The following is a 59,425-nucleotide window of genomic DNA, read 5'->3' as shown; positions in this document are numbered from 1 at the left end:
CACATTCTCCTCACATTCTCCTCACATTCTCCTCACATTCTCCTCACATTCTCCTCACATTCTCCTCACATTCTCCTCACATTCTCCTCACATTCTCCCCCCATTCACCTCACATTCTCCTCACATTCACTCCACATTCTCCTCACATTCTCCTCACATTCTCCCCCCATTCTTCTCACATTCACTCCACATATTCTCCTCACATTCCCCTCACATTCACTCCACATTCAGTACCTGAACCCAAAACCCCTCTTCACTGATCGCCTGTGAACAAGACGCATTTTTCTCGCATCTCTTCAGTATGCGCGGCAGGGTGGATGCTCACTATGAAATATGCACGCTCTTGGGTTATAAGAGCCCTCCTGAGTCGGCGAGCTCGGCTTTATCTTTTATTGTACGGTGAGGGGAGGGTTCGAAACCAGAGAAGCTGTTAAACTAACTCCAAGTCTCGCTATAAACTTGATGATGGAGAATACAACTTGCCTCGCAAATCAAACTTGCCGTAAGTTCCTGATCGAAAAACACAGCGTGGATGCCTTTACTGCAAGGAAATGTAATTTGTTTATTTATGTAGGGAAGTGTTTTAAATTAAAATATTGCAGTTCAATACACTTATGAATGTTCAATACATTTATGAATGTGAAAATAAATTTGGAGCTTGTGCACGTTGAAATCACCGTTAAAAATGTTAAAATAAATTTCTGATTGCATCACATTGAATATGTTTTTTATGTACTTTAAGATAATCCACGAAGCGTTATGACTGATTTGCGATTAATCGATATCAACTAATCAGAAATAGACCGGTTAAAATGATGCTTGTAAATAGTGGTGTCTTCGAAGTGAGTTAAGTTAGGGTCAAATTTTCTTTTTAAAAGATCAACGACCGAAAAAATGAAATTAACATTCAAAGAGTACAGAAAAATCGAAGGGTGTGTTGTTGCGTGGCATTCATGATTTGAAACCTAATAGTAATAATTACTATGCAACCTACATGTATCAGTAAATATATTGTACACTGTATACAAAATAAGTACACTTAAAAATATACATTTAATGTACACTATTCAAGCCGATAACTAAAAATGTCACTAAATAGAGAGTAGGTAAGTAAGCATTTGTAGAGTAGGTAAGTAAGCAAATAAGATATGCTAAATTTTTGTGGTGTTTTCTTCGCTTTTAAATTTCTAGTGAATCTGCGATTAAAGCAATCTAGTGACTTTTTTACTAGAGTAGGTAAAATCTTGATGCAATAAGAAGAAAAACTAAACTCAGGTATATTATAACTTAATCCACCAACAGTGGTGAATCATTAATTAATTTACTAATCTGAAAACTTGCGTCATTAACCTATCAAAGCCTTCAAGTCGCAGGAAAATTTATATTTAAAAATCTAACAATTAAGCCCTGCACTTCACTAGCCGTTTCTGCTGCAGCAACTTGCGAAAAAATTGCTCAATGTAAAATTTGAAACTCGTGTAAAAATTTACGCTAAATTAAATTTCGTTCCTCATGTAAAAAAATTCTGCCACATGAAATTAGTATTCTTTGCGTAAAAATGCCCTGCACGGTTCTTACATTTTTCGTGGAAGAACTATTCATTCATAAACTATGCGTTCCGTATGTAAAATACTTGCACTATATGAAATTGCGTGTCTCATGAAGAGAATTGTGCACATTATAAAACTTGAATTCCTGGTGGCATAACTTGTGCCATATGGAATTTGCATTCATAGGCCTAGCAGCACCACGCCTCCACAGGGGCCTATCTCGTCGAGATTTTGACTGCAGCCATCAGGATGAACAGGATTTGTTTTGATGAGACCTCAACCGTGTTGAAAATTACCGCCGGCTTATAGGCGGCCCATTCTGATCAGCTGTTGATAATCTGGCTGCTAGTTTGTCATGCAAATTGTGGTTACTTTGATAAAAATGACAGAGATAAGTTGTATTTAAGGTTGAATTAACTCTAGGAAGTTTACTATAATTTCAAGCTAGGGAAAATGCGATATGAATATGCTCAGAGAGTGAAGATTATAGTCGGTACACACATTTGTATAAGGCATAACTACATGTATGACTGAAAATGCGAAACATAATTTAAAGTAAGAAAATTTTGAAGTAAAAAATCTCTGGTATTGTGAAATTTTTAATATATAAGTATCTGAAGATGAATAAAATTGCTTTTTTTCTTGAGAACGAGAAAATTTCTCTTTTATATAAAACAAAGAGATTTCTATTTACTTCACAATAAGAAAGTTGCGGTTCAGCATGTTTGTTACTAAAAAATAATGTCAAGTCATACCTTCTTTACTGCTAGTTTTAAATAAATTCTGTAAAGTTTTATTGTAGAAATTATGTTACGCCTAGAGCTTACTAGTTGAATATAGAAATTAATACAGGTCTCGGAAATCACCGACTATCAGTTAAACTGAATCATAGTTTTGATATCTTTTTAATTTTAACCATTAATTTCAAGAGAGAATAATTGATGTCGTTATAAATTTGTGCTAATTTGCAATTTTTCTGTTTTTAAACTGTATCTTCAGGTCTTTAACCTCTAGAGATGTCCCCGATATTTGTATATTATTGTTAACAAAATAAGTCTACTGCCATGTAATCATTCAGAGCAAGACTTTGCTTTGCAAATTTCAATACGATTTCATATGGCTTTCTTGCCTAAATATTCTATTTTCAAAGCATTAGTAAGAGGAGAAAGAAGCTACGTAAAATAAGTTACGCCGTTTAAAATGATCTGTGGATTAAGTGCCTGTGGCGGCAACTATTACTAACCGCCGGCAGCCACTAGTGGCGGCCACTAATTAGTGGCGGCCACTAGTACCACCCGCCGGCGGCTACTAGTGGCGGCCACTAGTACTAACCATTATTATTCACCTGGTTATTGACCTCGCGTACGGGCGCTACTGGCCACGGAAGGATGCAGTGAAGGTTTACACGAGACCAGTAGCAAGATAATTAGTAGCAAACATCTTTTCACAGTTGTACTGGCCGCCACTATACTGGCTGCAGGTACAAGTATCGTTCTTTGCCAGGCGGTTAATCAGCTGAATCTGGTGACATAAGAGGCATCAGAAAAGGATTATCAAAGGTTAGTTAATGAAATTCCGGGCATTTGTTCATCATAACTGTTTTAGTTTAGGGTTTTTCTATAGTTGAAGTTTGAATAAAAAGACGGTTGAAAAAAATAGAATTGATGCGTCATTATATGAAATGGTAACTTCTCATAAAGGGTTGACTTGTAAATGGTGAGATGCACAGCTAAAACGTTATTTACGGAACAACTACATATTTACGTATATTTAGTATCATCCTACAGCTTAATCCACGGATACTACTCCTGAAATTTAATATACTGTCTTGACGTGAACAACGTACGAAGAAGAATTATTTTACTCAGAATATTTAAATAGAATGTGATGATTAATATCAATGTGTAGTGTCGATTTAAGTACACAGAGAATGGTTGATAGACTAAATTGTATATTATTTTTTCAATATATTACTCTAATAAAAAAATTTAACAAATATTACTCAAAATCTCATAATTCTCATTATAAAACTGATAAATATTATTTGTACATCGACACGCCTTGTAAGTTGTTTTACGAACGGTTCAAATTCAAAATTAAAAGATGCTTAGAATTGACGCTTAAATTCTAACCGCTTGTCAAAATTGTACATGAACTTTGCGCTAAAAACAAGACAAAAAACAATTAATTTTAGCCTTTTTAGCGCATTTCCTCATTTATGGAAAAATGGCGCTATTGTGCTCGTCATGTCCGTCTGTCTGTCTGTCTGTGACTTTACGCTTTCGTCGATTTTGAGAAAATGCGCTCTCTGTCACTCACTGCAGTGAGTACTGACTTATATTTTTTTAGATTTTCATTACCTTCTATGTTCGTCTTTATTATTTATTCAGTCATTATTCATGAGGCGGGCGAGAAGAAAGCTTCACTCTCAGCTTTCACGGATCTTCCTGATTTGCATAACATCTTTCAGGGACGTAGTTACGTCGCATTTACACACAAAAAAATAATGTGTCGTACTGTCTGAATAGTGATACATTTTCTTTCCAACAGCACGAGCAGGATGCAGACGCTGCACTGTTACGCCCTTTCGCTCGGCCAAAGTGGGTCAGAATGACCCACACATGGGCAAAAAGTGCATCGCTATTTGGACAAGCCTCACTCATTTCTTTGAGTGTGCAGCGACTCGACGTCGTCGCTGAATGTATGATTGTAAGTTTGCTTCTTTATTTTTTTAAAAAAGTTTCATTATCAGTCATCATCATCATCATCATCATTTTTTAAGACAACCGAAACTGTCTAAAGAAATATGGTAGATTTTTCGTTTCCATTTGTTTTTTCGATTTTTAGTTAATTTAAACTATCAAAGCTATGTAAATAATGAAACTAGTGATTTTTTCGAGGGAATTTCCGAAACATTCTCCACACGAACCTGAGTTTGACTTTCGACATCAAATAGAATAAAAAATACATTCAAACTTTCTTAAATGATCAGAGTATAAAAAGATTAATTGAATATATAGACAGGGCCAAAATAGGTCCGATGAAATACTTCTGGTATAAAATTATGCAAGCAGGACTGAATAAAAGCCATTACGATGGTTTAGGAATATATTCCATGCAGTCAATATTGAATGGTGAACAATAACATGAGTAACACTCATCAAAAATGAGTAGAATTTATTGAAATAATGATTTTATTTAACCTTTCTTTTTTTGTGGGCAGAGAAGCTTATTGCTCGATGATGGAGGAAGTGAAGTGAGTTCATAGTTATATTGTTGGAATGTGATGTCTAATGGGCAGCTGCTTGATGTGTGTGAAGTAATTGATGGCTGTTAATGGGTGATTGTGATGTGATGATGGCTGTTAAAGGGTGATGATCATATGATGCAATGATGGCTGTTAATGGGGATTATGATGCGATGTGATGATGGGCTGTTAATGGTTGATGATGGTTGATGATCATATGATGTGATGATGGCTGTTAATGGGTGATTATGATATGATGTGATGATGGCTGTTAATGGGCGATGATCATGTGATGAGATAATGGCTGTTAATAGGTGATTATGATATGATGTGATGATGGCTGTTAATGGGTGATGATCATGTGATGAGATAATGGCTGTTAATGGGTGATTATGATATGATGTGATGATGGCTGTTATTGGATGATTATGATATGATGCGATATGGCTGTCAATGGGTGATTATGATATAGTGTGATGATGGCTGTTAATGAGTGATTATGATATGATGTGATGATGGCTGTTAATGAGTGATTATGATATGATGTGATGATGACTGTTAATGAGTGATTATGATATGATGTGATGATGGATGTTAATGGGTGATTATGATATGATGTGATGATGACTGTTAATGGGTGATATTCATATGTGTATGAAGTGGTGATCGACAATTAATTGAGTTGAAGTCTCTGTTTATGTAATTATTTAACTTTGATTAGTAAATGTACGAAATGTATATATTCACATGAATAAGTGTAGTCTGAATGATTGTAGCGAGCAACAACTTCATACCAATCAGTAGGATTACGGTAATTTTTAAAGTTTAAATCCTCGATCTTATGAAAAACTGTCGGAATTGAATAAAGTCGTGTATCCGAAAGTCAAGAACAAAGTCTCTAAACAACGGAATTTGAAAAAAAAAATCGTGGCGTGACCATAGAACATTCCAAAAGATTATGCATAACATAGGCTCTAAATATCAAATTTTATATCAATGTGCAAATCTTAATATAGATTATTTTAACAACAACCAGAAAAAAGCGGCATTGAATTTAAGTTTTGGATCCCAAAAGTATCACTTCCTGGTCGACTTAAGATGAAAATAGAGCAAGTCAAAACTCGAGATCAGAGAAATTATTCACCCAACTATGAATATAATATTCTATGCATAACAGAGTATTCACAATTCACACGTCGATTAAATAACACGCAAAATAATACAAACTTTCTACACCGAAATAGTTAACTTTAACTAATCATACAAATACCATGAATAGGACAGCCACTTGAATGAATTCTACCACACAATCTACATAAAATACATTGACGAATTAATACAACCTATTTATTAACACAGGCAAAAAATAAAAATACAATGGCGAACGCACCCGACCGAGAAAATTAAATCGATGAGAACAGTTCCATAACGCACATATTATATGATTTACAAGTAAATAAACCTGCGTATGTCAACGTTAATAAGTTACATACTCAAGATAACAGCTAAAAACTAATTATTAATTTAACTGTTCATCAATATTCACAGAACATTGGATAAAATAATAGATGAGTTCAGTTTTACGACACACGAGTAAACTGAGAAAGACTGCTTAACTATATTGATAAAATAGACAATTTTATCTCGGTCAATGAGATAAATTTATCGAAAATTAAAGATTAATTGTTGTAGGCCTGTCCGGATAATTTAGGCCCGGATAATATTTATTTGTTGTTTTATAATTTCCTTTGATTGCTTGTATTTCTTTTATCTGATTAAAATGTCAGAACAATTCCTCATTTTTTAATTACGATAATTAAATTCTACATTCCACTGAATACTATAAATGAAGGATACATGAAATGATTACTTTTTTCAAGTATTTCAGTTCAGTAAAATTTAAGGGAGAAAAAAATGAATTTAATTTTATTAAAAACAAGATATGCTAAAAAATTTCACAGTAAATTTGTTCACAGTATTATTTTTCAAGGAATACTTGACTTCGTATCTAGCTTCGTTTAAAGTCCCAAGGCGGCCTTTATCCAAAGCTAGGTATTTTTTATTATATATTATATAATTATTTTCCCAAGAATCTGCATTTGTCCAAATTAATGATGAGGATCATACAATGTGGGTCAGAATGACACGTTTAGCATATCTTTTCGATGAGTAAAATTTTAGCAAATAGGCAAATAGTTTCCGATTATTTTTTATTATCTATCATATCTTTGATATAAATTAACTGGGAACAGTATTTTAACCTGGCAAGGGATCAAGTAATTTATTTATGTTATCATTTTAAGAAGATATAGAAGCAGTGCAGCGAAATAACATATAATTACCGAAATAAAAAAGTCATAATCACTTAACTTCAAATTTGATTCTTAAAAATATTAGATATAATACCAATATGACTCGGCGTGGCCGAACGGTCGATATCATCAAGATTGGAGCAGTGAGTTAAGGGTTCGAGCCCCGCAACTTGTTGCAAAACATCGGATCGAGATCGACAATGTGATTAAAAACTGGCGACAGGCCAACTTGGCTTGAAGGTGACACTACTATATATGTAATATTATTATTTATTAATAACATTATTTTTTTTAGGTTTATCGAGAGGCAAATTAAAAAAAAGGGGGATTTGAATGTGGATATAAATTTATAAAACAGAACAGATTGTTTCAGGCTTGAGAAAGCGCTAGAAGTGGTACGGCATCAAAAGGCCTCCCTGAATCATGGAAGACTTGTTAAAAAGTTATAAAAAGATCTAACTCCTTAGGCGCGTCCAAACACTTCATTAAAATTATATTATATGAGATAATTTAGTAAGTTTTTATAAAGTGTAGAGTCTACGACTGGCTTCCCGGCTGCGTTTGTCCGAAATTATTTGTATGTGGATGATTATGACACACTCAGTGAAATGGACGGGTCGTATTGTCATAGAAAACTTAGTTATATTGTGCAAAAGGCGTTCATATTGTTATAACCACAGTACAAGCAGGGAACTCACGTAGCTCTGATACTCATTTTTACCAAGCCAAACTGGGTCAGGATGACTCACACAAGGGCAATAAGTACATCACTTTTCGGACAAATTTCTCTCTTATCTCTTCATTGATTCCATTGTATATTGCCAATGCGGTTATGATAAACCTGTTGAATTGTGTCCAATATGCAGTAAATACTAAACTGGTGGGATCCGAGATATTCTTAACTATATTCAGATAATATCATTCGTTATATATCATTAACGATCCTATTAATAAATAAGAAAGATATTTGGTAAGTGTACGTTCGTAAGAGGTAGCTGGCTTAAGCTTATTGTTTAGATTGACGCATAATAATGACGTCTTATGTATGAGTATTTGAATTAAGGTTCATGAGGAAAGACTCCAATATATTATTATGGATTATCCTCATGTACTTCCTAATATACAGCTTCAAAAAATGTGAACTTTAGAACCATATGATACACATCTTAATTATGCACACGTGGGCCGAGGCAGAAACAAATCGAGCTATTCCCAGTTCTCGCATTCACGAGGTCAGACAAGATTCCAATAGAACTTCGTCAGCAATTAACGCTAAGTGGAGAACATTAAGGCCACAAATTGAATGGCACCACAAGCGCCCAATATTTTTTCAAGATATAATGCAGTTCTTATCTTTTTCCTGGGATTTCTTCCGAGTTTGGGGAGAGGTCAGACTCGGCGGCGTTGACGCAGCCTGACGTCGAGCGAGGGCGAGGGCGTCGTTCGGAACGTAGTTAATCCGTACGCCCCCGTACGCTCTTCTCGGCGGCAACTCGTAATCGAAATCTGAAGACGATGATGACGAGCACGTCGAACACGTTGAGTCGCTGTCATAGTCAGGTTCGTCCAAATCCTGAGACGAGGCGTTCTTTTTACGCGCGGAGTGACCGTCTCGGGGTGAGTGATCGTCATGGTCTGCGTGACCGGAGTATGACGAAGACCGTGGCAAACCGTGCCTGGAGTGTCTACGGCTACCGTGACGCGAAGACCTACGACGGCTGGGGTCTCTACCATGTTTACTGGGACCGGTGGGAACCTCAATAGCCGTAGTGGCAGAACCCGAAGAAGAAGAGGTTTCTGATCTCTCCCGTCGAGCCTGATGTCTTTGGCGGCGAGATTCCGATTTGGAAGATACTTGGGATGGGTCGAAACGAACGGACCGCGAGTGCCGATCGCGTTGTGGCGACATCATCGAACTTTTCTTGAGCGCACCACTTGGGATAATAGAAGTGGCCGGCGAACTTGATCCTGAAGTGTTTCGTGAGGTGGATAAATCAGGCATCGATGCGTGGGCACCCGCTTGTTCCTTCCTGTGGGACTCATATGCCGCCAACAGAGTTTCTAGGTTCAGATGAGACACGTCCGAAACATCGAGAGGACTATTAGTTTTAGATCCTACACTCTTCAAGATGCTCTCTATAGTTCCAGGTGGAGATTTTGTAGCCACTTCTTGTAAAAGATTTATGCCGTGTTCAGCCAATATTCTCCCGAGCGACTTTTCTAGCACTAGTCTGTCAAGTCCAGCCTCTAGAGCATCAGCACATTTTTTGACCGAGTCTTCAGCTGACGTTGTATCATTAGTTTTATCGTTACCTAATTCTGGAGATTTTCGTACGGGAAGTTGTGGGCTCTTCAGAAACTGACCGTCAGATTTGGAGTCATGATTTTTATATTCCAAAGCCCTTCGTCCCATTTTTGGAGACAATTGATTGGGTGATAAACAATGATTAATTTTTGGCGATCGAAGAATCTGGTCACTGGACGGTGGCCTACTATTTTGCCGTAAACATTTCTCATTTTGTCGAGGTGAGTTAGTCTCCGACGACGCACGGGAACTATCAATTTCAGAAGATAGGTATTGATGGCTATTACAGTTCTTGCCTGTGGTCTCATCAATTGGTTTCTGACTAGACTTCGTAGACGAGCGATCCTTTTGGGCGAAATTTTGAAGGTTAACGTACTCGTGCTTGGACTTTTGATCCCCACAAGCGGATGGGGAGCGTATGACGCCATTCCCCTGTTCAGACGTTTTAGATGATGCAGGTGTGGAATTTTCATGTATTGCCGACATGGACGAATTTCTAGCAACTGGATGTCCACCATTCATCCCAGCAGCTGGAATACCTAGATGACCGTTAAAAGGAGATGTTCTCGTTGGTTCGTTGTTTCTGCCATTAGAATGTAATTGATCAGCAGATAATCGTCCATGTGGCCGAGACAAGTCACTGCGTTTGTTTCTAGATTCCAAGCCAGAAGAAACCTGCCTCTGAAGACTCGGCGATCTCGAGCTCGTGGTTTCTGACTCCGAGCTTTCCTTCAATGGTGAACTCTCTAAAGTTTTTCTCTTGAATCTCGGAGATTTAGACGAATTTTGCGTTGCTGTGATAGGGGATCGTATATCTTTGCCGCTTAAAGCCTGCTCGGAAACAAACCGATCACTCCCGAAGTACCCAGCTTTCGACGTGATGGGTGAAGTTGATTCGGAGTCAACAAACCCATCCGGAATTTCACTGGCTTTAAATTTGGACGTCATGAGGCTCGGCGGTTGGCCATCAGGCGTGTTGCCGTTACTGTCGGACGGCGTAGGAGGCTCTCCTTTACTGCAGGCAATCGAGCAGTAAATGGAACCTCGGCGTGGCAGGAAGGGGCGGCCAAGTAATACTCTACAATACTAACCCTGATCTACACCGATGGCGTGACCACAAGTGTCACAATATTCAGCAAACATGGAGTCGAAGCAGTGCAGACAATATGGCCGACCGTCGCGCATGATGTAGCGCTGACCCCCCAGGCGCGCGTCACACTCGAAACACGCGAAGTGTTTCATGTGCCACGCGCGGCCCTCCGCCTCCGTGCACTCGTCCGCCAGTATAATCTACAAAATGAAATAATTAAACATTGAATTTATTAAATTATCTATTGGAATTGACAGGCAGCATTTTAGAATTTAGATGCTGGCTCGACTCTGCAACAGGGGTCACCCAGGATTCGGCAGCACGTAAATTAGCGCTCTATGTCCGCTTCGGCCGGGCTTGTAGTGCAGCCTCTCAGTAGCTTGCCAGTTCATTATAACTCGGCTTCGGTCAACCTTTGATCTACTTTCAGGATAAACTTGTCGCACTCTCAGGACGCTATAAAGTCGGAAAAGAGATTCTGATCAGAAGCTGATTTCGATCAGGTGAACACAGCATAACCCAGAACAACTTATAACGATTCCTGAGTGAAACGGCTCTATGACAGAAGCCAAGGCGGCACTCGAATTTTGTTTTCGGATGCTCATAAAATTTAATTAATACTGTCGATGTTCGTTGGTATGGTATGCAAGACCGAATAATAAAAGTATGTCTATGTGCGCTAGTATGATCTGCATAATAAAGTAATTAAGTAATTAAATGATCAGACAGATAAAGTTATTAAATAAGTAAATAAATATATGATTTAGCTGATCATATGTATAAATTCTGACGACGTAAGCTCCGACGTACGATGCGCAAGATTTGGTAATTAAATAATGTAATAATTATATGACCGGGCTAATAAACCAATTATGACGATGTGCCGGGAAATACATCCAGGAAGGGGGCAGGCATTTACTGGCAGTAAAACTAATGAGTTGTAAATTTCACTGAGAGTATAATTTTGGAATATTCAAGTTTTCAGAAGCACCGTGGAAGATAAAGATTCAGATATTTTAAAAAATAAACTAATGTAAAGATTCAATGGGCAGAAAATAGTAATTTTTATGTTTGTCCGATCAGGAAATTCATCAATGTGAAGATATCATGAGACGAAAATTAGAAAACATGTTATCCTTGCTTGAAAATATCAAACTCATTAAAGTTGGTGAAAAAAAAACTCTAATTTCAATCAATGTTAAATTTACGTTTTGTATATTGAATAGAACGAGAATTCCTTATCAAATCAAGGATGTTATAGTTTTTAACGTCGAAAGCTTACCCTTTGATTTAGTTAAGGAAGTGTGTTGTTATTTGGACAATATGACCATCTAATTCAAATGAGTGGAAGGCACAACATTAGTGATGAGTTGGCTCGGGTAATTAAGTGTATGAAAACATACGCACGGGTTGTAAATGAGCAAAACAAATGCAGCTCATTCAAGTAAAAGTAGACACAGACAGACCACGACTGATAAAATCAAGCCAAAGCAGACAAAATAAATAACTACGAAAAATCAGACAGAAATCGACAAAAACAGATAAAACTGGACAAAGCCAGACAAAAGCGGACAAAAGCAGACATTTCCAGACAATACCAGATAAAACCAGACAGAACCTGACAACAGCAGAGAAAACCTGACAATTCCAGAGAAAACCGTACAAAAGCAGACAAACGCTTTTAGTTCGACATATGATAGATGTAAACATACATCAAGTGGAAAATTAACAATATTATTATTACATAGAAAAATAAATAAAGTGGAACCTATACAGCACTTTTAGTTACTAGGTGAGAATTGAAAAGTAATACTAAGTTACGAGAATGTAATATGTCGGCACTTTAAATTACCTCATCGCAGGCGGCGCAGCGCGGCTTGAGGCTCTCGGCGTGATGTCTACCGCAGTAGAGCGCCCCGTCCTTCCAGAAGTAGATGAGATCTACGAGCAGCTCGCGACACACGCAACACGTGAAGCACGCGGGGTGCCAACACGTGCTGGGACCCGCGCGCGCCGCGCTCACTACGATGTCACCCCCGCTCAGCCGCTCCGAGCACTGCACGTTAGTGGACAGCGTGATTAATGGGCACCAGGATGATGATTAATGGGCAGGATTCAAACAATTACGCTATCTTATGCAAGATACAATAGATGTTTGTAATCAGAGATACAGTGCAGGTGAACAGTGAGCAGGTCACCTGTGCGCAGGTGAACAGTGAGCAGGTCACCTGAGCGCAGGTCATGTCGTGCGGCAGGCTGAGCGGCAGCTGCTTGACGGAGCCGCGGCCCAGCGACTCGCGCTTGCGCTGCGCAGAGAACAACCGCAACTCCCGTCGCTCCTCCTCCGACAGGCCGTTGCAGTAGCGAACCTGTTGGCATGTTAGTGACATGTTAGTGACATGATAGAGACATGTTAGTGACATGATAGTGACATGTTAGTGACATGTAAGTGGTATGTTACTGAGAACAACCGCAACTCCCGGCGCTCCTCCTCCGACAGGCCGTTGCAGTAGCGCACCTGTAGGCATGTTAGTAACATTTTAGTAACATGTTAGTGATATGTTAGTGACATGATAGTGACATGTTAGTGACATGTAAGTGGTATGTTACTGAGAACAACCGCAACTCCCGGCGCTCCTCCTCGGACAGGCCGTTGCAGTAGCGCACCTGTAGGCATGTTAGTAACATGTTAGTGACATGATAGTGACATGTTAGTGACATGTTAGTGGTATGTTACTGAGAACAACCGCAACTCCCGGCGCTCCTCCTCCGACAGGCCGTTGCAGTAGCGCACCTGAAAGCGGGATTTAATATTGACATGATAGACATGTTAGTGACGTGATAGACATGTTAGTGACGTGATAGACATATTAGTGACGCGAAAGAAATTCTACTGAGAATAGCCGCAGCTTCCTAAATGATATTGTATTCGGCTTCAATCGGGTGGCCAAGCAGACCGAAAAATGCTCAAGCTGATTGTAGCGACTCTTTGGCCGAATCCTAGCGCTTACTCAAGTCTGTTGTGGTCTCAATCAAAAGCAATATCATTTGCTGTTATATGTCATAAGCAACCGCATTTACTTATAACACAAATGCATCGGACAGTCCCTCCCTCTCAGCGGCACAAGTGGCCAACGCAATTAAGCAATCCCGTTCCTCTACTCTAAGGCCACTGGACCCGACAAACAAACCATCTTTCACCTCAAATATCTTGGACCACTTGGAATTACCTACCTGACGCGCCTCTTCAATGAGTCCCTCTGAACATGCTGATTACCCGACATCTACAAATCAGCCAAAGTCATACCGCTGCTCAAACCCGGCAAACTGGACATTGATGCTAAATCCTACCGACCAATATCACTGCTTTGCTCCGCCATCAAAGTCTTGGAAAGATGCTTGCTACCTATTATCACCAACACCTGCCCCTAGCCGATCATCAACATGGATTCCGGCCCGGATATCCGACCACGTCTGCACTCACCCTTCTCACTACAGACATCATCTACGGTCTTAACCAAAAGAGGCCTGCTCACCGAACCATTATCACCGCACTGAACCTCACCAAAGCCTTCCACACCGTCAACCACCGGATACTGATCGCCTCCCCACTACCCGGACCTATCACCCGCTGGATCTACAACTACCTACACGGCCGTTCAGCCTCAACGGAATTCCGCCATCAAAACTCCAAACACCGAATAACCCACATAGGCGTTCCACAGGGCTCCGTTCTGTCTCCTGCCCTTTTTAATTACTATGTCTCCAAGGCACTCCAACCACCACCCAACATCAAGATCATCTCCTATGCTGATGATTTTGCAATCTACAGCACTGGTCTCGACGCCGAACTTCTCACACAGCAACTCAACGACTACCTCCCTCAACTCTGCCACTTTTTCGCTCACCGCAACCCGGAAATCTCTGCTCCCAAATCAACAGTCACCCTCATTACACTGCACAGAGCCCAGTACAACCACCACCCTCAAGTCAAGATCAACAATTAACTCCTCCCGCTGGAACACAACCCAAAAATCCTTGGCTTAACCTTTGATACCATGCTCACATTTACCACCCACCACAGAAACACGGCAGCAAAAGCCTCAAAACGCAACAACATACTGAAAGCACTCTTAGGCACCTCCTTTGAACTAGATAAGGAAACTCTACTGCAAACATACAAACTCATCGGCCACCCAATAATTGAGTGCGCCAGCCCAGCCTGGTCTCCTATCACCTCTTATACTAACATCACCAGCCTCCAATCAGTTCAAAACTCTGCTCTGAGAACTATAACCGGTTGCCACAACACAACTGCCGAACAACATCTCCACTCCGAATGTCAAATGCTCACTATTCAGCAACACACGGGCCTCTTCTCAGCCCAATACCTTCTGCAGATCCACCACCCAAAACACACCTGCCACCAAATCACAAGACCACACCCCCAACCCCGCAACATCAGAGATACTCTTTTCACCAACCGTGCCGTTCAACCTTCACTCCCAACCAATATTAACAGCGCCACCCTTAAAGCAGCTAGCCACCCTTAAAGCAGCTCCACTCCAACGCTGCCCGAGCTGCCATAGACTCGTACCATCCACCAGTACTACTCAACGGCTGGCCTCCTCCGCTCCCAGCAATAGATAAATCAGAATATATACCGTAAAAATCCGCAAGACGAACGCTGGCACAACAGATGCAAAAGCAGAATCCATAATAACACAAATAACCTGAGCAACTACTGCCATCTCTCCCCGGATGATGTGCCTCGCCTCTTCGACTGCCCTAAAAACCCAACACCCCTCAGCAGCGTAGACCTTTGAAGGTAGACCTACGAAGCGTAGACCTACGCTTTGCGCTGGCTCCAGCCACGGCTAGACCAGTGACGCCGGGATCGGGCGCGGGCCAACAACAACAAAAACAACAACACAAATGCAGCAGTTACCTCGTTGTCGTGAGTTGGCAGTTGGGGCATCAGTTGCTTATAACATAAGTGCAGCAGTTGCTTATAACATAAGTGTAGCAGTTACCTCGTTGTCGTGGGGTGGCAGTTGGTGCAGCAGTTGCTTGATCCTGTACTTCTCTCCCACGGAGTTCACGTAAGGCACTTTGTCTTCAGGCAGCGCCAATACGTACAGACGGACCTGCAACAGTCGTTAATATGAATATGGATACAAATTATCATGAATAATGAATATGTTTAATAGAACAAAACTAAATAACTGTTGAATCACTGACTCCAATATTTATTTACATGAGAGTCACTGATTCGTAATGGCTTTCATTACGAATAATTTTTTTCATTACGAATAATTTTTTTCATTTACAATAATTCGTATTCTTACAAATTCACTCTGGAATTCACATAGCTCTGCTTGTATGTGACATGGGAAAATTCTTAAATTTTTTCATATAATATTTTTATAGACATCGAAATAAAAAAATGCAGGTTATTATTCCCAATTAATTTAGCGTCCGGTCACAGCATCTATTTGAAACTTCATTTGAAATCAGAGGCGAATTATTGGTGGCATATGCATGGCCAAGGGTTGGCCGGCTTGGAAACGACTCTCATGGAAGTAAGGAAGAAGGGAGGGAGAAGTGAGGGAGAAGTGAGGGAGAAGCGAAGTCTTCCAGTTCCCTCAAGGGGGCACTAAACAGTTCTTGTAGCCTAGCAGCTTCTTCCATCCAGAGCGCAATGAACTGATAACGCTGCTGCTGATCAAACGATTCAGCTGAATTGTGTGGTCGTGGAAGATTGTATTTCAGTTGATAAAATTGCTATATGATACAGCAGAGTGTGGCCGTGCGTGGTTTAATTCCTATTAACTGATCAAACCTGCGATACGATTTAGCTAAACCTTAAGTTCAAGTTAAACCTCACCAACGCACCATTTTCTGTGCGTGTGGTGCTACCGACTAGTCACCCACGCACCATTTTCTGGGCGTGTGGTGCTACCGACTCGTCACCCACGCACCATTTTCTATGCGTGTGGCTCTTATACACATCTAGATGTGTATAAGAGACATTCTCCTCACATTCTCCTCACATTATCCTCCCATTCACTCCGCATTCTTCTTACATTCTTCTCACATTCTCCTCACATTCTCCTCACATTCTCCTCACATTATCCTCCCATTCATTCCGCATTCTCGTCACATTCTCTTCATATTCTCCTCACATTCTCCTCACATTTCCCTCACATTCTCCTCACATTCTCCTTACATTCTCCTCACATTCTCCCCAAATTCTCCTCACATTCTCCTCACATTCTCCCCAAATTCTCCTCACATTATCCTCACATTATCCTCACATTCTCCTCACATTCTCCTCACTTTATCCTCCCATTTACTCCGCATTCTCCTCATATTCTCCTCACATTCTCCCCACATTCTTCTCACATTCACCCCACGTTCACTCCACATTCTCCTCATATTCTCCCCACGTTCTTCTCACATTCTTCTCACATTCTCTTCCCATTCTCCTCACATTCTCCTCACATTCTCCTCACATTCTCTTCAAATTCTCCTCACATTCTCCTCACATTCTCCTCACATTCTCCTCACATTCTTCTACCGACTCGTCACCCACGCACCATTTTCTATGCGTGTGGTGCTACCGACTAGTCACCCACGCACCATTTTCTGGGCGTGTGGTGCTACCGACTAGTCACCCACGCACCATTTTCTATGCGTGTGGTGCTACTGACTCATCACCCAAGAACTATTTTCTGTGCGTGTGGTGCTACCGACTAGTCACCCACGCACCATTTTCGGTGCGTGTGGAGCTACCGACTAGTCACCCACGCACCATTTTCGTGTGCGTATGTGGTGCTACCGACTCGTCACCCACGCACCATTTCGTGACACCGTACCGACGCATCACAATGGTCGCTGTTTTACACGCCCACAAAAACCGGCCGTTCGAATGCCTCGCTGAGAATCAAGTAAAAACTCCGGATACGGCGGGCGATACGGCGACGCTTTCGCGCACCTGTCAGGTCTCGATCCGAAGCGATCGAGCGATCGTGTTCTCAGAAATACTTTAGGGTGATCGTAACTTCTACGATAATTGGGCGTTCAGTTCAGCGGTTGATTGGTTTCGTTATTTTATTGTGTTATTGGTACTTTTTAAAAATGCTTCTGTTATATAGGTATATGAAATGTTTATGTTATTTATATAAATTTCTGTGCAATGTGTATGACATATTTTTATTTATACCTTCAATATGTGCATATACTTGATACCGGCAGATACTTACATGCGAAATTGCTTACAATTGAATAATAAAAGACAAGCATTTAACTGATCTGAAATACTTTACGCAAGACTAAGAGTTTATCTTATTAACTTTTTAATGATCATGACAATTATTGAGGAGAATTGTTTTGTATTGCAATGTGAAGCAAATCATCGTCATGGCTTACAAACTCAGTGCAGAAGAAAATTGGTCTGATAAGTTTTGTTTCATTAAATACGAAAGAAATAAACACTGGTGAGAGAGATTTGAAACATGGAAATAAGATGTACAGCCTAGGAAACAGCTTAGGAAAATTACCTTAAATTCACGTATTGAGTAAAGAAAAGCGGAAAAATATTCAAATAATTGCCATTTGTTTGAAGGAAATGTGAATATGTGACGGTGGTTATTTAAGTTGAGTAAGAATTGAGCTATATATGATAATTCTTAGGAAATAAATCTTGACGTAGAAAAGAGAGAGATTATGTCAGGACTTTGGGTGCAACAATATCCATTAATTGATAACACAAAGTATCAAGAGACCGCCTCTAAATTATGATTAGTTGCGAAATTTAAGAGTCGAACTAATTATTTATTTAAGTTAAGTATCGTTCTATTAATAATAAGTTAAGTATTTTTCAGTATCGTTCTATGTCATTTCAAATGAGTATTTTTATGTATCGAAATATGTATTTACATTGTACATTATTAAGCATGAAAACTTGGATTTAAATAAAGGATTTTTAACAATCGAACTATGAATTCAAGTTAAGTAATTTAAGCAAAAAACTATATATTTCAAGTTAAGTATTTATGAAGTATCGAACTTTGAATTCAATTTTAGTAAATTAAAGTATCTAACCATGAAAGTAAGTATTCTTAGGTTTCGATCTATGTATTTTAAGTTAAACTTTTTAAGAGTTAAAGTCAAGTATTTTTACAACCTGCGACCGGCCATAGAGCAGTGCTCCGACATCGAGAAGTCTGTTCTTTTCAAAAAGCCTGGGAATTTACGACTTTGTTGGCTAACATCGTCCCGGTTGCTAAAGCCATCGTCATTGTGAAAAACATTCAAAAAACATCTAAAGAAATCCTTGGTTTTTATTTGCCGGAGATTTATTGATGGCGTTTGAACGGCCATCGGTGGCCAACGACGATGTGATTGGTAATTTCAATTGGGTTAACAGGCGTCGACTGCATTGAATTTTCAGCCGAGTTTAGACGGTTGAACAAATCTTTAGTGAATAAAACGTGAGTTGAAGATTCGATGTTCCAATTCTCGCTGATATTTAATTTAGCCCTCAACTCACATGCAAATTAATTTCAGTAGTGACTGATAAATCAGCAATTAGTAGTCACTCTATCAGTAGTGACTGATAAACTTTCAAAAGTAGTTTCTAGACTCAAATTCTTGTAAATTGTTAGCCTTGCTACTGTTAATACGATAATTGATGAGAAACTTTATTTATTAAATAAGTATCTGCTCTGCTCAGGATATGTTTACCCTTCAAGGTTAAATTATTATTACAGAATAATTATGCTAATGTTAATAGAGGACAAAAAAGTAACCAACCTGCTCAGGCTTGAGGCCAGGCGGTACTCACTTGTACTTCTCCAGCTCATGGGCCATTAAAAATATTAAACACATTACGTTCATATATTAATTAGTTATATATTAATTACTAGAGTACAAAGAAAGTAACTAACCTGCTCGGGCTTGAGGCCAGGCGGCACCCACGTGTACTCCTCCAGCGCGCAGCCGGAGTCGTCGTCGCTGTGGCTGTGCCGGTGGTGGTCGCTCATCACTCCAACTCCTCCAAAAACTCCCCCAACTCCAACTCCAACACCTAATCCAACTCCATTCTTCTTGGAGATGATGGATCCTTGTGCTATAGGTGAGTTTTGAGCTGAGGTTTGGGCCTGAGGGTTGGAGGAGGTTGAGGGCACGCTGTCCGATGTGGTTGTAGTTGTGAGGGCAGCAGTTGAGGGAAAAGTGGACACTTGAGGGGAGACTGAATCTGACTGAGGGCGTAAATTTTTGGTCGGTATTTGGGAGTTGGGGAAAATGTAGCTGTGGGGATTAGCAGAAAGCACGTGGAAACTTGGATTGGACCCCAAAGGAGGTAGTGGGTGAAACGTGGAACTTTGGGAGTAACCGTACGGTGGAGGGACGGACGAGGGTGAAGTAAACCTTGGTACTTGAGGGGAATTTGGTCCAAAGGTTTGAGGGGGATTATTGAGAGGAATTTTGGATGAGTTACTTGGACCTGACCCTAAAGAAGAAGATGGATATTGTCCCAGTAAGTTGGGCCCGTAAATGGGTGGACCAGAAGAGGAGGGGGGAGTATTAGGAACTCTTGGGGGAGTTGGGGACTTAGTGGAGGGAAATTGGGCTTGTGCCGCCATGGGGGAGTCGGGGGAGCTGGGAGAACTTGCCGACACGGAGGGAGTATTCACCCCGCTGTGTTCCTCACGGGGACACTTGCAGTTTCGGCACACCTTCCTGCAATAATAAAACAAATTAACATTAGCGAATAAAAGAACTGTTGCCTTCGTCGTACATATGGACACAAGTGAAAAAAATTATTTTGAAATCTTTCATTGTTATTCTCAAGGTGCGACTTTTGGAACAAAGAGCTATAAACATTCACCATAAAAGTTGTAATCCAGATTATGCTTGAACTGACTTTGACTGAAAATTTGAACTCTTTTGTTTTCCGGAAAGCAGAGAAGAATATTCTAATTTTAGGAAGGTATATCATTGTTTCAGGAAGGAGTATAGTAATGATTAAGGCATAAATATACCAACAACGCTAGCTTCTCAGGAGCAGCGTAAGTTAAGAATTAAGGTCATGGTGTTTCAAGAGCTTGACATGAAGTGGGCCACGGAACTCCATTAAAAAGTTGACTCGGAAATGTCGCTATGATGAAGTGTGGGAAATTTGCTGCTGCGCGTTACGGAGGAAGAGTCAAGATACCGAGGGCTTGTGTAAGTGTTCAACTAGCGATAGTTAACTTGTTAATAAATACTTCTTTAGACAATAATAGTTATCTAACATTAGTATTAGCAGCATCGAACATTAAAAATAGTTATCTAACCTTAGTGTTAGCAGTATCTAATATTAGTGCTGGCAGTATGTAATATTAACAATAGTCAACTAACACTGGTTAGAAAACACTTGTTGACTACAGTATATAACTAACACGAGTTAAAAAGGAAGAGTTACCGCTAGAAAAATAGTACTAGCACTTCACACTAGTTACTTAACTATTGTTACTTAACACTAGAAAGTAACATTATTTAAACACCACTAGTTAAGTAACTTGTGTTCGTTAACAATAGAAAATAATACTAGTTAGCTAACATTAGTTACGTCATTAGCCAATAATAATTATTTAATCTTAGTTAAGTAACCAGTGAGTAGTACACTAGCATTAACCAACACTTGTAAACTTACACGGGACTTCCGTATTAGTGTCGGGAATGTCTCAAGAGCACGTGTTGTATTCTGTTAAGTTTATTTGTCGCACGTTCTTGAGCTTCAGTTTTGTTATACATTTTATGTTGAATTAAATAAAAATAAGTCGTAAATGATCCTACAATTTCAGAGATCAATGTGTTGCTTAAAAGGGTACGCATCCTTTCATTCTCAAGGGACATCCTGTGCTTTATAAGTAAATTTGCATTATCATGTAATACTAAAGAGCATTTCAGAAAATAAATAAAAATTTTTTACTTCACTGGACAAGTTTTTTTTATCACAAAGAAGGGTTTGAGTGTTGCAAATGTCGTGAGTGCTGGTAAGATTGAAGGACAGAGACTAAATTCGTAGCCAAAACAAAACATCTTTCCGTGCATAATACAACGGAGTTAAAAGGCAAAAAATTAAAGTTTACATTTTACAGGAAACACAATAAGGAAAATAACAAAAAAAGGGTAAAGTGATTTACAGGAAACACAATAGACTAAACTAGCAGTTGTGCGATGGTTAGTGTTGCATATATTGCGAACATTTTAAAACTACGCCATTTGTTATGAGGCTTCATAATATGATTTTTATAAATAATGTTCATGGATATAAAAAAGCGTATTTGAATTACAATGACCCTACAGAGATGGCCGCGTATGTCTGATGTGAACTTGGAAGTTTTCTAATATTTAAGGTTTTGAATGAATATTTTTACGTCGTCGTCTTACGACAACGTAAAAATATTCCTCTCACACATTTAACAATAAGGAGTACCTTACGACAACGTAAAGATATTATCACATATTCCTTTTACAATCCTCGGCAAATCGAAAATTCTCGATTTAACTGATACATAAACATGAAAATAATCCTTTAGAATATCAATGCAAAAAATGAAGGCATGCCTGCGACACTCATTCAGAATGAAAAAATGTCAAAAAATGAAATCTTTATGGCTTAAAATTAGAAAAAAACTCAAGCAAGTGAAGAAAACATAAGGCGTCCCGGTCGTATTTTCTGAAGCGCGGAAAATAAATCTAAAAGTTTTGAATCTCAGCAAGCAATAAAAATGTGATTGATCGCTGCACGGCCTGCAGAAAAATAACGTTATGGCTGGAATAAGCAATAACACAACACATGTTATTATCTTCTTGCATTCAAAACAACTTTACAAAAAATAACTTATTGAAATCTTTCTGATAGGAGCTTGCATGTACTAAGGAATGTGATTATTTTTGAGCATGTTTTTCATGATTATATGATATGAATTTGTATAATAACATATATTGAGAGTATATTCAATACTATATACCGTAAATGCCATATGCCTCTTAATGAGATATTCTTGTTATCATAGGAAGGATAATCATTGCAAGTATAATCATCATCACTAAAGATAATCTAATCGCATCAATAAAGATAATCTAATCGCATCAATAAAGATAATCTAATCGCATCACTAAAGATAATCTAGTCGCATCACTAAAGATAATCTAATAACATCAATAGAGATAATCTAATCGCATCAATAAATATAATCTAATCGCATCAATAAAGATAATCTAATCGCACTAATAAAGATAATCTAATCGCATCAATAAAGTTAATCTAATCGCACTAATAAAGATAATCTAATCGCATCAATAAAGTTAATCTAATCGCATCAATAAAGATAATCTAATCGCATCAATAAAGATAACCTAATCGATAATCCCTAATATTTACGATCATTTGACCTCAATAAAATTCAACCACAGCCTCGTACTAAGCAGCTCTTCTTGAGCAATATAAATAATAGCGCAATAAAGCTCAGTAATAACAGCCCAGTAAATAATAGCACAATAAAGCCCAGTAATAACAGCCCAGTAAATAGACTGGGAATCTTAAACCTTGCTAACAAATTGTGGGAACAGCTACGAGCTCTCAAGGCTACACGTACGACACGTATACGTGTATAAGTGAAGTTATGAGACCTTAACTGCATTTGTATGTGTGCTGTATAAGTGAGTTAAAGAGCAATTGTGTGAGTGTGCTGTATTTCCTGTGTGGTTATGAGGTTGACGAGCGCAGGTCGAGGTGGCGGTGTGAAAGTGAAGAAAAATAATTAGATAATAAGTAAATAAAGATGGTGGGAAATAACACAATGCTTCCTTAAGGCAATAATGGAATGTGGATGGGGGGAAATGGCTTTGGAGCGATGTTAGTAATACCAATATAAGCATATCACAATATAACCTAGAATAAATGATGAGAAAATAAGTATCAATAATATGAAAAATGCAGGAAAAATTGATTAAGGAAAGAATAAGGAACACAAGAAACGTTGATGTGGATGATTTTACACATAAAATTTAAATATCATAAATAAGCAATACTAAATAGTGAGAACATTAAATACGTGAATGTGCTATAAGCTGATGTTAATAATGATCATAAATTAACTTTAAAAAAATGTGATCATAAATTAGAAAAAAATAATGCTTGTAAAATTTTATGACGTTTCCAATGTATTTATAATTATCTTTGAAAGCATTACAAAATGACTGAAATTAGTTATTACTATGTTAATAGTTGGAACTACACTGCAGCATATACTGAAATTAAGTAGAAGATTTTCTAGAATAGACGTTTCATTAGACAAAAAGATGATATTTTGTTTAAATATTCTTAACAACAGGACACTGTAATGAGTTGAACATTCCTTCCTGCACACACGGTAGTTAACGAGCTAACTACTCATTAGAGGAGCTACTTAGCTAAGCCACGAGGGCTCAAATTACTGAGCGGAGGCTCAAAGTGGCGAGGATCAAGTTACCCTCTAACCCTCAGCTGCTTAAGTTCTCGACCTTCTACCCTTCTGCCCTCAGCTGCTTAAGCCCTCAACCTGCTACCCTCTAACCCTCAGCTGCTTAAGCTCTCAACCTGCTACCCTTCAGCCCTCAGCTGCTTAAGCCCTCAACCTGCTACCCTTCAACCCTCAGCTGCTTAAGCCCTCAACCTGCTACCCTTCAACCCTCAGCTGCTTAAGCCCTCAACCTGCTACCCTTCAACCCTCAGCTGCTTAAGCCCACAACCTGCTCCCCTTCAGCCCTCAGCTTCCTAAGCCCTCAACCTGCTATCCTTCAACCCTCAGCTGCTTAAGCCCTCAACCTGCTACCCTTCAACCCTCAGCCGCTTAAGCCCTCAACCTCCTACCCTCTAACCCTCAGCTGCTTAAGCCCTCAACCTGCTACCCTCTAACCCTCAGCTCCTACCCTCTCTAACCCTACCCTCAGCTGATTTTAATCTTTTGAAACACTTTCAAACACTCAACTGAATATTCAACAGCACCTAGAAGTCACCCGATATCGCTTAAGCATTACTGATTAATATTGTGCTCAGAAGACACAAGAAATTGATTGAATATTGTCGCGTATATCATTAATACAGGAAGTTTGCTTTTCTTAAAATATATCCGCTTGATATTGTGCTTATAAGGAGTCGGTTGTTATTTAAATATTCTCGATTATTACTGCATTTAATTAGATATGTTGCAAAATTAGAATTATTTTAAAGGATGACGCATGTGCAAATAGTATTGGTATTATAGTTCGCCGAAAGAAAGTTGTTGTTACTCACAGGTTATGCTAATATTATGTTATGTTACTCACAGGTTATGCTAAAATTGTGATATGTTACTCACAGTTTATGCTAACATTGTGTTGTGTCACACAGGCTATGCTAAGATTATGTTATGTTACTCACAGTTTATGCTAAGATTGTCTTATGTTACACACAGGTTTAGATAAGAACTGCTGTACGCAAGCATTTTAAGAATGCGCTGTTAACAAGCGTTATAAACAGGCGTGGTCAACAATTGCAACAAACAAGCGTTGTAAACAGGTGTTGTAAACTAGCACCAGGTCAGAGGTCAGAGGTGCTCATGTTTTGAGGAACCTGCTAGAGGATGTCGTTAAAAAGCACATATAAGCACATGAATAATTTATTAAAACTGTTTTTACGAATTTTTATTCTTTTCAATTCGATATCGGAAAGTAAGAAGACTTAACAATATTTGACGAGTACTTTTAACGTATGTGGATTCTTTAAGATGTAGACTGGTAGAGCTACAGAGATACTACGTACACGTGCAGAGACGGTGTAGTAATAATAATAATAATAATAATAATAATAATAATAACAATAATAATAATGATAATAACAATAATAATAATAGTAATGATAATCATAATAATAATAATAATTAATAATAATAACATGATTATTTTTATGATTAATATTAAATTGCAGAGAAAGCTTCATCAAAAATATTTTGATTCCAATTACGAGACAATAAATAATAATTGAGGAACGACTGGACTGGCGATCGTTGAGCTAAATAACTATCGATAACTGTGATCGTAAGTTATAAATTTTGATGAAGGAGTGAAGAAAAGGATGTAATCCTCAGATGCTGCAGCTGAAGGCTATCATCAGGTGCTGTTTAGCTAGAATTAGGTTAACTAATTGATAAAAAACAGCAACATGAAAGCACAAACAGCGTGAACAGTTGCAAGAATAACAATGATAACAGTTCCAACAGCAGCGGAGAGTCAGACTCTATCAACCACAACCACACAGGCAATACAAAAAATAATAACAACATTAGGAAAAACAGCAGCAACTGTAAAAGCGGCAACGGTAATAGCAACAGCTGTAACAGCAATAACAGTATAAGCAGTTACAGTAACAGCAGTAATTCTAAAGGCACTGACAGCAGTAACACCAACAGCAGTAACAGCAAACAGCAGTAACAGCAACAGCGGTAACAGCAACAGCAGCAACAGTAACAGTAGTAGCAGCAACAGCAACAGCAGCAACAGTAACAGCAGCAACAGGAACAGCAGTAGCAGTAACAGCAGCAACAGTAACAGTAGTAGCAGCAACAGCAATAGCAGCAACAGTAACAGCAGCAACAGTGACAGCAGCAACAGTAACAGTAGTAGCAGCAACAGCAATAGCAGCAACAGTGACAGCAGCAACAGTAACAGTAGTAGCAGCAACAGCAATAGCAGCAACAGTGACAGCAGCAACAGTAACAGTAGTAGCAGCAACAGCAATAGCAGCAACAGTAACACCAGCAACAGTGACAGCAGCAACAGTAACAGTAGTAGCAGCAACAGCAACAGCAGTAGCAGCAACAGCAGCAACAGCAGTAACAGCAGCAGCAGGAGGTGTCCGTTGGCTACGGTGAAGGCAGTCGCGGTTTCGCATTTCCTGTTCAGCTTTTCTAACGCAATTACGGCGCAGCCTTGCCTGGGGACTGTACAGTGTACAGTGTACAGTGTATAGTGTACAGTGTACACTGTATAATGTATAGGCAAAGTGTACAGTGTATAGTGTATGATGTACAGTGTACGGTGTATAGTGTACAGTGAAAAGTGTACCGTTTATTATGTATAGTGTACAGTGTATAGTGTTCAGTATACAGTGTTCAGGGTACACCGTATAGTTTACAGTGTTCAGTGTACAGGGTACAGTGTATAGTGTACACTATACAGTGTACAGGATACTGTGACTTTGCACAGTGTTCACTGCAAGCACTAATCTAATTATTTTAGAGTGAGAGAATGATAATAGAATAAAAACCCTTCCCTCATTCTAATTATAGAGTGAAGCAATGATATTAAATGTTAATAAATAACAATTATATTAATTAGAAGAGAAATAATCACTTTATAATTGATTAAGGGATTTAGTTTAGTAATAAACTTTTCTTCACCACAAATATAACAACAACAGGGTCGTAGCTTATCGGCAACAGTGACTGGCGTTCGATGAACACTCGGAATTCTATGATCCGACATTAAAAATGTTGGTCGATTTATACGGATATATATGGAATTATACGGAGAAATTTGAAATTATATATATATATATATATATATGACCTTATGGTCTTATGATGATGAGTTTAGGACTTCTTAGTCCGCTTTATGGAATTATACGGAGAATTATGAATATTAGAAGCTATTAATACTTGAGTATTTTTTGTGAAAATCAGGCGATGAGATTTATAAAATCGGTAAAAAATATCAGGGGTAATAAACTATCCAATACAATTATCAATATTCAAATGTAAAGGTTTGATTTATTAAACAAATTGACTGTAAAGGTTAGAATCATTTGAAAGTGGTTTCAGACGGCATTACTGACAAGTAATGAAAGTAATATTAAGTGTTACATGCTTCACAATAGTAAATCATACTCCCTTCTTACAGTAACTCGTAGCAGTGATAACTTATTTTCTTCTACTTTCATAACCTTGCCGACACGATTAAGCGTCTGTTCAAATTATCATTTATGGCGGTTAAAACCATTCATCAGAGCAACAGTGCTAATTAAACTGTAAATTATCACCTTAACCACAGACTAACTGGTGCTGCAGTCCTGGTAATTACATCGAGCTAAGTAATGGTATTGCAATGACTTGATCACATCACTGCTGCAATGATTCCATTAGATCACTGCTGCAATGATTCCATTAGATCACTGCTGCAATGATTCCATTAGATCTTATCCGCTATCTGGGAAACTCACTCCTATATCCGCTATCTAGGAAACTCGATCCTGTATCCGCTATCTGGGAAACTCGATCCTGTATCCGCTATCTGGGAAATTCACTCCTATATCCGCTATCTGGAAACTCTCACTTTATTTAATATATATCCAGGCGCTGGAATATTGTGTTCTCGATCACTTAATTTTGAATCAAGACTGAAATCATCTGTAAAATCCGCGTGCTCAAATATCAGGTTTTTATTTGTGAAAAAATTTACGTGCTAAAGACATGTGCTGTTTAATTTATACTGTAAAATTCTAATGCAGAACTATATCATTATGTTGAAATTTACTGCAGTGAAGGTAGATTTTGCATTTTTAACGCGCTTTTCATCAATTTAATGTCATTTTTGCAGTTTTTAGAGGAAACTGTACGTGATTTTGCTTTATGATTCTACCCAGTCAACATAAATGAAGTGTACCTGATACGATATACATATTAATATAAATTATCCAAATCTAATGTTTTATTTGAATAATGTCTATAAAGTCAATAAACTAACTCGTAACTACAGTCAGACGTACTAAATAATATTATATCATTCCTCTATTCTTGTGACATAGGACGTATTTCTATTATTCTGATTCTCTAAATTAAATTCTTACTCCGCTTCACGTACACATTTTATTGGAAGCTTCACTGCAATTTTTTGTCGACTACAGAAAGCTTTCTCGGCTGACAATTTCCTCTGGATTTCCATCATATTTTTCAGTTATTTTTTAGCGCATTTTCTCATTTATGGAAAAAATGCACTATTGTGTTCGCCATGTCCGTCTGTCTGTCCGTCCGTCCGTGACCTCAAGTTTTCGTCGATGAGAAAATGCGCTCTCTGTCACTCACTGCAGTGAGTACTGAGAAGTATTTTTTTTAGCTAAATTGACTGTGCTTATTTCGATATTTTACATTATGCGTGGCTGGCGAAACACCGATACGAATAAAAATCTACCGACAAATAAAATGTTTTCGCCGACTATAGCGTGGCTATACAGTAATTGTGTTGTTGCTAAATGCCGCAATTATAAGTTGTATTTTCTTTGATATTGTTATATGCTGTAGCTTTTATTAATGTTTCGATACTATTTAGCAGCCCCTGTCCATATATACAGCTGTTGTTGTATTAGCAATATAATACAGCACATTCTGGTCCAAATATAGAGAGGTAATTATGATATTACGTTATAGTACATAAGATCTTAACACAAAAATACTACACTTGTTTATCTGGCAATATAATACAACAGCTTTTTGTCCAAATATACAGCTGCTACTAATATCGAGACATTGTAGAACAGTTAATTCTCTATATATACAGCTGCTACTTATATCGAGATACAGTAGAACACAGTTAATTCTCCAAATATACAGCTGCTACTTATATCGAGACACTGTAGAACAGTTAATTCTCCAAATATTCAGCTGTTATTAATATGACGATATTGCACAGCCGTTATGCTTGAGATTGTCTCGTCTGATCGAGACGCTGAAATATCCTCGGTCGTCTCGCCTTCTCGCCTCGTCTCGCGGCGACCAAGCGAGACGATCACAATGATCGAGATTTCGAATCCACGATTCGAGGAACCGGAGCAAATGTCGGTGAGATCGATTATATGTCTGCTCGCTTGAGTAAATCTCTGCTCGATCTGAACACGGAAATTTAAACATTTCTGAGTCAGGCTTGACGATTGATATTACTCATGTGATGATTAGCCTTCATATTACTCATGTGATGATTAGCCTTCATATTACTCATGTGATGATTAGCCTTCATATTACTGAAGGCAAATCATGCATTATGCAGGCTAATCATTAATGAGTCTGCATTTTGTATATTGAGTTTCGTAAGCGTCACTGAAAAAAAATGAATCAGATGACATTTAGTGCAAAATTTTAAGCCAATATTGAATATATTAATTCAGTGGCACTTCAATTATGTAAGTATCATCTAGTTATACAAACAATACATAATACACTTGATTCATTTGAACAGGGAATACATGTTCATTCATTATTTATATGAAAATATGCTATCATGCGAAAAAAACACTCATGAAATTATCAGAAAAATATTATAAGATATCGTATATATATAATATTCGAATATAACTTTTATTTAGAAAATAAATCTGGCATTTCAAAAATTATAAAATATCGATATTTTTTATTTAGAAAATAAATCTGGCATTTCAAAAATTATAAAATATCGATATTTTTTATTTAGAAAATAATCATGCATTTCAAGTCCCGTTACGGCGACGCTGCTCTGGAGCGTCACGGAGCTGCAACACTTCATTGGTGGAGCAACGAGCGATATAACATGGAGCTGCCAGCACACGCGTCACTACTTAATGGTGAGCGAGACGGTTAATGAGAAGGGCGTCTAGCTGCCAGGAGATGGTTAATGAGAAGCGCGTCTAGCTGCCAGGACACGGTTAATGAGAAGAGTGCTTAACTGCAAGGAGACTATTAATGAGAAGTACGATTAACTGCCTAGAGACGGTTAATGAGAAGTACGATTAACTGCCTAGAGACGGTTAATGAGAAGTACGATTAACTGCCGGAAGATGGGTAATGAGAAGCAAGCTTCGCTGCCGGAAGATGGTTAATGAGATCACGCTTCGCTGCCATGAGACGGTTAATGAGAAGCACGCCAAGCTGCAAGGAGATGGTTAATGAGAAGCACGCTTCGCTGCCAGGAGACGGTTAATGAGAAGCACGCCTAGCGGCCAGGAGACGGTTAATGAGACGCGTTTCTAGCTGCCAGGAGACGGTTAATGAGAAGCACGCTTCGTTGCCAGGAGACGGCTAATGAGAAGCACGCCTAGCGGCCAGGAGACGGTTAATGAGACGCGTTTCTAGCTGCCAGGAGACGGTTAATGAGAAGCACGCTTCGCTGCAAGGAGATAGTTAATGAGAAGCGCGCCTAGCTGCAAGGAGATAGTTAATGAGAAGCTCGCTTAGCTGCCTAGAGACGGTTAATGAGAAGCAAGCTTTGCTGCCAGGAGACGATTAATGAGAAGCATGCTTAGTTGCCAGGAGACGGTTAATGAGAAGCACGCTTCACTGCCAGGATACGTTAATGAGAAGCACGCATCGCTGCCAGGAGACGGTTAATGAGAAGCACGCTTCGCTGACAAGAGACGATTAATGAGAAGCATGTTCGCTGCCAGGAGTCGGCTAATGAGAAGCACGCTTCGCTATCAGGAGGCGGTTAATGAGAAGCACGCTTCACTGCGAAGAAACGTTAAGGTGAAATGCAGCAAGACGGTTAATGAGAAGCAGCGCTTCTAACCGTCAATTATTGTTTTTATTTAGAAAAAATTCTGACTTATTTACGAAATAATAACCAGCTTCTTTTTGAATAGCAGAGATTGTCGGAAAAATTTTCAAGATTGCTGATGGAGGCGATGATAGCATTGCAATCGCTCCGTGATAATTATTTCGCTCGACGTTGTCCAGCTTGCAATCATTACTCATCAGCTCGTAAGTAAATAAAGCAACTAATTGGGTTAAAAAATAAATATATTATATAATAAATTACATAAATTGGGTTAAAAATGTCATAGTTAAAAATTACGTACTTATATTATATGTCATCTATGATATTTATAAATTCAACCGAAACACGCGTGTTTTTCGGTATCCAAGTATGGGTTGTTAAACGGTCTTATTTCGTATATGTAATTGTTATCTTTATTTAACTATATTTAATATGAGAACATAATTTTGAGCGGGTAAGAGTAATCGGCATCACAAATACCTAATACTAGAAATGCTGACAAGATAATATATATACAATTGCAGCATCTAGAACTAGGATCAGTATAGTCATAGATTAAAATCTGTGTCAAGCCGAGCGATCCTGTTTTTCGAAAGTGTGTTTTTGGACGTGTTTTACGAGGTGTTTTCTGGACGTGTTTTTTTCGAAATGTCACGCTTTCCCTCAAAAAAAAAAAAAAGACATCGAGTTAGACACGGAACGAGCAATGGACGGTTGGCCGACCATAAATACCCTACGAACAATGGACGGTTGGCCGACCATAAATACCCTACGAACAATGGACGGTTGGCCGACCATAAATACCCTACGAACAATGGGCGGTTGGCCGACCATAAATACCCTACGAACAATGGACGGTTGGCCGACCATAAATACCCTACGAACAATGGATGGTTGGCCGACCATAAATACACTACGAACAATGGATGGTTGGCCGACCATAAATACACTACGAACAATGGACGGTTGGCCGACCATTAATACCCTACGAACAATGGACGGTTGGCCGACCATAAATACCCTACGGACAATGGACGGTTGGCCGACCATAAATACTACAAATAATGGACGGTTGGCCGACCATAAATACCATAAGGGCTTGTCTGGCGACTTTCTTGTTTTCTTGTCACGTGTGCGACACGATCGCGGTTAGCCACATCATGTTTGACAGGTAAGATCAGGTTGCTATTTCTTGAATAATGTTGCATTTAGCGGCCAATAGTGTGGCATTTAGCTGCAAATATTGTTGAATTTAGCGGCCATTATTGGTGCCGTTAGTCGTGCTGTCGTGAGCGTTAGTCGTACTGCCATGAGCGTTAGTCCTGCTGCCGTGAGCGTTAGTCGTGCTGTCGTGAGCGTTAGTCGTGCTGCCATGAGCGTTGGTCGTGCTGTGGTGAGCGTTAGTCGTGCTGTCATGAGCGTTAGTCGTGCTGTCGTGAGCGTTATTCGTGCTGTCGTGAGCGTTAGTCGTGCTACCGTGAGCGTTAGTCGTGCTGTCGTGAGCGTTAGTCGTGCTGTCGTGAGCGTTAGTCGTGCTGTCGTGAGCATTAGTCGTGCTGTCGTGAGCGTTAGTCGTGCTGTCGTNATATAATATAATATAATATAATATAATATAATATAATATAATATAATATAATATAATATAATATAATATAATATAATATAATATAATATAATATAACGTTCCTTCAAACGCGATTGCTCTGTGTGAGGCAGTTGTACGTATATCTTGACACAGTAATTGACAATTAAGTAATCCTGTATATTTTGTGCGGGTGTACTGTACAATGAGAATTAAATGCAAACTTAAAAAGAACCAGAATTATGTAAAATTTTGGCATGAATAATTCATGAAAAAAGCAAATAGAATGTTCAACTTTCCGCGAATTTTGATTGAGTTTGAAGGTAGTTCTGGGAGTTAGCCGACACGGTTAATACAAGCAAACACAGCCAGAAACAAACGCAAACATGAGCAAACACTCCACAAGCAACAAAAAGTCTTAAAAGAAATCTCTTAGAAAAGAAAAAAAATCTCCATTGGAAAAGAAGCAGTCCGGCGCGGTGAGAATTTCAAGTCGAGTTTTCAAAAGGCTTTTGAAACTGGAGCTCATGTCCAAACTTGGTGAATGTGAAGGGGTGAATGTAAAGAAATGAATGTAAAGAAGTGTATGTAAAGAAGTGTATGTAAAGAGATGAATGCAAATAGTGAAGCACGAACAGCTTCTTGTTCGTAGTGAAGCACGAACAGCTTCTTGTTCTTGTTAAAACACATGACGACTTTAAAATCAAAAGACCTCAGAAATAAAGCAGTCTGGTTATTGTTTTAAACCTTTTATTATTCACAGGTTATTCGACGGTTTATACGCGGCCACTGTGTTACTCACGATCAATTGTATTCATGTGAATGTCATTGGTCTGCTATCATTGAGGCGGTCAGCTCTATACACCAAATGATGTATATTATATTCATACGTGAACGCGTTTCATTCATGTATGAGGTTTAGAAATATTAGAGAGCTTTGGTGGACACATTTAGTGGCTGAATATGTGAATAATATTCATCATGTCTTAAATATTCAGCATTAAAATGAGCTTACATGTCTTCAGAAAGTGACAAGACTAAGTTATTGTATTGGCTCTAATATTAGAGTTAATATTGGCTCTAATATTACAGTTAATAACTTAAATATATAATGCACAAAATATTACACTTAATATTACACTTAATTTTGAAGATAATTCATCATTCCTTATTTTTATTTTGGTTATAATATTAGAGTTAATATTGTACTAATTGGTATCGTTGAGGTTTGCTGCTCAGTGCAATACAGACAATCACGTCGTCGAGGATTGCTGCTCAGTGCAATACAGACAATCACGTCGTCTAGGATTGCTGCTCAGTGCATCTGCTCAGTGCAATACAGACAATCGCGTCGTCTAGGATTGCTGCTCAGTGCAATACAGACAATCGCGTCGTCTAGGATTGCTGCTCAGTGCAATAAATCACCATGCATTGGCATGGTGATTATGCGTACGAATGTCACCAGGATTGTGCATTGTTCTGCCGCCACTTGAGATCTTGCTTTGTCGCAATTTTTTACGATTGTCGTATATTGTTTGTCGTACAATTGGCATTAATTCATTGGTTTGCCATGAATGATTTGTCTTGCAACTGTCATTCACTCATTCATTCATTTATTCACGGCTGCTCTTCACTCATGTATGCTTAGAAAGCAAACACTTTCTCCGCGATTAAAGGAAAACGTTTTTTTTTTCTGCAGTGATTGCTTCGAGTTGGAAATAAGAAATCTATGATAAAATTCATTATATTCATACAAACTTCGTCATGGCAGCGATTCATCTAATTGTTTCAATGCCTCAACACCTCTCATTGTGATATATTTTAGGATAAAGCATGAATTGTTTAGTAGAGGAATGTATTGAGGGATTTTTTTGGAAGCCTTGATCCGTTGAATGAATAAATGAATGAATAAATAAATTCAGTTAATAAAATGAAGATGTAATTAACGAGGGCTAATAATATTATAAGTAGGCTCCCAAAACTGGAATCACAATCTCAAAACATGTTCTTAGAAGCAACAATTTTTCACGAACCATTTTAGGAAATTTATATAGAATAAAAAAATGGAATTTTAACTAGATTTCGCTGTTGCTTCAATTTTATAGTCGCAAGTTGCGATAATCTTCCACTTTTATGCTCAGGGAAATAAGTGGGACTTTGTCCGAAAAGAGATGCACTTTTCGCCCTTGTGTTGATGATCCTGACCCAGTTTGGCCCAACAAAAGGGCGTATTAGTGCTACGTCCTCTCTTTTCTCAGGCTGTGGGTATTAAGCTGTGTCAATATTTGGTCAATATCCCCATTCAATATTATGAGTGCGTGGTAAATCATACGAATTACGATGACGAACGTACTCGATTAAGAACGCGATACGAACGCAACGTTCGAGACGTTCTTCTTCGTGCTCAAGACGTTACATCACAACGTAGTCGTACATTCGTGACACGCCAGGCACGGTACAGTTAGTGCAGACACGAATGACCACGGGTGCGTGGCATGTCACGCAAACGGCGGCCTATATTCGTGATCTCACGCATCGTCGGCGTGAGGCGGCAGCCTACGTGACGTGTGAATAAATAACGATGAATGTGATCAATGATGAATGACGTTGCAGATGAATATAATGAATGCTGGCAGATGATACGATGAATAACGTGGACGATGAATATGATGAATGAACAGACCGATGAATCTGATGAATAACGTGGTCGATGATACGATGAATGCCGTGGACGATGAATATGATGAATGAACAGACCGATGAATCTGATGTATGAAGTGGCCGATGATACGATGTATGCTGTGGACGATGAATATGATGAATGATGAAAGCGATTGGTGATAAATTGGAAAATACCCAAAGGAATAATTGATATATCATTACTCACTGCGACATATCACCATTCATAATGACATATCCTTATTCATAGTGACATATCATTATTCATAGTGACATATCGCTATTATTTCATTATAATGAATTGAGATTATGGACTGCCACGCGACTGGCAAGCTCAGCGCATTCGCGATCAGTAATTCTATAAAAATATTAATAAAATAAAATGAAAATTCTACAAAAAAATTATTGACTTCTAAAATTGTATGGTTACTTTAGAGCACGAAAATTGTGATGTACATTGAACTGCGCATCGCATTGCGCATTGCACCGCTCATTGCACTGCGCATTGCACTGCGCATTGCACCGCTCATTGCACTGCATTGCACTGCGTATTACACTGCGATTGCACTGCGCATTGCACTGCGCATTGCACAGCGCATTGCACTGCGCATTGCACTGCGCATTGCACTGCGTATTGCACTGCGTATTGCACTGCGCATTGCACTGCGCATTGCACTGAGCATTGCACTGTGCATTGCACTGCGCATTGCACTGCGTATTGCACTGAGCATTGCACTGCGTATTACACTGCGTATTGCACTGAGCATTGCACTGCGTATTACACTGCGTATTGCACTGAGCATTGCACTGTGCATTGCACTGCGTATTACACTGCGTATTGCACTGCGCATCGCACTGTCACTGCGCATTGCACTGCGCATTGCACTGCGCATTGCACTGCGTATTGCACTGCGCATTGCACTGCGCATTGCACTGCGCATTGCACTGCGTATTACGCACTGTAGCTTCACACGCAATGCGCGTGTGAAGCTACAGTGCGTAACTTGCGCGTAGTTCTCCCCTATTGAAAATTAGAGTCGCATCGCGGATGAGCAATTGACGGCTATTTACCAGCAGCAAATAAATTACAAACATTTTTTACAGAGCTGCTGTAATAGACGGCACTGTAAAATGTAATGTTTATTACGGAACTGCTGTAATAGACAGCACTGTAAGATTTAAGAAGCTCTGTAAGAAGATTTTACAGAGCTGAATTTATGCAAAGTCATGAATATGTTCACAATTTTACCTTTTTATTCAGTGATGAAATTTGTGAAACTTGAAATATATAATCTAAGTAATCATCTTGCTCATAAACATGCATTATTCATCTTGTTCATCAACATACACTATTCATCTTGTTCATAAACATACACTATTCATCTTGTTCGTAAACATACATTATTCATCCTGCTCATAAACATGTGTTACTCATCTTTTTCATAAACATACATTATTCATGTTTTTCACAAACATGCATTATTCATCTTGTTCACAAACATACACTATTCAACTTGTTCATAAATATGCATTATTCATCCTGTTCATAAACACACACTATTTATCCTGTTAATAAACATACATTATTCATCTTATTCATAAACATGCATTATAAACATGCATTATCTTGTTCATATGAGCACAACGAATCATTAGGTACAGATTTTGCCATTCTATGAATAATCAATGAAAATTTTTAGCCGAATTTCCGGCGGCCAGCAACCGATTCATGACCAGCATCTAATAAACCCTCGATGATTTCTCATAAGATTTCCTATAGCCATCACGCACAAGAATGTCCACGCACAGGCCTTGAGGAAGTCGTACACGAACACGCACGAATGAGCACGGTTGAGATAAGAAGCATAGCGCACACACGAACCCGGACACGGACACGAATGGACCGCGAACAAACGATTACATGCACGAACAACGGTGGATATTGGGGGATATAATTGGTGGATATTGGAGGATATATTATTATTATCACGCATGAATTATATATTATCAAAATATCTGTTGAGACGATCAAGATAGAACATCAAAGAAGGATTTGGGGCAATTGCAACACCTGCATTATAAATTTAGTCACAGTATTTTTCATAGTGTATATAAAATTTTATAATTTAAATTTTAAAGTAATCATAAAAATTTCAGGTATAAGCAAAAAATTTCTAAAATATAAATTAAGTCGCACTATTTTTCACAGTGTATATAAAATTGTATAATTTAAATTTTCAAGTAATCAAAGCTTCAGGAATTAGCAAAATATTTCTTCAATACTAGCAGCACCAAACTCTGCAACTTTATCAACATTTCAACTGTATAAAATTATGAAGCGTAATAGACTTTAAATAATATTCTGAAGCCATATATTAGCCATGTATAACATACCAGTTTGCTATACATGACTCTTTTTAACGTTTATTACGAGTACAATTATATCTGAATTATAGGTAGGATATATAGGATTATAGGATTTGAGAGGAGGCAGAGCTAGGACCACCCACGCTGGCCTCATAATTATTATGGCCGGGGTATAGGCGGCCATTACCTGCCGGAACAACGGTTAACTATATAATCGGCGGATAATTTTCATCAGGGTACGGCGGTTGCGGTGGGTGAAAGTCGCTCAAAAATTTAGAAAAAAAAAAGAAATACAATTGTGCAAGCCCGATGATGGCAGGTCTCTCAAAATTTTAGTAGAGATACCTACGATGAAACCAATGGTGATACTCACGATAATACTTACAATGATACATACGATGGAATCTACGAAGATACTTACGATGATACATGCGATGATAGCTACGATCAAACTCACGATGATAGCCACGATCAAACTCATGTTGATACATACGATGATAGCTACGATAAAACTTACGATGATAGCCACGATCAAACTCACGATGATACATACGATGGAACATACGATGATAGCTACTATTAAACTTTAGATGATACGTACGATCAAAGTTACAATGCTATACATATACTTACGATGCTCCCTCAACTATTACAATTTCAGGAGTTCTCGGCAGCTGTCCTCCGCGGCTCTCAGCGCAACAGGTGCCGAGTTTCTAAAAAACTGTAAAGTTAACTCAACAAATTACAGACCCCGCCATCTGTTGCCTTCTGTTGCTCTGCATGTTAGTGGTGCTGCTGTTGATGCTGTTGGTGCAGTGGGTGCTGTTGGTGCTGTTGGTGCAGTGGGTGTAGTTGGTGCTGTTGGTGCTTTAGGTGTTGTTGGTGTAGGTGTTGTTGGTTTTGTTTGTGCTGCCGCTGCTGTTGGTGCTGTTGGTGTTGTTGTTGTTGGTGCTGACGCTATTGGTGATTTAGGTGCTGTTGGTGCTGTTGGTGCTGTTGGTGTTTTTGGTGCTTTAGGTGCTGTTGGTGTTTTTGCTTTAGGTGCTGTTGAAGTAGCTACTGCTCTAATGTATTCTCATATCAGAACTTTTTTTGCAGCAATTTCACTGTTAGAACAAAACTAAAATATATAGCGTGACTCAGCTACACAAATACAGTATTCTATTGTTGTGCTGCCAGAACGAAGAGGCGGAATGCAGGAAATGATATGAATAATAGAAAAATGTAAAATTCAGATAAATTCTGGGTGATAAATTAGTATGGGCGAGGAGCCAAACTATTTGGGAGCCGGAGTTTGGACGTGGGAACAAACTTTTTGGGAGCCGGAGTTTGGACGCGAGGCCAAACTATTTGGGAGCCGGAGTTAAGACGTGGGGCCAAACTATTTGGGAGCCGGAGTTAAGACGTGGGGCCAAACTATTCGTGAGCCGGAGTTTGTACGCAGGGCCAAACTATTTGGGAGCCGGAGTTTGTACGCGGGGCCAAACTATCTGGGAGCCGGAGTTTGGACGCGGGGCCAAACTATTTGGGAGCCGGAGTTTGTACGCGGGGCCAAACTATCTGGGAGCCGGAGTTTGGACGCGGGGCCAAACTATTTGGGAGCCGGAGTTTGTACGCGGGGCCAAACTATATGGGAGCCGGAGTTTGGACGCGGGGCCAAACTATTTGGGAGCCGGAGTTTGTACGCGGGGCCAAACTATCTGGGAGCCGGAGTCAGGCCGCGGTTCGCAGTAGGGGTTGCGTGGCCTTGAAATGCAAAGCAACGCTTCGCTCCGCCGGCGCTGCGAGCCCGCGGCCGCACAGCAGAAATGGTTTGGTTACGAGCATGGTTGAATTAATTAATTCAAACATGGTTACGAGTTCGTAGGTCCCCTAGCCAATCACTGCAATCACTGACGGCTGTTCAAGCTGGACCCGCCAATCCCTGACGAGAAATTGGCCGCTATGCGTAGTTGGGCCGCTAGTATAGAGAACAGTAGAGCTTACAGTATAGAGTACAGTATAGGGTAGAGTATAGGGTACAGTATAGGGTACAGTATAGGGTACAGAATAGGGTACAGTATAGGGTACAGTATAGGGTACAGTAAAGGGTACAGTAAATGGTACGTATAGGGTACAGTATAGAGTACCGTATAGAGTACAGTATAGGATACAGTATAGGGTACAGTACAGGGTACAGTACAGAGTACAGTATAGGGTACAGTATAGGGTACAATCTATGCAGTATAGGGTACAATCTATGATACAGTATAACATGCAGTATAGAGTGTAGCATATGGGACAATCTACGATACAGCATAGCGTGCAGTATAGAGTGCAGCATATGGTACAACATATGATACAGTATAGCGTGCAGTATAGGGTATAGTAAAGGGTTATGATCCTTACGTAGATTATTGAGTATTCGACGTTGCATATACAGTATTTCGTACTCAGTATAGGCTATAGGATTCAGTATAGCACCGACCTGACACACATGCCATCCCTCAATTCCACACAAAGGCCCCAAAGATGAAAAAAAAATTCAATCCGAATTCTTCAGATTTCAGAGCGAGCTCGCCACGTAAGCCAGCGCAGCAAAGAGGCTTTTGGCTTTGCGGCTTGAAGAGTACAAAATATGTCCGCAGATCAGGCCCTATACGAACCCTGTTGAAAATCACCGGCGGTTTAAAGGGGGAACAGTACATACATTTTATATATATATTGTGTTGAGTATGGCAGCGATGGCTACTATTTCGATGAGAGTTATTTTATTTATACGTTATTTTTTATATTTTACGTTTGTGAGTAAATTATCATGTTAAAATTTGAAAATTTGCTCATGTTAGTCCAAATTTTCGTATAATCAGTCAGCTATACAGAGATCATAAGTAGGATAGTACTTCTTCCATTGCTTAAACTCTGTACGAAAATATAAAGATTTTTCGACGAAGACCAGAATTACCTTTCAATTCAAATCAGCAACTGCAATAAAGGGTGATAGATAATTATGTCATTTGTGATAGACAATTACGAGATTGATGTTGCTCGACTGAAAAGAATTTCTAATTTACTCATAAAATTGCGGGTAAAATAACATTTTTAAACCTGCCGCTCTCAGCAGCTACTGCTTCACTGAAGAAAGTAATCTTATATTGCTTGCGATAAAACGGACATTGTATAACCTGGTCCGCAAAACTAGTCCGCCAAACCCGGTCCATCAAACCCGGTCCGCCAAACCGGGTCCACCAAACCGGGTCCACCAAACCCGGTCCACAAAACCCGGTCCGCCAAATCCGGTCCACCAAAACCAGGTCCACCAAACTCGGTCCCTAAAACCCGGTCCACCAAAACCCGGACCCTAAAACCCGGTCCACAAACCGGGTTCACCAAAACATGTCCGCTATATCGGAAGCCGATGGCAGTCGTCCGCGTTATTGAATGCCGGATAAACTAACGAGCGTCCGTGGAACAAAATTTGACGGACGCCGATCAAGAATCCGCATGAGAGATTTCGCCGGAACGCGGAAAATCTGGGCTCGGCAGTCGGAATTTATTGGCGTTGCGTCCGCTTATAATTTGACATTCCGTCCTGATTTGAATGATATTTTACGAGCTATGTTAACGAAATACGATTCAAATGATAGTTAACGAGGTTCTGCAGGTTGTTCTTAGCTGGCAACCGAAACGCCCGCCTAAAAGTTACTGATAGTTCACTTAATACACAAAAGAAGATAAAATACTAACCAATGCTATGATTAAAAAAAAGTGCAATGAAATAATATAAAATGAGCTAAAAACTACTGCGTGAGCAGCAAGAGTGCCGCGTGAGCAGCAAGAGTGCCGCGTGAGCAGCAAGAGTGTCGCGTGAGCAGCAAGAGTGCCGCGTGAGCAGCAAGAGTGCCGCGTGAGCAGCAAGAGTGCCGCGTGAGCAGCAAGAGTGCCGCGTGAGCAGAATTAGCAGCAATAAAAATTGGCACCGCGGGAGGTCTGTGGCGCGCGTGTCACGCTCGCGTTACAGACGAAGTAATAGCTTGGCACTATGTGGCGTATGGCTTGGTTGTGGCATGTGGCTTTATTGTGGCATGTGGCTTGATAGTGTGTTTGCACCTAACACACATACAGTGTGTAGGTTGATTTTAGTGTTTACACACGACAAGAGGCTTGATTTTGTGTTGTGTCAGTAGTCGGAGTGAGAATTTAACATGCAGATGTAAAACTGATGTGGCTGAATACTAAATTAGCACCCTGGACCATCCACGCTGTGTTATCAGCAATGCTAACGAGTAGCATTAGCTTATCAAAGAGTAGACAGGTTTTGATAAGGGTTCTGATACGGGTGTTATAAAAGTCAGGTCTATACGTGACATACGGGACATATACGGACCACACACAGACACGCACGGAACATACGTGAGACTTAACAATGTTATTTTATCTTCCGTTATTTCATGTCTGAAACTGATGTGAATTAATAACACTTATGCACAGTTGTATATCAATACTAATGATGTACAGTTGTATATCAATAATACAGATGTACAGTTGTACATTAATAACGTATATATATACAGCTGTATTCGGTTATTTTATGTCTAAAACTGATGTGAATTAATAACACTTATGCACAGTTGTATGTCAATAATGCAGGTGAACAGTTGTATATCAATAATACAGATTTACAGCTGTATATCAGTATATAATTCACACATTCCTATATAAAACTTTCGCGGCGAATCGGAAAAATATAAATTTTTATTGTATATTCAGATTTACCATATCGGCCGTGTAATACTTGAAAACTTGGATGTCACTGCTATAGAAAAAAGTTTCACAGTTGATATAAATTAGCCGTGATTTGCCACGGAAAGTTTACCCTGCTTGAGCTAAAAAGAATTATTTGCGATTACGTCTTTGACTTAAAAAATTGGCTTAAAATGTTTTCAAAAACAGTAATGAGCCGTCGAAATATCGATCATTATTGCCTCGATAAATTGACATCGATTTCTTATAAAATTTTACAGTAATTGCCATGAAAATTTTCTCACATTACCAGTGACAGTTACCGAGCTAGTAAATTTGGCGGTTGGGTTGTTAAGAAACGTAGACAGTGATTGGATTGAAGAAAATGATCGTGATTGGTTTTGTAGAAAAGACCTTGATTGGCTGCTGTATTCACGATTTTGTCGAGGCCTTGGTTATGTCCGTATCTGTGATTGGCGACCGCGTTCCGCCGGAAACCGGACAAAGCAAGCCAATGATTGCCAGTCAGCCAATGATTGCCAGTCATCGGAAACATTCGAACGAACTTCCGCGGAATGGAGAGATACGTTTCCGCGAGATGTGGACGAACAACGATTTATTTTGGCAGTACTTTCGTCGGCCACTTTTACACCACTTGTAAATCTCCTGCAATTCAAACAAAAGGATCCAATATTCAGAAAAAGAAAGAAAAAAACGAGCGAAGTTCGTGACATCTGGCCAGTAAAATACAAGCGAATTTTAATGCAGGTGGCTAATTACCAATGCTGATGTACGAGAATCCTATTTCAAAAATACATTTCATCGTCATAGTACACAAGGTATCATTGTTGAGAGCCCACCGCTGCCTTGAATTACTAAGTCTTGCGTGAGGTGCGAACTGGGCCCAAGGTAAGAATCCAACAGGTAGAAAGGCAACAGGCACGGAGAAAACAGGTAGAAATCCCAGAGGTAGAGAGCCAACAGGTAGAAAGCCAACAGGCACGAAGGAAACAGGTAGAAATCCCAGAGGTAGAGAGCCAACAGGTAGAGTTCCAACAGGTAGAGAGCCAACAGGTAGAGAGCCAACAGGTAGAGAGCCAACAGGTAGAGAGCCAACAGGTAGAAAGCCAAGAGGTAGAGAGCCAACAGGTAGAAAGCCAACAGGCAGGAAGCCAACAGGTAGAAAGGTAACAGGTAGAAATGGACGGGTTATATACTCGCATCATCTATTTATATTCTTAACAGAATCTCCCATCAATGAACGATTGATGTTTTTGATATAAATTCAATGACTATTTCACAGATAGTGAGTCAGTGCAGAACCGAGTCACGTGTAGAAACCCTTGTGCAGAACTGAGTCACGAGTACAAACACTTGTGCAGAACTGAGTCACGTGTAGAAACACTTGTGCAGAACTGAGTCACGTGTAGAAACACTTGTGCAGAACTGAGTCACGTGTAGAAACCCTGTGCAGAACTGAGTCACGTGTAGAAACCCTTGTGCAGAACTGAGTCACGAGTTCTGAAGTGAGACCAGCACAAGGTTCTGGATGAAGGAACGACGAGCTGACATATGGTGTGTGATCTTATCATGATCTCTGTCTGTGTGTTAGTTGTGTACACATGCATCTCTGTCTGAATAATAGTTGGTTTCCCATAGATCTCTTTCTGAATGTGAGCTGCGTACATATACATCTCTGTCGGTATAAGAGCTGTGTTCTCACGCATATCTGTCTGTATGAGAGCTGTGTTCTCATGCATCTCTGTCTGTATGAGAGCTGTGTTCTCACGCATCACTGTCTGAATAAGAGCTGCATTCTCACACATCTCTGTCTGTATAAATGCTGTATTCCCACACATCTCAGTCAGTACTTAGGCTGTATCCTTACCCATCTCTGTCTGTATGAGGGCTGTATTCTCACATATCTTTGTCTGTATAAGAGCTGTTTTCTCAGACATGTCGGTCTGTATAGGAGCTGTTTTCTCATACATGTCTGCATAAGAGCTGTATTCTCACACATCTCTGTCTGTACCAGAGCTGAATTCCACACATCTCTGTCTGTATATGGACTGTATTCCCACTGATCTCTGTCTGTATAAGAGCTGCAGTCTTACACATCTCTGTCCGTATAAGAGCTGTATTCTCACACATCTCTGTCTCTATAAGAGCTGTATTCTCACACATCTCTGTCTCTATAAGAGCTGTATTCTCACACATCTCTGTCTGTATATGACCATTTTTCCATTGAAGGCCTGTTTGCGACAACACAATGGCTTCCTCCCAAAAGACGGCAGTCTTGTTCCATTCAAATCGCTCCTTGAAAAGCTCCTTTCAATATCAGATTCGCGGTATTGCCGGTTTATGGTCGAATCATCGTTGGCCGTCGATAACTCAACCGTAATTAAAATAATGAAAGGGAGGCGTCGAAATGGAGGAAAATAATTGCTATCGATCCTCAGTCTTTCGTCTTTCAACGGGCAACTTCTGTTCCGGTGACTTTATTATGCGTGAATTATGGTGAATAATTTTTTGAATTTTTGTGAATGAATCCGTGAGTTTTACTGAATAAATTCGTGAAATGTAATGAATGATTTCCACAACAGCAGAGCATCAGCACCAACAGTGCCCCAGCACCAGCACCAGCACCAGCACCAGCACCAGCACTGCACCATCAGCGCACCAGCACCAGCAGTGCCCCAGCACCAGCACCAGCACCAGCACCAGCACTGCACCATCAGCGCACCAGCACCAGCAGTGCCCCAGCACCAGCACTGCACCAGCAGTGCACCAGCACCAGCACTGCACCATCAGCGCACCAGCACCAGCACCAGCACGCACCAGCACTGCACCATCAGCGCACCAGCACCAGCACCAGCAGTGCACCAGCGCCAGCAGTGCACCAGCACCAGCACCAGCACCAGCAGTGCACCAGCAGTGATGGTGGGAGGCAGGATGTGGTGCGCGTGATGGTGAGAGAGACGTGACCTCCTGAGAAGTGATGCTTAATTGGTGGTGAACCTCTGGCCTGGGGGGGAGGGTGGTGCATACTGATGGATACTGATGGATGGGTGTATACTGATGTATACCGATGTATAATGATGGATGAGTGTATACTGATGTGTACTGATGGATGGGTGTATACTGATGGATGAGTGCATACTGGTGTATACTAATGGTTGAGTGTATACTGATGGATGAGTGTATACTGATGTATACTGCTGGATGAGTGTATGCTGATGTATACTGCTGGATGAGTGTATACTGATGTATACTGATGGATGAGTGTATACTGATGTATACTGATGGATGAGTGTATACTGATGTATACTGATGGATGAGTGTATACTCATGAGTGACTCAACAAAATGATCGAGACTTCATATTTTTTATTCTAATTATCATAAACGAGATGGTGAGACAGAATTTTATGGGTAAGAGTTCGACGGGATGTCAGTTTTAAGGCAAAACTTTATGGCGTGTCTGCCCATAATCTCACCAGCACAATAACCAGCCACACACATGCTTTCTCTGTGGAAAAATAATCCCGTAGGTTATTCAATGTCTCACAAATCTCGTGTAAAAAATTGAAGCCGAATTATCACCGGTCGATCCCTGTACAATCCCCGGCCGCATATAAACAGCCATAAATCGCCTATAAACTTCTCGCCTATAAACTGCCACAGATCGCCTATGGCTGTTTATGTACTATATGTCATATATAGTTCTATATGTCATATATGGTAATATATGTCACATATGGTACTATAAACAATCCTAGCTAGAAAACTTGTAAACTGCCCTAGGCCGCATATAAACTGCCCTAGAACACCTATAAAGTGCCTTAGAAAGCCTGCAAACTGCTCTAGATCGCCTACAACCTGCCATAGATCGCCAATAAACCGCCCTAGAAAGCCTGTAAACTGCTCTAGATCTCCTATTAACTGCCATAGATCGCCTATAAACTGCCATAGATCGATTTAAACCGCCCTAGAACGCCTATAAACTGCCATAGATCACCCATAAAGCGCCCCAGAAAGCCTATAAACTGCCATGGAACGCCTATAACCTGCGCAAGATCGCCTATAAACCGCCATAGATCGCCTATAAACCGCCTTAGATCGCCCATAAACTGCCCAACATGCACAATAAGGCTAGGGCGTGACTTTACAATAAGGACCTCGACTCAGGCCAACAAACCGAACTAAATCAGAACTGGAATCTCGAGCCGCTCAACCGCAACGTCCAATATTGGGTTTCATCGGCGGGTTATCGGCGTCAAGGTCAAACACGATTGAAAATTGTGCAATGGACATAGGTAATAACATCGTAAAAAGTTGATTCTTATTGCTAGGTACTATAGGTGCTACGTAGGTATTACAGAACATTGTACATGGTGCTTTATACAAAGTAAAACATCGTATAAGGAATTTTTAGAATGTGTATCACAAGATGGGAAATATAAAAAAATGTTCAAGAAATAGCAAAAAAAATTTCATGTCGGCGCACAGCATGAACTTTACCGATCGCAGGGCAGACACGAGGCAGGCAAACCTGCTGTTAACCTGCCCTGCCCTGCGGCGAATGCTCTACATAGCAACTGGCATATCCACAGGTGCTTTACATGAACAGCCACAGGTGCTTTACATGAACAGCCACAAGTGCTCTACTTGAACAGGCAGAGGTACTCTACTTGAACGGTTACGTGTTATTAGCGCGCCCAAAATATGCAAAATTAGAGCATTGTTAATTGTAAAAGAATATTATTACGTAAAATTATTCCAGGTGTAATCTGGAAAGCTGAAGAATACATTCATGCAAAATTGATTATATATGCCAATAAATTTATGTAAATGATTAATTTGCTTGCGATTTTTCTAGCTAAGAAAGTGCTTCATTGTTTGGACAATGTCTCCTCATTTTTCTTAGTGTGGGCGTCTCCGCTAAAAAATCCAATTACGTGAGACCAATTTCCGCAGTCTGCGTACCTGCGCCTAGCCTGCACCTAATCTGCGCCTAACCTGCACCTAATTTGCGCCCAACCTGCGCCAAACCTGCGCCGAACCTGCACCTAACCAGCGCCTAACCTGCGCCTAACCTGCACCTAACCTACAACTAACCTGCGCCTAACCTGTGCCTAACCTGCGCCTAGCCTACAACTAACCTGCGCCTAACCTGCGCCAAACCATCGCCTAACCTGTTCTCCTAAAACCAATAAACTACACAAATGGTCTTGAAAACCAACAGCGGACCTAGTAATGAGGAGGCCAAGGATAGATCACCTACACTCAAATAAATGTGCGGGACTTTGTTCAAGCAGCGAGGCACATTCTCTACTTGTGTGTGTTTATTTTTCTGAGTGTAGAAGATCCTGATCTTGTAAGGATCAGAGCAAACAAGATCCTTCAGATCCTTGATGCTGGGGCGAGCGTGCCGGCCGCAGGCTTGTTGGTTTCGTATACACTTAGAAAAATGAATGGTTATAGTGTCCTAATAGGGACACACAACATTACCCACAGCACAAGCGAAAGAGCAGATTTAGACCTGATATGGTCTCTTGTTGGTCCAAACTGGGTCAGAATGACCCATGCAAGAGCAATGAGTGCACCTTTATTTGGACGAAGTCCCGCTAATTGTTCTCAGTGAATGGCGCTGATGAATAGGCGTTCATTATGTCAACACTTCAACGTCTCATCTCGATTCCTACTTCATCACTTTGGGTAGCGACACAATTGTCATATTAAGTTGAAGAGTAACTCTAAAAATCTTCTATACTAAACTAAATATACTAGAGTGAAGAAGGTTCACTCTACTTGTGTTTTTTTTTTCTTTGCAAAAATGGAGCGTGAAATGAAAAACGAGCGTTAGGTTATCCTGCCGATCATGAATTGTAAACCATAATGGCTGCAGTTCAATTAATAGTGAGGAAAAGCGATGTGCAAGACAATAATAGCAAAATATATGCATGAATAACAGTTATTCGTACACACGAATAAAAGTAATATACATACATGATCGACAGTAATATATATTACCATATTAAACTCAAACATGAACACAAATCTGAATATTGTAGCATGAATTGCATGCTCAGAATTCATCTTACTAATGTGCCAGTCGGGGCCGTGGGCCAGTAAAAGGCCCACGGCCCATTATCCAAATGGCCAGCAAAAGGCCTGTGTGCCAGTAATAGGCCAGTGGGCCAGTAAAGGGCCCATGGGCTGTTATCCAATGGGCCAGCAAAAGGCCCGTGTGCCAGTAATAGGCCAGTGGGCCAGTAAAGGGCCCATGGACCAATAATAGACCAGTGGGCCAGTAAAGGGCCCGTGGGCCATTAAAGGGCCCATGGACCATAACTCAGTGGGCCAGTAAAGGGTCCTGGCGCTGTAAAGCAAACAGCGAGGGCGGGGCCGACAAAGGTTGGCCCGCGGGCCATCACGCGCCCCGCAATCTCCGGCCGTCATTATTGCCGAGCGCGCGCCCTTTGTCTGGGTCCGGCCGAGCGTGGGGCGCGGGCTTTCGGGCCCACTTATGTCGTCACGCATAAACTTGATGTAGGGGAAGATAGTTGATGAACTAGATCAAGTTATGGCACCCACATCAACATACTTGATGAACTAGATCAAGTTGTGGCAACCCACATCAACATAATTGATGAACTAGATCAAGTTGTGGGACAACATCAACATAATTGATGAACTAGATCAAGTTGTGGCAACCCATCAACATAATTGATGAACTAGATCAAGTTGTGGCAACCCACATCAACATAATTGATGAATTAGATCAAGTTGATGCAGTGCATCAACATAATTGATGAAGTAGATCAAGTTGTGGCAACCAACATCAACATAATTGATAAACTAGATCAAGTTTAAAATGAACCAAATCTAAATGATGTGCCAAATAAGCTTGAAATACGAGATCAACTTGCTGTGAGTGACTAGTTTGATGTAAAAGGTCAGCCTGAAGTACGAGAAATATATGATGCATGAGATCGAGGGCTAAATAAAGGTTAAATTGGATGAAGGTAGGGTGAGTTTGATGAAGCTAATTTATATTTGATGAAGCGGAATTGACTTTAATGAAGCGGGTTTGAATTTAACAAAGCGAGGTTGTATATGTGACGTAGCAGTATTGAGTTTTATGAAGCATGGTTGAATTTAATGAAGCAGCGTTGAATTTTATGAAACAAGGTTGTTTTTGATGAAGCTGCGTTGGAACTAATGTAGAATCAAGTTGATGATTTAGTTGCTTATTTTTTTGGAAATATTAGAAGCTGATGGTTTTTTTAATTTCGATTTGTGACAGATTTTTTCCCTATTGGACAAGACTCGTAAAAAATATAAAATGAACATGTGAAAAAATGAATCAAAACATTAATGTAATAAGGAGGGATAGGAATATATAAATTAATAAAAATGATAATGCATAGCTAAATACTTGAACCAAATAATTGATAGGGAAAGTTGTTTGGACATGCTATAACAAAAATAAAACCTTAACTAAATAATAACTCAAAAAGAGTACAAGGAATGTTCTTCCTTCTCTTCCATGACGAATAAGTTTGCTTCACAATCAATAAGTTAATTACAGCAATTTACTAAGTGCCAGCTGCAGCTGCATTGCCCGACCATCTCAAATTGCTCTAAATTGCCAACTTCTGCCCCAGTAGTTGTACACTTCTGCCCGATATTAATTGCGCTGGTCACTAAATGGCCGCCTTTCGGCCGTCGAAAATACTCCTATACTTTTTTAACTGAATTTTTACTAATATTTGCATCGTTTTGGTAGCGGTTCGGTAGAAATACCATTAACAAATTAGAGTTCTAACAGGAACATCGTCTGTTGGTTAGCTGTTTTTTTGTAGGAATAGCATTGTTGCTAAGCTTGTTACGTAGGAATAACATTGACGTTGAGCTTGTTGCGTAGGAATAACATTGGCTGCTTAGCTCTTTAAGTAAGAATAACTCTGACTGCTAAGCTTGTTACGTAGGAATAGCATTGACTGCTAAGCTTGTTACGTAGGAATAGTATTGACTGCTAAGCTTGTTACGTAGGAATAACATTGACTGCTAAGCTTGTTACGTAGGAATAACATTGACTGCTAAGCTTGTTACGTAGGAATAATAACATTGACTGCTAAGTTTGTTACGTAGGAATAACATTGACGGCTAAGCTTGTTACGTAGGAACAACATTGGCTGCTAAGCTTGTTACGTAGGAATAACATTGACTGCTAAGTTTGTTACGTAGGAATAACATTGACAAAACATTGACTGCTAAGTTTGTTACGTAGGAATAACATTGACGGCTAAGCTTGTTACGTAGGAATAACATTGACTGCTAAGTTTGTTACGTAGGAATAACATTGACGGCTAAGCTTATTACGTAGGAACAACATTGGCTGCTAAGCTTGTTACGTAGGAATAACATTGGCTGCTAAGCTTGTTACGTAGGAATAACATTGACTGCTAAGCTTGTTACGTAGGAACAACATTGACGGCTAAGCTTGTTACGTAGGAATAACATTGACTGCTAAGCTTGTTACGTAGGAACAACATTGACGGCTAAGCTTGTTACGTAGGAATAACATTGACGGCTAAGCTTGTTACGTAGGAACAACATTGGCTGCTAAGCTTGTTACGTAGGAATAACATTGACTGCTAAGCTTGTTACGTAGGAATAACATGACTGCTAAGCTTGTTACGTAGGAATAGCACATGTAACTAATTAACGCGAACGATGGTTCATAATTAACAATACTGGACGGGTGTGGGCCACGAACTTTCATTACCGGGACCCAACTTAGGGCCGCTGGTCAACTTTTTGTAACGAGTAACAATTACTTTAATTTAGCGTGTAAAGACTTGAAATACTCCCTGATATTATTTTATTTTGTATTTTTTTATTTGAAAGATAAGATGAATAGGAAAAGTGATAAATATAATATGATGCCACTAATTCGAGGCCGCGATAAAAGAGAACGCTTGATTTTATGCATATATATAAGAATGTAAATACGTTCATATATATGAGAAGTAAAACATACTTATTAAAATGGTATAAGTATAAGTATCGATGATGAGATAAAATTCTGAAGACAAATATGAATCTTTGATGTTTTCTTATAACAACTGCAATGTAATACCTGATAGTAACGATAGTTTAATAAATAATAACGTTTCAGATGATAGTTCTTCATATTTGCATAAAATTCATCGAGTTGTGGTATCGCAAAAAACCTTAATTATAATTAAAACCATTAGAGCTATATATATAATTATAGCCAAAATATAGCCAAGGTGTTTGCTGTGTTATTGTTGGCCGTTTATTAGCCGCCTATAACCCGCTGATGATTTTAAACATGACTAAGATAATTAATAATAATTAAGAGAGATGATTAATAATAATTGAGAGAGATTATTACTAAGAGAGATAATTAAGAGAGATAATTAAGAGAGATAATTAAGAGAGATAATTAATAAGAGAGATAATTAAGAGAGATAATTAATAAGAGAGATAATTAAGAGAGATAATTAAGAGAGATAATTAATAAGAGAGATAATTGAGAGAGATGATTAATAATAATAAACATAAGATGATTAATAACAATTAACTCACAGCACCCGCTGGGGCCCCGTCAACTCACCTGTGAAGGGTAAAGAAAAAATTTGAAATTAGGAGGTGATGACGACGAAGAATAGTTAAATTTACAAGTGAATAATTTAAGACTATTAAATATGTAAATGGTAACAAAATGTATTATTATTATTATCTTTATTATTATTATTACTAGTATTATTATCGCTATAGTCATAATTATTTTTAATTATGATACATTTATTATTCTTTTTTGATCATACAAATCGATTAATATTATTATTATTAATATTGTTATGAATCGAATAAATAGGTGGCACACTTGTAAAATATAATTCGAAAGTTCAATTTAGTTTACATGAGAAAGGAAGTACAATGGAATATTTGATTTTTTAAAATTATTAGGTATGTAATAAAGATAATTAATAATACGAAATCGGCAGTTAGCAATAAAATATTCATTAAAGCAAAAGACAATTACAGAGCGTAAGAATATTTAGCCCTTAGGCATGTATTCCCATCCGTAAATATTTTTAATTACTTTACTAATTATACGGATATGTATAATTAATTATACTAATAAAATCAATAATTTAATTTTAATATTTACGTTTACATAAATAAAATGATCTAAATATGATCAGACTCGCAAAAGCGAGACATTTTCGGTCATTTACTCACACACAGAAAAATAATCGTGTGGAAAATCCAGAATATTGAAGTGATGTAGTTGTAGCTATATATAGGAGAAATCCTACAAAGCCCTTGGGTAATGAACATTTAATATACCCAAAAATTATTCATTTCAACTGAAAGGTTATTTGAGAAAATATTTATTTTTGGCGTACAATAACAATAAATGTGTCTGTACGAAACATTGAATAGTGCACATGTGTACTCAAATCATTCAGTAGTACACATGTGTACTCTAATATTTCAATACTGAGCATTGGAATGAACAGAATAGTAGAAGATTTTAATTATAAATAAAATAATATAATAATTTAATTAACTCTATTAAAGTCATGGTAAAACCTAGCGATTATTAAACTGATAAAAATAAGGTAATAAGGCAACGGTAAAAATGGTGACATTTCAAGTTCGGTTATTGGTTTTTGTGCAGCAAAAATCCGCCATCTTGAAAACGTTGCGATATTCGCAGAAAAATTGGCAAGGCTGAGGTGGCTGCGAATAAGGTTGTGATGCACTCAAAAAAATGAGTGATGCTATGTACAAATTTCCACGCACTTCTACCCTTTGTGTAGGTCACACTGACCCAGTTTGGCCCGGGGCAGAGCTAAGTCACTCTCTGCTCTTGCGTTGGGCGAGAAAGTGTGTCAATTTTCGGACAATGTTGTGCGTATGTTTTCTGAGTGTGAAAGGGGTTAGGGGGAGGGGTAAAAGGGGGGGTGGTAATGGGTGGGGGGTAATGGGGGGAGGGATTTTTATGACCCATTATGTGGTTGTATGTGATTTGGCATCGAGGTGTCTAGCAAGAAAGTTTATCATGAAAGCAGAATAGAAACTTGGCGAAAAATTGCAGAATTATTTGAAAAAAATATATAGCAGAGAAATAAAATCATGGGATCGATTCTAATAAAATTTAAAATTAAGTTTTTAAAAAATATATAAAATATTTGGACAAAAAATATTTAGAAAATGAGATCCTGAAAGTGATGTAATGAAAATTATAGCGTTGATATTAAACGGAAAATATACTACAAGCAATTGGATAAACAATAAATGTGATTATGTAAATAAATTATGAAATTATATGAAGGAAGAATTGATATAAATGCGTACGTGATTAGAAAAATTATTCCTCTATTCGAATAAAAATTGTAAAATCAACAAGATGGCAAACATAAAAACTACCACGTAATCCATAAAAATTGTAATAATAACGCCTGTGTCTGATCTAGATTCACATCCAGCAAGAATTAAATAATATCAAATATATGTAAAAAATATATATATAAATTTAAAGCTTTTCTACCACAAATTTATCGAAAATCTATCTAAAAATGTACCTGAAATAAATATATCATAACCAATAATCAATTAATTCGTCATTAATTTAATGCAAGAATCCACAATTATTCAGCAAGATGAACTACTTCGTGTTGGGGAAAATTATGGGCGTGTCAATGGCGGCCAGCAGTTGGCAGGTGAATTGCCGCCGATAATCCGCCCTTGATTCTATGGTAGGATCGAATATTGTATAATATTATGTTTCAATATTAGTAAGATCGTAGATTGTGTAATACTTTATTATAATATTATGTTACAATATTGATAACTTGTATGTTGTGCCGGCAGAAATAACCAAAATAAATTATCCGAATTATGCATTAGAAATAAAATTATTTATTGAATAGACTATTCGACTAGACAGGAAAATACCAACATTGTGGTGCAATAATCAAACTTTGAGAAGAAACTTTTCGCCGAATTGAACAAATATAATCAACAACCGATAATTATCACCCAAAAGGTTATCAACATAGAATGCTGAAAAGAACTATAGAGAAATAGTTTATGTAAGGTACGATACGTTACAAGCGACGTGAAGGACGTTAATTATGATAATAGCATTATAAAAGTATTATAGTTATCATATAAGTATTAAAGTATTATATAAGTATTATAGTATAGTATATAGTAAATATATATATACTATTTACTTGTATAGTTGACATACAAGTAAATAGTATCAATACAGTGATATAGAAGCAAATGGAATAAATACAATAATTTAAGTAAAACGAATGAATAGAACGACATAGACTTAGTTGGAATGTATTGAAAGATTCCAAATAAAAAAAAAACATCAAAACAATACAGATAAGATAAAGTAAACAGACGCTAGCATCCACATACCTGTTGCTGGAAGACGAATTAATGTTAGCGTCTCCGGATTTAACTTCAACTGGCCTAACATAAGCAGATTTTTTCCACGCACTGCCTAGCAGCCTCTGGATGACGTCATTAGTTTCTTTCAAACTACGACGAATGTCTTCAGCAGAAATACTGAGTAAGCGATTTAGGGACGAAGTCTGCGCCGCTGAACTGCTTTTAGAATAAATTTCCGCTGAAGATTTGTGACGCTGCAGAGTCCCGGACCTGGACTGTAGAGGCCGGGGTTTGGACTTGGTTTTATGGGGTAAAGTACCGTACTGGAGAGGGTAAGAGCCTGTCAAAAGTTCTGAATTGGGTTGTGTAGGGGCTGATAGTTGGTGATTGTGGTTGTTTTGTGTTGGTACTGATGGTGCTGACAATTGGTGCTGATGGTTACTTTGTGTTGATACTGATGGTGCTGACAATTGGTGTTGATGGTTGTTTTGTCTTGGTGCCGATGGTGCTGATAGTTGATGCTGATGATCCTCGGTTGATTTATTCGAAGAAATGGGCGTAGATGTTTTATCAGGTACATCAGAAGAAGAAGAAGAAGTTGTAGTTGCACACTTATCGTCTTTTTGAGCAAGACTATAACAAGTTAAGTTATTTGTGAGCTTCAAGTCGTTAGGCTGACATGAGGCTGTCATAAGCATGTGTTGTTTGAGGTAGTCTAACCTCTTAGCATCCCCCACATGTTCAGGGTTGTTGCCCCGGATGGGATACTGCGATGGGGATGTTTGGGGAATTTGGTACGAGGCTGTGGGGATAACCTTGTTCAGGGATGGGGTGGACAAATGCTTTGAGGATAAACCAAATCCCAGCGATGCATTCTTCCTCAGTGCAAATTCGTAGGAGCGATCGAAGGCAGCGTCCATGATGTCGGTACTGGAGTTTTGGCTTTCATGGTTCGGTATTGTGGTCAGCGTCAGCGACGATGAGGTTTTAAGTAGGCTTTGGTTATTATTGCTGATACCGGTGCTTTGACTGATACCGGTGCCTAGACTGCTACCGGTTCCATTGCTGATACCATTTCTTTGGCTGATACCGTTAACTTGAGCATGGTTGAACCCGTTGCTCTGACTGAAACCGTTGATTGCACAACTCTGACCAACACTGCTGGTTGTGAAGCTTTGAGTAATACTGTTAGAGGTAGAGATCTTATTAATACTGTTGATATTTGAACTCCGGGTAATACTGTTGGTAATTGAGCTCTGTTTATTAATGATGTTGGGAACATTCTTGGTGTCACCGACGGTAGTGACCAGAGAAGTGGTAGAACTTGTACCATTACCAGAGTACGGCAACGAGGTAGAACCAGAAGGACTTTCACGCTTCAACCTGGTGCTGGAAGTTCTTAGGAATACGCTTGCCGGTTGGAAGTTGCTGGGGTTGAAAGGGGATTTATGGATTCCGGTTGAGGTGGTAGCTTGGTATTGCTGATATGCGTCGCCCTGTACCCAACATGAGCGCCAGAGATCGTGACAAGCGACCACAGGTTCTTTTTGAGTGGAGGGAGCACGAAATGCTTCGTCTGAAACTGAAGTCATCTTGGTCGGAAGTTCGTGCATATGAAGAGGATCATTTAAATCACCAACATTTAAATCACCTAAAATATTTACCTTATCACAATGCACACTTTTTTTCAATTTCGCACGAACATTAACACGGATATTCTGAAAAGTAAAAATACCGTTGTTAAATATTCCATGCGTCTAGAGAATAACGTTGTAGCTTAAAAAAAATATTTTAGCGTAGCTGAAAATGTTTGTGTTCGGCATGCACTATTTTGCAAAACTTTTCAAATGTCAATCGTTACGCAGGCGTTGATATAAAAAAAGAAGCTGCTTGAAAATATCTAAAAGCGTATTAAAAATTTCCGGATAGAAACATGGCGTCTGACGGTTGCGACAGAGATCTATTATAATTTTAATCATTTTCGAAAAATGCACAGTTGATATAAGAAAATACTGTAGCAGTAACTATATAATAAATGATACATTTTTTCACAATGGCTCATGGAAGAGAGTTAGCTAGCATGGAGACCTTAATTTGGTAATAAAGACCAGAAGCTCATGTTGCTAACTGTGAATGGTCAAGCGAAAATTTTTAATGGTCAAGATGATATTTTTAATGGTGGAATTAAGAATTTTATTAAGGAAATGTCCACCGCGACTTGAGTTCTTCGACCGTCGTAATGATCGTCAAATAGCGTCGCACGTCACACAAAACGGACTTGTGGACGTTCCTTGACGTTAAATGACGTTAATTCACGACGTTAAATGCGAATATAATTTTAAAGTTTCCCACGGTAAAGTGCGGTCTCAAGTTGCGTTTGTTTTGGAGGATGGAAACCAAATACGATAAGACGCTGTAGCCTGGCTTACTATAACTTTCATGTGTCGGAAGTTTGATTGAAATTAACAATTATAATGTGATACTGAGGCGTAAAAATGGTAAACCAGTGTGACAGTCATAAATGAAATACCGATTATTATGAAAATAATGTCTTACTTTACCAAACATTTATTATTCAATTACATTGAAGTTAAAATAAAATATTTTACGTGTTTATTCTAAATCAGACCCGAGTTTTTAGCGTGACCAGTCGAAGCTGACACTGATCAGAATAAGGGCAGAGCTGACATAGATCAGCTTAAGAGCAGAGCTGACACTGATAATAATTATGTATTCCATTCGATCAAAATAATATGGGATAGAACAAGTCTGCTTTGGTGTAACAAAATATGCAAAATCAACGCAGGAAATTGTGCTTTCCCCGGACTTTTTACTAGCAATAAGAATAATGATACAAAGTTGCCAGGATAAAATGGATAGTTGGTATGCCAGATTAATTTACCGATTAGGTAGGAATAACATTACAATGTGCTGCCCATCGGTCTCTGGCCGCGTATACGGTTGGGTTACAATTCTGGTAACTATAGCATTGTAATATGCAAACGGACAATTAAATTGAGAAATATACGAAATATGATATACGGAAAGTATATGGTATTTGGAAGTTACACGAAGTATTCATCACTTCTCCAACTCAGATAAGAATGAGTTGCAGGAAAATACATATACTTTGTATACGTATTTTCAATATATTTATTGAGCAAAATATAAATCATGGATTATACACAAAATATTTTAGTACACACAGAGAATGTCAAAATTGCGACAGCTTCAAAACATCACTAAAAATTGATAAATCAAAATCTCACTAACACTTAACTGATCAATATGTCAGCATAACATCAGCAGTTGACTGATCAATATGTCAGCATAATATCAGCAGTTGACTGATCAATATGTCAGCATAACATCAGCAGTTGACTGATCAATATGTCAGCATAACATCAGCAATTAACTGACATAAACATCAGTGTCAGCTCAAGATGAGGCTATAGACGTTCAGTGGCCGGAAGCTCGCAGGTTCGGGAGCCTGGGAAGCTTTTCGGGAAAACGAAACAAAGGAAAAAATAAAAAGAAAAATGGCGGCGGTAAAAACGCGATGGCGAACTGTGGGAAAAATGTGAGGGGTGTGATGTGAGGGGTGTGATGTGAGGGGTGTGATGTGAGGGGTGAGATGTGAGGGGTGTGATGTGAGGGGTGTGATGTGAGGGGTGTGATGTGAGGGGTGTGATGTGAGGGGTGTGATGTGATGGTGTGATGTGAGGGGTGTGAGGGGTGTGATGTGAGGGGTGTCGATAGAGAAATTGTTTTATTTATATTACTTTATTATTTATTTGATGCAACTAAATTTTTTAATATATTCATTGAAAATATGACTTTACTTAACATTTCATTTCCGTTTAATTTTTTCACGAGCTTGCAATTTTAGCAAACAATTGATCTTACCAATTATTTAATAGGAAATATTTGATCCTCACACAAGAGTACAAAAAAATTTCGGGACCACTATTTTGAAGAAACTTTTACGATTAGGATTAAGTTTACTGCTAATTTCTTATTGCTATGCTTTTTCTGTTTTTATTTGTAATGGAAACAAATTACCTTTGGGATTTTTCAGAAAGAAAATTAAAAATATTTTATTTTCAGTTTGAATTTTTTTGCAAAACATTCATTTAATAAAAGACTGATTTAGGATGATAACATCCGGTGTCAACATGAATACTATTAATTAACTCAAAATTTAATTCATTTGTAATTCAGAACTTCCACATACATCGAGCAAATTAGATAAGGTTTAAGGTATTTATTACAACTCAGATGTATTATACATATGAGTATACATGATCTGAATAAACATGGAATCTCACTTTTTCTACATTTTTCCGAACGAATTTTTGAAAATTATGGGCTCAGAGCTGTGCTCAGAGCGGCTAAGCCCAGAGCTGCTGTGCCCAAAGCTGCTGTGCCCAGAGCTGCTGTGCCCAGAGCTGTTGTGCCCAGACCTTCTGTGCCCAGAGCTGCTGTGCCCAGAGCTGCTGTGCCCAGAGCTGCTGTGCCCAGAGCTGC

General features: G+C 39.0%; 1 protein-coding gene across 1 annotated transcript; it reads right to left on the bottom strand.

The window, feature by feature from the left end:
- Positions 1–7,414: 7,414 nt before the first annotated feature.
- Positions 7,415–56,553, bottom strand: LOC108677170. The gene is given in 6 exon segments (XM_047883042.1): positions 7,415–10,704; positions 12,357–12,560; positions 12,733–12,873; positions 15,538–15,651; positions 19,456–20,251; positions 54,926–56,553. Coding segments are annotated over 6 exon segments (5,106 nt in total). The 5' UTR covers positions 56,512–56,553; the 3' UTR covers positions 7,415–8,439.
- Positions 56,554–59,425: the final 2,872 nt, after the last annotated feature.

The sequence above is a fragment of the Hyalella azteca genome, unplaced genomic scaffold (genome assembly GCF_000764305.2).
Source record: "Hyalella azteca isolate HAZT.00-mixed unplaced genomic scaffold, Hazt_2.0.2 contig11873, whole genome shotgun sequence".
Lineage (NCBI taxonomy): Eukaryota > Metazoa > Arthropoda > Malacostraca > Amphipoda > Hyalellidae > Hyalella > Hyalella azteca.
This window is presented reverse-complemented; position numbering and strand designations above follow the sequence as displayed.